This window comes from Emydura macquarii, unplaced genomic scaffold (genome assembly GCF_026122565.2).
Source record: "Emydura macquarii macquarii isolate MOO-44397 ecotype Brisbane River unplaced genomic scaffold, CSIRO-AGI_Emac_v2 contig_75, whole genome shotgun sequence".
NCBI classification, from domain to species: domain Eukaryota; kingdom Metazoa; phylum Chordata; order Testudines; family Chelidae; genus Emydura; species Emydura macquarii.
In genome coordinates this window covers 10,695,910-10,767,998 of record NW_027130212.1, presented here as the reverse complement: position 1 = coordinate 10,767,998, position 72,089 = coordinate 10,695,910, and the positions used below count along the sequence as shown (strand labels likewise).

At 39.7% G+C, this 72,089-nt stretch overlaps 1 long non-coding RNA gene across 1 annotated transcript; it reads left to right on the top strand.

Annotated features, from left to right (window-relative positions):
• The first annotated feature begins 43,739 nt into the window (after nt 1–43,739).
• LOC137149522 (uncharacterized) lies at nt 43,740–67,027 on the top strand. The gene is made up of 3 exons (XR_010918797.1): nt 43,740–43,816; nt 52,770–52,876; nt 66,765–67,027. It is a non-coding gene; the product is annotated as an uncharacterized lncRNA (long non-coding RNA).
• Nucleotides 67,028–72,089: the final 5,062 nt, after the last annotated feature.

Here is a 72,089-nt window from a genome sequence, read left to right as displayed (position 1 = left end):
TGGTCGCCGGTCCGGTATATTTGCAATGCTACCAGCTTCTTCACTATGTGCTGCTATGCATGGTCATTTCAGTACAATTACTAAAGTCCACAGTTTTGCTGATCTGCATCAAAGCTTAACCAGAATCTGGCTGTGTTCCCATGACCATGAAGCAGCATGCTTCGCAAAAAGTTTGTTCTGGTCAGTCTCCATTGCAAACACAGAAGGCTCTTTGACGGTGAGTTTGAAGCTCAGTGGTCAGAAGACAATGGAAGGGTTAATACTGACTAAGTGAGCTGCTGCACTATACCCTGGGGGAGGTTGAGTGGCTTTCATTTTCACTGGAATCAACTAGACATTCTTAGACTAGAGGACCAAAGAAGTTGGTCCATGTGATGCGGGATACTTTTGGTGGACTCCTATGACCCAAGCTGCATCTATTCTGCAAAGCAATAAGGTCCCTTGGTCCCAGCTTGACTCGGACCCTTCCTATCTGCAGCTCCTAAGATCCAAGGTCTGAGCTTGATTTTGGAGAGGAAAGGGAAGGGGAGTTGGGCTCAAGGCCAAGGCTAAGAGAACAGGTGAAAGCTGTTGAAGGTGCAAATGAAAATGTTTTTGGCTTATATTTTGTCCAACCTTCTTTATTGACATTTAAAAGCAAAAATATGCTGCAGATTTTGAGCCAGACCCTTGGAGCACCCAAATTGTGTCAACAAAAGGTCAGGGAGAAGACCGAGGAGGTTTTTAAGTTCCCCAATTTAGAAACCAGAAAGTCCCTGGCATAACTTAGAATAGCCTGAAGAATAATTTACACTCAGCTGCCAACAGCCTCAGGGACATATTTTGGCAGTAGAGGAGCTCAGGGCTTTAAGGATGCCTTGGCCCTAAAAATCTTGACAATAGATGCTGTGATATTATCTATTCATAGAGTCATAGTTAAAGCCAACATAGACTATTCGGTCTTCTAGTCTGACCTCCAGTAAATCACAGGCCATTGTATTTTACCCAGTTTCCCCTTTATTGAGCCCACTAATTTGTGTTTGCTAAAGCACATCTTCCTGAAAAGCATCCAGACTTGATTAAAATCCTCAAGAGATGGAGATTCTGCTACTCCCCTTGCTATTTCCCCCCTAATGATTAACTACCCTACTGTTAAAAATGTGTGCCTAATTTCTCATTTGTATTTGTCTGGCTTCCGCTTCCAGTCATTGGTTCTTGTTATGTCCTTCTCTGCTAAATTAAAGAGCCCTTTAATAACTGGTATTTTCTCCCCATGAAGGTACTTATACACTGTAATCAAGTTAATGCTCAAACATTTTTTTGATCAGCTAAACTGATTGTGCTGTTTGTCTCTCACTGTAAGGTATTTTCTCCAGTCCTTGAATCCCGTGTGTGTCCCTTTTCTGCACCATCTCCAATTTTTCACCATTCTTTTTAAAATGTGGACACCAGAACTGGACACAATATTTCATCCTCAGTCTTACCAGAGCAGTATGCAGAGGTAATATCACCTTCTCCTATCACCTTCTCCTACTCCTACTCACTAGTCCCCTCTTTAAACATCCAGAGATCCTGTTAGTCCTTTTAGCCTCAACATTGCACTGGGATGTTCACTTGCTCATGTTCACTTGTTTGTCTACTATAACCTCTAGATTCTTTTCAGAGTCACTGCTTTCCAGGATACAGTCCCCCATTGTATAGGAAGGGCCCGCATTCCTTGTTCCTAGATGTATAACTTTGCATCTGGCTGTGTTAAAATGAATTCATTTTGAACGGGCCTGGTTTACCCAGTGATCCAGATCTTGTTTGACTGCCTTGCTCCTCATCATTATCTATCACTCCGCGAATCTTTGCACCATCTGCAAATGTTCTTAGCAGTCATTCTATACTACTTCAGATCACTGATGAAAAGATTGAACAGCTTTGGGCCTAGTACTGATTCCTGCAGTAATCGCCATTAGATGGCACCCCTCCCACCCCCCAGTAGATGGTACTTGAGGAATCCTGATAAGCAGCAGAAATCTTAGGAGACTGGACCCACTGGCTTTATGGCTGCTTTGCGCTTCTGCTTTGCCCAACATCTGTTCCACTATATTTAATAAAATGTTTTGAAAAATACAATAACTGCTGGTAATTTCCAAGCATCTGTATCACAGAAATGTGGCACTAAATACATTGCAAGACGCATTTTTTCACCCAAGCATTTAAAAATGGGCACAGGAAGGAAGGAATGGGGATTTGTGCTGCATTATTTTAAGTTGCTGCACTTCAGATACATTTTTAAGTCATGCCAAGGGCACCTAAAGAATATGGAAAGTGCCATTTTTATAAATCTAAATAAATGGGATTTAAAAAAAAAACAAATACGATGAGTAGATAATAGCATAATTTGTTATTCCTGATGATCTATTTTCCTATAAATAGAACAATTTGCTAATTTTCACTGCAGCTATTTATTAATAGTTGCTTTCAAATGTTAACAAATAGGAATGACATATATTCATTAAAATATCAAAATGAAATATATCTATCCATTATCTCTTTCAGGAGCCGGGCCCAGTGACTTGCCAACAAAAGTGCTTGCATTACACCTGATAATTCATTATATGACAGTTCTTTTTTGCAAAGGCTTAATCCACATAGGCACCTAAATCATACTGAATACTGTTGACATTTCAGATGAGAGAAAGTTCCAGCATGGAGCTAAAATGTAATTGGAACCCATCAGTACATGATGAAAATGCTGCTGAGAAATGCACTGAGGATAGGCTATGGGAGTTGAGACAACATTCAGGGAATAGTCAAGAGACACTCACACGTACTCCTCTTCCTAATAACTTGATTCAGTTTATTGAAGTGCTTGAGGCTTATTGGGTAGCGGGAGATATAACACAGAGGAGAAAAAATGTGACTCAGAGGAAAGGATCTGGACCCTTATGTTCCAGTAATACAGAACCTAACAAGTGTTGTAGCCCAAGAAACCTAAAACACGTATAATTACTCTTGAAACCGTTATTACAGTACCTTCTAAATAAACCACTGTTGTGGGAATAAATAACTTTAAATTTGAGTAACTGGGAGGGGGGACCTAAGATACTTAATGCAAACCATTTTGGAAAAGAAATTGTGTCATACAGGAACAGTGAAAAACAGGAGCAGTGGAGAATGAATAGTCTATCAGATGTTACCAGGTAAATAAACAAGCAGATATGAGGCAAGAAAGAGACAGAGCAGGACCTATTGAAGGAGACTGTTTTGGTGATGGACCAAGACATCCACACCCCAGCATCCTAGGGAAGAGACCACTTTGCCTGCCAAGAGGCAATGAAGTTTCAGCATACTTTGGAGATTTGAAGCTACCATGTTGCTATTAACAGTGTGCCAAGTGCATCAGACACACTCGATGATGTTCAACTTTATTCACTTGCCAGAAAATTTATGAGCAAGAGAGGAATTCAAGCACCGATGCTAGATCAGGTAGGATTGTTCTTAGAATGGAGGAAAAAAATAGAAGACATTTTCTGGGACAATTACTCAATTCAAATTCTTGTTTTTCAGTGATATTTTTGTATTTTGCCTGTATAGTTCTTGGTTTTGGATTAAGAGAATAGATGCATATACGACATGTGTTCAGCTTATGTGCAAAGCATGCAGAGATAGAACAGAGTACTGTTAAGGAATTCATGGGTCCAGAGCATGTACCACCCCTGGAACGTAGGATTGACAGAAGGTGTATGATGGGTAGAGGTTAGAGCATGAAGAAGTAGCCAAAGGCCAGGTATCCACAGGAAACCAAGATCCCAACTCCTTGGATTCTAGACAGCATCTTGTCGGGACTTTGTCTTCTCTCCATTCTGCCCCTTTCCCTCCAAGTAACAATAACTGGAATCCTTTGCCAAGCTTCATTCACTACTAGGCCACAGGCTGCACTCTGTGATTCCAGTGACAGGACTCAGATCTTGGAGGATTAAATAATGTGGCTCTGATTGCCATGAACTAATCCTGATTTGTTACACTGATTTTAATCAGGGTTGCAGGGACTATGTGGCACAATGGGACCTATTCCCAGAGGTCTTCCCTTGTTCCCTGCCCCTACCCACTTTCCAGTGTGACCTATCAACCAGACAAATTTTAGAAAGGGTTCAGGAAGTTGGGGGGGGGGAGGGGGGAAATTACCTTACATAGGGCCTTGCTCATCTGCGCCATTTCATTCTACCCCAGTTTTGTTAATGGTTTGGATAAGGTCTGTGCTATGAAATTGGTATTTAGCAGAGGGTCTGATTTTGGAAAAAAAAAAAAAAAAAAAAAGGAGTTTTTCCATGCTCTTAAATTTAAATTGATATACAGCCTAACAAAGTATCAATGTAATTACTATAGTTGTGAACAAATTCTTTATTTTATTAACTAGAGGTAAACTGATTGATGAAAGATTCCTCATAGCACAAATTGTGTGTAAGCAAGTGTGTGTGTGTGCACACAACTGTACTTCATATTAAAGTTGTATTAAGTAATATGCTGGAAGTAGTTAGATGTTAATGACTGTGAACAACGTGGGCCTGAAAGAGGAAAAGATGATTTATTAGTAAAGTAAGCTTTGAATTAAAAGCTCATTTTAATTAAAAGGGAGAGGGGGATAAACTCTAAACACTTCCAAGACTCAAAAAAATCCAAGAACACTAGAACAGCTAAGTGAAGAAAGGAAAGTCAGCTAAAGAATCTTTAGTTAAATATGAACTCTAAACTCTAAAGTCTCTCTTGCAAAATTAATTTTTGATGATGTTGTTAAACAGATAAGTATTTCTTTATGTAAGTGTTGCCTAGAATCCTATTGTGTTGTATCTTTGGAGTCAGAGGTCTCATGTGAAAATTTAAAACTGGACTCCAAGAAGACTGATTACATTGAGATATTCTGGTCAGGTGGCTGAGGACAAACATAATTATCTGGAGTGACAGAAATTGGTTGTGTGGCAGACAGCCAGCTTCATCCTAGTGGGTCTCAAGCTTTTGCCTCCATAGTGAGCCAGGGCATCACCAGTCACCCCATCTCCCCAGGGGAGGGGGTAGGGACCCAGGCCCTCCCACTCCTCCAGGTTCCAGCCCAGGCGCCCTATGAGTAGCAGCTATGTGCTGCTGGTACCATACTCGCAGCTGCAGTCTTTTCCCCTCAGGCCTTCAGGCTTCTCAGACCCTGCTTCCTTGCTGCCTGGACTGGGCTTCCTTACCCAGGCCCCTGTGCTTGGGGGAGTATCTCAGTCCTGCCAGGGGCAGGTTTCCCCCTCCTGGGTCCGGTACCTCTCTCAGGACTCCTCTGCTCTTCTACACACCACTGTGCTCCTTTCTGCTCCTTCACACAACTCTGCACTCTTCTCTGCTCCACAGCACAGCACACTGTCTTGCTGGAGCAGAGAGGTTTTATCAGGCACCTGGCTGGGCCTTAATTGGCCTCAGCTGCTCCTAATTGCCCTCTAATGACTCTGGCTAGTCTACAGGGAATAGAGCCCGGATCATTCTGGGTACTCAAATAGTAGCACTCTCCTACTGCCCTCTGCCCTTGTTGTATCACAGTTGGTGTTCATTTAGATTTATAAAATATAAAATAGCATGCATCTCATGCTCTGGTTGCGCCAATATATAATTAATCTCCACAACAATATTCAAATTGACTGTTCCTCCTACTCCAATAAATGAATATACATATACAATGTCTTCTTTACAACACTCCTGCTAATACAGCCCAGAATGATGTTTGCTTTTTTGCAACAGTATTACACTGTTGACTGATATTCAATTTGTGATCCACTGTAACCCACAGGTCCTTTGCTGCTTCCTAGGCAGTCATTTCCCATTTTATATTTGTGCAGTTGATTGTTCCTTCCTAAGTGGAGTACTTTGCATTTGTCCATATTGAATTTCATCATATTTATTTCAGACTATTTCTCCAGTTTGTCAAGATCATTTTGAATTTTAATCCTAACCTCAAAAGTACTTGCAACCCCTCCCAGCTTGGTATCATCCGCAAACTTTATAAGTGTATTCTCTATGCCATTTTCCAAATCATTGATGAAGCTACTGAATAGAGCTGGACCCAGAACAGATCCCTGAGGGACCCCACTTGATATTTCCTTCCAGTTTGATTGTGAACCTTTGATAACTACTTATTATGTATTTCCAGCCTTTTGTGCACCCACCTTATAGTAGGTTCATCTTGGCTATATTTCTCTATATTTCTATATCCATCAATAACAGTCAGAAGGTGTCGTTTTGCCCCCACTCCTTCAGCCTTCAGGGATCTATTGTCACTGGCCCCACAGTTGTGCAGACAGCACTCTGCAGCTCTGCTGTCATGGCCTCACTTACTCGTTCCTGGCTGGGAGAATGGGGGTCCAACCCTAGGCAGGAGATATTCAGCAGCAAGGTGGCCTCCCAAACATCCGGGGCTCAATCTGCTTCTCTTCTCTTCCCCTCCAGGACCACAGCCATCCCCACATCTTTTGTCTTTAAAGATGGGGTTTCACTGGCACTGAGGCCACACTGTTAGCACTTCTCCAGCCCTAACCTCAACCCTACCCCGGTTAATTTTCCACAGCTGTGAAAATTAAAATAGTTAAAAATTGGAAAATAAATGCTTAAAAATAAATTCTTATTAATCATTGAAATTACCACCAAAAAAAAGCTGCCAAGTCTAAATATACACCAGACCTGATAAAATAAGACACCTTTCTACCACATACAGTTCTAATACTTAAGTTCCGCTACCTCAGAATCCACCTTTTACCCAGATGCCTAGGGAAATAGTTGGGCTTTACAGCATGCCTGGAAGGTGAGCAAATATGAGCAAAACAAAAAGACACAGGCCCTGATCCTGCAAGATGCTCACTCTCCACAATGATTTCTGTACCTGCACAGAATGCCACTGAAGTCATTGGGGCACCGTTGACATGTCTTCAGTACATTGTAAGTGTAGGTTTAGTAGAACTTGAGTCAGCCGCCCCTGGGTTTGTTAACCTAGGGCTTGAGCATCCACACTCATATTTAAACCCAGGTTAGGAATTGTTAAACTCACCCACAGGCCCATTCAAACGCCCCTGTTTTCACCTCTGTTTGCTGGCTCCTGTGCCACTGCAGCTGATTCTAATTATATATGCATATATGTATCAAGAGGTATACATCTGCCTGCAGCTGGATTGGCCAGGAAAACAAAATCCTGGTGAGTGTGCCTAATGGAGGGAAACTGAAGGGGAAAATTGTAGATTTTTTTCAAATCCTAAATATCAGTCTCTAGAACACCATCACACAGGGTGACCAGAGAGCAAGTGTGAAAAATCAAGACAGGGGATGGGAGGTAATAGGGGCCTATATAGGACAAAGCCCCAAATTTTGGCACTGTCCCTATAAAATTGAAACATCTAGTCATCCTACCACCACAAAAGGCAGTTTACACTTTTTCTCCCTCTTCTGCTTCATTCCATGAGAATACAGCCAAGAAATGCTGAAGAGATTCTTAGAAGAGTACGTGTCAGGAATTCCATCTCTTCTAAAAAGACTGGGTAAAGACACATGAAATGCAGAGGGCTGCATGGGCATAGTGGAAGGCCAGACACAAATGTTAGAGACGCAGCTTCTGGAGTTATCTGCCACATGAAAGAGCTTCATTTAACCTATGGGGAGAAAGAATTGAATTTCCTGAAATAATGTATGAGATCATGGGATATCTAAGGGCAAAGATGTGAATGATATATCCCTTAAGATACAAAAACTGATACCTATATGGCAAAACCTGGGCTGAAGCATATAACGTAGCTTTGTGGGGCCCCCTGTGGTATGGAGTCCTGGGCATTTGTCCTGCTTGCCATCCGCTAATGCCAGCCCTGCACTTGTGACCTCCCTAAACCTGTCCCATGACCCACCTAGGGGTCACAACCCTCAGATTGAGAAACACTGATATAGCATATAGAGTCGTATAAACAAGTCATTGTCTGTATGAAATTTTAGTTTGTACTGACTTTCCTAGTGCTTTTTGTGTAGCTTTTGTTCTAGGTGAATTGATGTATCCCCTGGGAGACCTATGAGTACCCTCAGGGGTATGCGTACCCCTTGTTGAGAACCACTGATCTAGTTCATCCCCTTGTGCTGAGTCTGAACCAAGTAATCTAGGCTATCTTTGACAGATGTATGTCTAACCTCCCTTGGTAATCTATTCCAGCACTTAGCTATCCTTATAGTTGGAAAGATTTTTACTATCTAAAATAATTCACCCTTTCTGCAGATTAAACCAATTATTTCTTCTCCTAGCTTTAGCAGATGTAAAGAACAATTGAGCATCGTTGTCTTTAAACAGCCCTTAACATATTTGAAGACTGTAAGCAGGTCCTTCCGCAGTCTTCTTTTCCCAAGACTAAATATACTCAATATTTTTAACCTTCTTCCTAGAAACCTTCTTTAACCTTTTATCATTTTTATTGCTCCCCTCTGGATTCTTTCCAGTTCATCCACACCTTTCTTCACATGTAGCACCCAAAACTGGACATAATACTCCAGCTGAGGCCTCACCTGTGCCAAACAGAATGTAACAATTACCTCCCAAGTCCTTTGTCTTACATATGACACTTCTGTTACTACATCCCAAAATTATATTAGCCTTTTCACAACTTATTCACACAGTTGGATCATATTCAGTTTGTGATCCACTATACCCCCCAGATCCTTTTTTATAATATTACTGTCTAGCCAGTTATTCCCCATTTTGTATTTTTTCATTAGATTTTTCCTTTCTAAGTGCAATACTTCACACTTGTCTTTATTGAATTTCATCTGGTTTCTTTCAGACTAATTCCCCAATTTATCAAGGTCATTTTGCATTCTAATCCTGTCCTCCAAAGTGCTTGAAACCCCTCCCAACTTGGTACATCTGCATATTTTATAAGCATATTCTCTACTCAATTATCCAAATAATTAAAATGAAAATATTGAATCGTACCAGACCGAGAATACACTCCTGTGGGAACCCACTGGATACATCCTCCCAGGTTGTCTGCAAACCATTGATAACTACTTTTTGCAACACTGTATTTAATCAGTTATGCACCCACTTTATACTAATATAATTTAGACCACATTTCCTTAGGTTGTTTATGAAAATGCCATGTGGGATTGTGTCGAAATCCTTCCTAAAATCAAGATATGTCATATCTACTTTTTCCTGACTATCCACTAGGACAGTAATCTTGTCAAAGAAGGAAATTAGGTTGGTTTGGATGATTGGTTCCTGACAAGTCCATATTGGATATTACTTATTTCTCTATTGGCTTCTAGGTGCTTCCAAATGGATTATTTAAAAATTTGTTTCAGTATCTTGCCAGTATTTAAGCTATTTGACTGGTCTATAATTCCTTGGGCCCTCTTTGTTCTTCTTTTTAAAGATAAGTACTATGTTTGCCCTTCTCTACTCTTCTGGGACCTCACCCATTCTCCATGTGTTATCAAAGTTATTCACTAATGGTTATGAGATTATTTCAGCTACTTCCTTAAATAACCTACGGTGAATTTCATTGGGCCCTGCTGACCTGAATACAACTAATTTAGCTAAATAATCTTGAACCTTGACCTTCCCTATTCTGGCTTGCATTCCTTCCCTTTTGTTATTAATATTAATTGTGTTAAGCATCTGGTTACAATTAGCCTGTTTAGTGATGACTGAAGCAAAATAGGAATTAAATTCTTGAGCCTTGTTGGTGTTTTTAGTCCTCTTAGTCTGCTAAGTAGTGGACCTACACTTTTCCTTGCGCTTCTCTTGCTCTTACTGTATTTATAGACCCTCTTCCTATTGCCTTTTGTGCCCCTTAATAAGTGTAACTCATTTTGTGCCTTTAGCCTTGCTGATTGTGTTCCTACCTGCTTGTGCTATTCTTTTGTACTCATCCTTAGCAATTTGTTCATGTTTCCACTTTTGGGGGGGTTCCTTTTTGATTTTCAGTTAATTAAAGAGCTCCTGACAATCATACATGGTAGGGAAAATGGCTTTAAAAGGAGGAATCTGCAGTCTGCAAGGGGGGAAGACCTGAGAAGGGAGAGACTCCTGAAATAGCTGGAGGGACCTTCCCACCAGAAATCCCTCAGTTCTGTGAGGAGTTCAAGAAACCAAAGGGGCAAACCTGATAGGCAGAGACTAACTTGGCTATCCAGCTATAAGGACTCCAACAAAGCTGCTACTCAGGCACTCCTGAACATATTTGGAGTTGGGGTCTTGGACATATTTGCCTTTTGATTGACCCCAGGAGGGTCTTCTTTTGTGTTGAACCTGAACTTTGCTTTGCTCCCATCCATAAAAAAATTGAGTAGAGTCATAAGGACGGGGTCCTTTACAAGCACTGAGAGGCTATGCCCTGTACTGGGCCAACCCTCTGGTGGTAACTGGCTTGATGCAGGGCCTAGCTCAGCCATGGAGGCACTCCAGAGAGACTGTTATTTCATAATCATTTTCACCCAAATTTCCTCCCACCTTTAGAGTCACATCCAGTTCATCCCTGTAGGTCAGAATGAAATCTTAAATGGTTGACCTATCTGGGTACTTCCTCCATCTTCTGTGTTTTGTCCTATCGCTTTTCCAACAGATGTCTGGGCATTTAAAATCCTGCATTACTAACAGGTCTTGTGTTTGGGATATTTCTGTTGTGTCTTTTTTGTTTGTTTGTTTTTTATTTTGTTTTGTTTGTTAGAAATGCCTTATCAACCTCTTCCTCCTGATTTAGAGATGTATAGTGTACTCCTACCACGATGTTGTCCCTATCATTTTCCCCTTTTTTCTTTTTCACTCAGTAACTTTCAACTGTCTGTCTTTCACCTTCTTTTGAACTTCAGAACCAATGTATATGTTCTTGATGTACAATACAACACTTCCTCTCTCAATTTCCTGCTTGTCTTCCTGAACAAGCTATAATCTTATACACCGATAGCTGGTTGAGAGATTTATCCCACCAAGTCTCTGTGATGCCAATTAAGTCATAATTCAGTTTATATACTAAGATTACCTGTTCTTCCTCTTTGTTCCCCATACTCTTTAAATTTGTATATAGACATCTATGATGTTGAGCAGTTTCCCCCACTATTTTCCCTATTGTTGATTTTATAACCCTATTGTAATTTTCCATTCCCTCCCCATCCAGAACTTTCAGCCATTTGGCAAGGTCACTTTTTTTTCATACTTACCTGTAGGCTTTCTTCACTTGCCTCCTTTGACCCTAGCTCAAATCCCACCTCTCTAGGATGGCAAATCTGTGTCTGACGATGCTTGATCATCACTAGCAATGACTGCATGTATTTTGTGTTTCACAAAACACAATAGTAAAAGCATAGGATACAAACCTGTTCTTAGTTATATTGCCATGACTCCAGGGTAACCTTCACTGGAACAGGTCAGATGTGCACTGTTGTAACCAAAAACAGAATGTAGCCTACAGTTTAAAACAAACAACCACAACGAACTCTGTATATATTTGGTTAGTTGGGCCATGGCATGTGTTATTAGCAGATTCTTTCCTCTTCTTTGGAGTTCATATAATGCATAATGAGGTGCAGAGCATAGAAATGGTAACTCATCTCAAGGGATTAATGTAAATCAGAAGTATTTGTACTTTCCTCAGTGAAATCAAATTTCTGAGCAAAATATTTTTTTTAAATTACTAGGGAAATGGTGCATAAAATTTGTATGACTCAGATCCTAAGTCTGTAATCTAACTCTTGGGGAACAATTAAGGCATTAAAAAGTCTCAAGGTATTTGTCTGTCATTTTTATTGGGACAAGGGGAATTAAGAGAATCTAATGAAAATCTTAATTACATACACCTAATTATGAAAATTTCATAGAAATAAAAGTGCAGAAATGGAAGACTTCATAAGGCTAATAATGCTGCTTAGAAACTATCATAAACAATGCTGAGAGCTGGGAAGGACCTCTGCTGGAGCTCTGTCTAATCTCCTATAAACAAAGGAAGCACAATATAAAGCAGAATTAATGCAAACTGTCAACAGTTTAACAGGAGGAATTTACTAGAGTACATATGTAAATGTCCTTAGTTAATATAAAAATCAAAGAAATTATTCCATTTTTTTAAGTTGTGGGAATATAAATATATGCAGGAAATTAAAAAGGTAGCAAATTACAGTATCTTCATATTGGCTAAAGCAAAATGCTGATTTCCGCTGTAATCATATTCTCAAGAGCTCCAAATGGATTACACAGAATAGTTAAAAAAAAAAAAACTAAACAAAAGGTATCAAGTCTGTAAATGGGGAATTCTCAGAGAGAGAATACACATCTCAAGGTCTAGGAATACTGAAAAGGCAGAGGATCCTGTTTGTAGAACTTAAACTGAATGAAGTCAGGAGAGGCTAAGCTAGAGGAACCAATTATAAGAACGGCCATACTGGGTCAGACCAATGATCCATCTAGCCCAAGATCCTGTCTTCCGACAGTAGCCAATGCCAGGTGCTTCTGAGTGAATGAATAGAATGGGTAATCATCAAGTGATTCCGAGCCTCTCGCAAACAGCAATCACTGCTTATCCTGGTTAATAGCCATTGATGGACCTATTCTCCATGAACTTATCTAGTTCTTTTTTGAATCCTGTTATACTCTTTGCCTTCACAACTTCCTCTGGCAAGGAGTTGCACAGGTTGACTGTGTGTTGTGTGAAGAAATACTTCCTTTTGTTTGTTTTAAACTTGCTGCCTATTAATTTCATTTAGGTACCCCTAGTTTTTGTGTTCTGAGAATGAGTAAATAAAACTTCCTTATTTACTTTCTCCACTCTAGTCATGATTTTATAGACCTCTATCATATCCCCCATTAGTCATCTCTTTTCCAAGCTGAAAAGTCCCAGTTTTATTAATCAATCTTTATACGGAAGCTTTTCCATAGCCCTAATAATTTTTGTTGCCCTTTTCCAATTAATATATTTTTTTGAGATGAGGCTACCATATCTGTAACCAGTATTCAAGATATGGGAATGCCATGGATATATAAAGAGACAATACAATATTTTCTGTCTCATTAGCTATCCCTTTCCTAATGATTCCCACCATTCTGTTAGCTTTTTTGACTGCTGCTGCACATTGAGTGGATGTTTTCAGAGAACTATCCTTAGTGACTCCAAAATCTCTTTCTTGAGTGGTAGCAGCTAACTTAGACCCCATCATATAGGTATAGTTGGGATAATGTTTTCCAGTGTTCATTACTTTGCATTTATCAACATTGAATTTCATCTGCCATTTTGTTGCCCAGTCACCTAGTTTTGTGAGATCCCTTTGTAGGTCTTCACAGTCTGGTTTGGACTTAACTATCTGGAGTAGTTTTGTATCATCTGCAAATTTTTCCACCTCACTGTTTATCCCTTTTCCTATATCTTTTATGAATATGTTGAACACTACTGGTCCCAGTACAGAAAAGCTATGTAAACATTGAAAAGCATTCTGAAAATGAAGGTCCCCAGGTGAGAGTGGTATTACCTTGGAATTCCATAAAACATTGGGGAATATAATAGTTATTTTCTTTCTTTCTTTTTCATTAGGAACATAAGCTGGTAAGAAAAAGGGGAGTTAAATTAATCCTAATTAATGCTGTACACCATAGACAGTAAGAGCTATAGTGTCATTGCACTGTTGATTACAACATGAAAGCAAACAATAAAATAAAATCCTGACCTCAATATTGAATAAATATTTCAATTTTCACTGCAACGAAAACAAATATCTTTAGAAGGAAGAACCCCTCTGTAAATAACACTCTAAAGTAACCTGGAAAAAGCTATCAGAAATAGCATTTAGAAATTTGGGAGTCTCTATACAGTCAATAAGAGAGTTTCAGTATGGCTGTCATCCTCCATTCCTTGAAGATCCATAACTCCTGTTGAAGTCAACAGGAATACTTAATCAGCAAATCATGTAGGATTGATCCCTACGTATGTACATTACTCCAAAATTGATGAGATAATATCTCAGGTGTAAAGCCATGGAAAAAGGAAGCCACATTTTCAGTATTAGTGTTTATGTGTAGTATAGTGATATTCTTATCATGAAAGCATGTTTAAAACCAACTTCAGCCAGGTGCTGTGTTCAAAGGGAAAGCTGACATAGGAGGTGTAATTCCAAAATGGACCACAGGGAGGACTTGTTTATTGTGGCTGCCTTTCTCAGATCAGCAGCACCTCTCTGGGTTAGTACAAGCATGGGTTGGGACAAGAAGACTGACTGGTCAGGTGGAAAAAAAGGGGAAATGAGATGCAGGTGATAGTGAGGGTGTGGGGAAATGACTGGATCCTGATACATGATGAAGGAACTTTTCCTCTTTAATAGAGAAACAAGTATGGAGTATGTGGGAAACTGTATGATATGAGTTTGGTAGTAAGGGTCATGGTGTATGGAAATATTTGGACAAGTTTTCCAAGTCACTTGCAATCCATAATGAAGCTGATACATCTTCACCATTTGCAGGTGACCATCATTATCCATTTAAATATTTATACTCTGCCAATGTAAGGTGCAGACTTTTGTCAGTATCAAGTCAATACTGCTTAGAATAATATTAAATTCCTGTCAGTTTTCTGCAGGTATGTACAATACTTTCATTTATGATGTAGGAAAGCACCTAGTTTTCCTCTTGCTTACAAAAGTCTTAAACCATTTAATTCAATTGGCTTTATTGGAAACATTCCTGATTTAGAATCATAGAAACATCAAATCATAGAAGATTAGGATTGTAAGGGACTCAGGAGGTCATCTAGTCCAACCCCCTAATCAAAGCAGGACCAACCCCCAACTAACTCATCCCAGCCAGGGCTTTGTCAAGCCTGGTCTTAAAAATCTCTAAGGATGGAGATTCCACCATCTTCCTAGGTAATCCATTCCAGTACTTCACCACATTCCTAGTGAAAACGTTTTTCATAATATTCTACCTAGACCTCCCCCACTGCAACTTGAGACCATTGCTCCTTGTTCTGTCATCTGCCACCACTGAGAACAGCCTAGTTCCATCCTCTCTGGAACCTCCTTCAAGTGGTTAAAGGCTGCTATCAAATCCCTCCTTCACTCTTCTCTTCTACAGACTATATAAGCCCAGTTCCCTCAACCTGTACTCATAAATCATGTGCCCCAGCCCCCTAATCATTTCCGTTGCCCTCCACTGGGCTCTCTCCAATTTGTCCACATCCTTTCTATAGTGGGGAGCCCAAAACTGGACACAATACTCCAGATGTGGCCTCACCAATGCTGAATAAAGGGGAATAATCACTTCCCTCAATCTGCTGGCAATGCTCCTACTAATGCAGTCCAATATGCCATTAGCATTCTTGGAAACAAGGGCACACTGCTGACTCATATCCAGCTTCTTATCCACTGTAAACCCTAGGTCCGTATCTGCAGATTTACACCAATATAAATTAGAAAAGAATCAAGGACATAGGAATTTGGTTTGACTCTGATTCTTCCAGAGTTTCTTCTATCCATATCCCTTTTTTGAAGTTGGCAGCTGTCATGCTGTTGGCCTACATTTCCAAAAATGGCCAGTGATCACAGATCCCTCAGTTTTTGGGTGACCAAGCTCAGATATCATAAGGAGGCTGGATTTTCAGAAAGTGCTGAGCTCTGACCATCAGAAAATCAGGTTCCTTTAAGATGTCTGAAGTTGGAAATCCAAAATGCATACCTTACTTTTGAAAATGTAGGTTGTTTTCTGTCCTGGCAGAATATCAAATAGGCATTTGTAACTTGTGCATTGAATTTGGAGATAGGTTTGGGGAGGCAGGGTTTTTTAGTGATTTACTATACTCTTTGACATGCAGACTGTGGGAGCATATGGTACTGAATGTTTTAAAGTTAATTCACTATGTCACCTAGCCTCCATCTCTTCTATTGGGAAAAGCTATTGAGCCTTTACCTGGTGGAATTTAAATGTGAAACACGTAAAAGACATTTCACAAAACACATAAAATACAATTCTAGATGATCTTTAATGCAGGTAAGATCTACTTAATAGTGTATGTTGTGGAGAACAAATGACCTTGTGATAAATAACTGGTTTTAGAAACAAAATTTCCTAAAAGGAATTGGATAAACAGTTATCATTACTAAGATGGTCCATGGCATGAAAACTTTAAAACATCAAACAATAATGAAGTATGACATTTAAATCCTCAACTATTCTAAATGGTGACTCAGAAAATGGAACATTACTGATATCTTTGAGAAGGAAAATATATGAGGAAAAAAACGATGCAAAGCATAGATAAGCTATTTATTTGTACTGACCCCAGTCAATCTTGCTCTTGTTGTTTTTTAAAATATTTTACCCAGTTGACATGCTACAAGATATGACATTCATTAGATCTGTCAGAAGAAGCAGCTTGGATAAATAGACAGGAAGGATTAGCAGAACTCTATAAAAGGAAGAAATGATGATAATGCTGCAGGAAAATGATGCTATGCTACCTAAAAATTGCCTTTTGCCTAGATGTAAAGGAGTCTATAACAACCATGATAAGTGTGCTATATAGAATAAAAAAGATAGGATGTGGAACCTTTTTAACACAGTTTATAAATTAAAAGATAAAAATAATTAATTTTGGTACAGTAAAGCATATGGATGATAACTAAGTAGGTACAGCACATTGTTTAATCAGGGGTTAGTTTTTATTCAGTTTCAGGTTTTATTTTTTTTAATGAGGAATAAGTTATCTGCACAAAAATGTGCTCATCCTAAGGTCACATTATTCATGGTGGATCTTGATTACTTATCAAATTGCACATTATTTAGATTGAGGTTACAGACAATAAAAGAAATCCGTAGCAAAGTTTGATTAATCTTTACCAAACACATACCACTTGCTCATTAGCAGATAGTGAGATGTGATTCTGTTTATCTCTCACAAAGGGCTGTACAAACTGTTTTTACAGGAGAGCAGATGGAGCTAGGGACAAATCCTGCTAATTTAACTTATGCAATTTTGTTCCTTATGTCTAATCTGGGCCTCAGATCAGCACAGCATTGTGATTAAATTCATCCTTATTCATCAGAATATTTACGCGTGTGCTTAAATCCATTGAAGTCAAGCATGTGCTTAAGGGTTTTGATGAGTAGGGATGGACTGCTGAATTGGGATCCTGGTGAACTACCTCAAGCAGCAAAGTGTACCAAATGTTGTTAAAAAAACAAAAATTATAAGCATTTCTCTATAATGGTCATACAAGATTCTACAGTACTATGCCAGATGTGATGGTGGGGGCGTGTGTGAGCTTCTTCCTGATTATAGCTAGTGATTATATTATGCTTAAAGCATGGAGATTGAGCCCAATCTTGCCATCCCTTGCTCAGGTGAGTAGCCCTCATGCAGTCAGTTCTCTTAACATTAGTATGCTCAAATTTTTGTACCAGGCAATGTAAATGTTATTTAGTTATTGTTCAGATGTACCAAGGTCTTTTTTACATCGTGTTAAGTATTTGCTTCTAACTTTGGTAAGCTAATCAGAAGACAATTTATTAAACTTGAAGTTATCAGGAGGAAAACAAATCTGTCTTTGTGAACTGGGTACAAGTTTCATATCAGAGTTATTTACCTAGTCCTACTTATTGTGCCATGCTCCCACTATCTGAGAATAAATTTCCTAAAGTTAAGATATGTCTCAGCATGTCCGCATGAATTGTTGTCCCATACTTAACTTAAAGTTTGACAGATAATTGCACGATATTATGATAAACTGTTGATTGTTTGGAGAGCTGCATAGTTATTAGGCCTTAACAAAGCATAATACAATTTTGTAATTGCCATCTACTGGTTGCCATGATAGACAACAGTTGCATCCAACTATGCAATGGTGACATAAAGACAATGGGAGGGAGGGGTAAACGTTGAAAAAGGGGAAATGTCCAATGAAATCAGTTAAGTAGATATTGTCTTTGGAATCAGAATAAATTATTGGAGAGGTATAAATACTTTCATACATACATAATTCTCATAGAAATATTAATACCTTCTTAAATCACCCTGAATAATCTGATTACATTTGAACATATTTATACAACTACTAAAGTATATCACCAGCTTTCTTCTCTAGCTCCTGCTTTTTCAGTAGAGATGTTATTAGTCTGTTTAATTTATCATGTATTAAATGTAATTGAACATGCTAATCTTATTCTTTATCGTGAACACATATGACTCAGTTAGTGAGGAAAGTTCATTAATGTTTTTAGGTACTTCACCTTGAATCTGTCAAATGTTACATTTATTTCTGGGAAGCATAAAAAAAGGTGGGGCACTGAGCTGGAATAGAGGGAGGAAAGGTAGTATAGTGACCTTCCATTTTAAAATAATGAGTATATAACAAAGTTGAGCTAGAATTGAATTGCCTAACTTATCAACCTATCCATAAGTAAAGGCAAAGGATAGTACCTACTGAGGATTAGATATCCCAAACCTATTGACACCCTGAGAAGTGCAGTGCTGTCTGAATATAGAGGTGTTTGGTGGGACAGTTATAAAAATAGGAACCACTGGCAAAATCTGGCCAAAACTGGGTTCAGATTTTGCATTTCAGTATGAAGGATATTCACATGTGAGGTTCTGATTTATTTTCATATTTACAAAAATGTGAAAATTGGGTGTTATATACTTAAATCATTCAGGTGTCCCTCTGGGTCCACCTTATTTTCAGTTTTTCACACACAAATACAGCATGTCCATATTTGGAGACATGTTAACAAGCTTAATTTAATTCACTTTTAGAACTTGCTTAGGTCACCAGTGAAATGAGTTTGCGGGTCTCAGCCTGGTTACTATTAAGTGCTGACTGGTCTATGCCAAAAACCATAGCCTCTGCTCAAGGGAAGCCATACACTTTAATAAAAAATTTGCTATAGGTTAGGCATGAGATGTTCTGTGCTGTGACAGGTGAGTGGGAAAGTTTACACGAGACTATAGCTCATTTTTTAAAGACCATCTTCTTCATAAGTACTTGAAATCTAACATTTTAAAAAAGAAAACCGCATTTCCTATTTCTTTCCCTATTTTTAACTTTCTTTCTTATGATTACTGTTATCTCACTTCTCTAACATTGACTGTTCTACTTGACTGCTTCCTTTGTTGCTCTTGTATTAACTGTGCATTTATTTTTAACTTTATGTTTTATCTTGGAAGAAAAATAGTGTTGTCCTGCCCTCAATCAGCTAATCAGTACTCCTACACACAAAGGGGCTCTGCGTAGATTTTCTTTCCACAAGTTTCCCTCCATATTAATGTCAAGTGCAGTTTTTGGGGAAAGGTTTTTCTTTATCAGTGTAAAAAACCCTGCATTATTATCAGTATAAAAACAACCTTGAACATATCTCTTACGAGATGCTCCTTATGCTGCAGTGTTCTTAGGGATTATTCTTTCATCCATTCATTAGTCCAAAATCCTCCTTTTTGATTTGCTGATATGAAAAGTTATATATTTTTAAGTGGTACCATAGTTACATTGATCAGTGGTAAATGATTCCGCTAAAGATGGCTCTGTGTCTCAGTGTGTGATTTAGTAGACTAAAGCAAAAGACAGTGAATTAATGTTAACATTTATTTATTGAGGGGCAAAAAAAGCCATTGCAATCTTTCCAAACATTTTATGGAAAGATACCCAGAAGTTTCATTCCACTTTCAATGCTCCCAGTATAATCATAAGGGTCAAAAGATTCTCCCTGTCCTGCACCGTGTGTGGTCATTTACCCCTGTACAAATTGAGTGTGAAATGCTACCACCATTGTAATTTTAACAGAGTGGAGAATTCTGGTTTGCTGGTGTTTGGTACTGTCTTTGCACAGGTGTAAGGCAGTAAAGATTTAGGCCTAGAGCAATGGTCCCCAAACTGTGGGACATGCCCTCCCTAGGCGTTTGGGGAGAAATGGGGAGGGTTGGGCCAGCCCACACAGAGGGTGGGGAGGAAGCACCATCCAGCCCCGCTCTGCCCCCTGCTCTGCTCCGACCCTGGCCGCAGCTCCGGCCAGGGCCCTGGCCCTGGCCCCGGCTCTGGCCCAGCAGCTCCCAGCTCCAACTGCAGCTCCGGTCCCAACTGCAGCTCCAGCCCCCTGGTTCTTTCAGGTACCAAGCTGGTGGACTTATTTTCATGTATTTGGTTGTTAATATCCAGGTGAGTTGTGAGTTTCAGTCTCAGAATGGCCTGGATGAGTATAGGCAAAATTTGACCAGCAGTATTAAGACAGGGATACCAGATAAAATGTTGTGAATTTTGTCCTTTATTTTGCTCAAAGGCTATCCTGTGCTGTCAGCAAGTATGTACTACAGTACCCCAAATGCCTATCTGCACGGGTCTGTATGCATGCGGAGTATAATTTTATTTAATTAATAATCAGTGCTTCACAGTTATGATATGGGGGACAAAAATGGACTGCCTATAAAATTGTTTGGTTTTTATATGCCCTAATGATTACCGTTTACACTATTGTGCTATAATTTTATAAATATTTTATTTGCAGTTTGTAGAGTTGCTTCTGTCAAGCTGTGAGGAACATTTAATGTTAAATTATTACCACCACTTCCTCCACTAAATACAAATTCCACAGTGTTGCCTGAGTGAGATCTAAATTTGAGAAGTTCAACAGAGGTTTTAGCCACTTGGTCAGTTACTCTTCTGGCTAACCTCTCATCCAAATCCTTTAAAAGATGGTCAGTGGGAGGGGCAACTCAGTTCTGAGCTGATTTAGAGAATTGGGCCCTCTCCCTGTTTAACCTAAGGCTTTACCTCAGCTTATGGTAACACATCAAAGGACATTTGTCAATGAGATAAGCCACTGCCATAAACAAGATGCACAATCCTTTACTAAAAAACATAAGTCCCCAATGGCTTCAGTGGGACTACTCAAAGTGCATAAGGCTAAGCAGTTATATATAAATCTTTGCAGGTTCAGGATCCAAGTGTACACAAAAAAAGTTAGTTATGGGAACACAGTTTCTATAACACATTAACAGAAGATATGTATTTGCTATCCTACTCCCATTGTTGTCAGTAGGTCTTCTGTTACTGACTCCTCAGGATGCAGGAGTGGGGGGTCCAGGATAGTAAAAGCCCTTACAATAATTATCGATTTTACCGATGTAGTTGTGTGGTATCAGATATAAAACTACACAGATGTGATGTCTGTTCTAATCCTGCTAACAGATGACTATGAGGGGGTATACAAATGCCACTCAGGACAACAAAGGGCTAAAAAGCTGCTATGTTGCTCAGGCAGCCCACCCCACTACAGCTGAAAAGCAAGCACAAGCTGGAGAAGGCACAGAGCAACTTACCTGTGGGCAGACTAGGGAAGAGAACAGACCTTCAGCTCCTGAGGAAAGGGCTGACTGAAGGTAGGAGCTTTCCAGACAACTGCTGCCTGAAGGCGCTTCCCTGAGGAAAGGGAAGGCCAGATTCTCATGCAGCCTGAGAGGGGATTCTTCCTATCTATTTATTATGAATTCAGTTTTTTTGTGTTAATTACCTTTGCTTTTTGTTCATGGACTACCGTGGAAGGGGAGAGACTTTAAAGTGACCTGGCTGAAAGGCCAAGTCACAGGAAGAGACAGGTCAATGTAGAAGCAGAGCAGCTGTTGGTAGAAGACACCCAGCTGGTATGCTATGCCCAGCCATAAGAAGGCGCCAGTGGTGAGTCAACCTCTTCACATGAAATATTTCTGACTAATTTATAGACATACTATGCTTTCTCCATTGTTGTATCTTATCAGATCTTTAATAATACTGAAATTTCGAGCCAATGTGTGAGAGAAAGAGGAGGAGAGTTTTTTTGAGTTTACAGAAAACATTTGGTTGTTTTAGAATAGAAACTTTCTTTTCCCTCAAGCTATTCACCCTAATTAATAGTTCACTTGCTATTGACAGGCTCAGAATGGAGTTTGTTTGAGTGCATCATTTTGTTTTTTGTGCTCCATAGTAAAATAAAGATTCAAGTATATCAACACAATTTCCTGGCTCCTGGCTTTATCCATAAAGCTTCCTAATTGAACTGAGGGTGAGAGACTAATAGTTTGTATATAGCAACTTGGAGAAAGCTGTTGAGTTTTACTCAGATAATTTTGCTCCTAACATCAGTTTAGTTTCAAGGGATCAACTTCTTGTACCCTTATTTTCACTCCAGTAGTCATCTAACTATCTGATCCTCCCTCACTGAAGTCAGTGGGAGCTTTGCCATTGACCTCTATGGGCACAGATTCAAACCCTAACTGAGCTCAAGAACTCCGTTCACAACTTCATCCTTCCCTTTCCCTCTCATTTAAAAAAAAAAAAAAAAAATCCCTCAAAGAGCAGTTCCTATCCTTCTTGCTGGTATTTCTTTTTAAGGATATCATAATTTATATGTTTTTTAAAAAAACAAAAACAAACCAACCTCATGTTTATTGTTCAAATTCTTGATGAATTGAAATTCTTGATATTTCATGTTCAGAATTAGTGGTGCACGCTTACATAAGGGGATATCACATTGCTTTTGCAAAAATTATTATTTCTCTAACCACTTCGGAGCACCAAAGAATGCCATGATTGTGCTTCACTAGCTTGATAGAATCCCTTAGAAATGACAGCCCAAATGTTTCTACAACTGGTGGGGGTCTATGTGTTATAAAAGTGTTTCATGCCATTGTTACAGGGAATGATTTTTTGGTATTTCCATTATCATACCCCAATGTCTGTCCCCACTTCTTTGTTTCTATCCTTGTCTGCTTCCCTGTGCTATGAAATATAGCATATATACATATGTGAATACACATTGAACAACTGTGGACTTGCCTGACCATTGCCTTTTTATTATTGTGTTTTGTTCTAAATGTTATAAGAAGAATGTGTATTATTGTATATTAATTCATTTTGCCAGTGTGAAGGTACAAGTGGTACCATTCCTCAGGGGTCGGAGACCAAGCAACTGACTACCTGGCTGGCTTTGATTAGCCCCACCCACTGCACCTGGGAAAACACCTGCAGCTTAATAGGCTGATCCTCAGAAGAAGAGGAGCAGGAAATGAAGAGAGAGAGAAAGCTGCAGTACCTGCCAGAGGCTGGAGCTATTGCTGGGAGGAATTGCTCTCAGAAACAAAATGAACAGAAGGGAGACTCTGGAAAGTCCTATTATCACAAAGGCTCTGAAATAAGAGCTGGAGGCACTTACAGGGGTGAGGGACAGACTGGGTAAGTTTTGATCTTGTTTTCTTGAGGAGACTGGAAATAAAAGAAAAGAAACCACAACTGACTCTGCTGGAAATAGCTTTCCCAGACTCCGTGAGAAGGTTCCAGGCAGAATTCCCTCAGGGAGGGTGCTAGCTCAGAAATAGCAGCCCAGGTCCAGCCAGAAGAGAGGGCTATAAGACAGGCCCCAATCCTAGTATTGCTGTTTCTATATCAAAATTAATCAATATTATTTTTTAAATATAGGATATGTATGTTGTTAACTGAGGATGTCCTGGTCATCATGATGATCATGGGACTGTCTCAAGTGGCTTATGGCTAAACACTCCCAAACTCCCTATTTTTCCTCTGGGCTTCGAATTGAAGGAAAGGGAGATGAGTTGTCTCTTTTTCATGGAAAGACTGTGTTCATTTTGACGTGAGGGTACACCTTTCCCCAGAAGTTCTCTTTTATTGGCACTCTCTTAGGGTATATCTACACTACAGAGTGAAGTTGACTTTCTTAAAGTCGACTTTAACCTGCTGATTTTTAGAAGTCACTGGATCATATCCAAACCATGCTCCTTGTGCTGGGTTCATGAGTCCACACTCGCCACGATTGTTTCAGCAGTAAAAGCAGTGCACTCTGGGTAGCTATCTCACAGTGCAACTAGCCGCGGTGGCTGTTTGGGACATTCATCGTCCCATGATGCAACACTCCTTCCTCCTCCCTTCTTCCCCCAAACAAACAGGAAACCGATTTTCGGTCCATTTGTTTATGCCGTGCGTTTGCCATTGCTGCAGAGACTTGGAGCCAGCTCAACTCTGCACTATTATTGTGAGTGTCACAAATACATCTCAACTTATCATGGAGTATTTTCAAAGAAGAGCCCGAAGCACAGGCAACCGCTATGCCAATGAGGCTGCCCTGCTACAAGCCATCAAACGGAACAATTCCCGATTGCTGCAGGTTGTAACGCATCATCTGCAGTCCGTGGTGCACCGGTTTTGGTCCTGGGAAACAAGCACAAACTGGTGGAACTTCATCATTATGCAGCTGTGGGATGATGACCATTGGCTGCAAAACTTTCGTATGCGAAAGGCCACTTTCCTTGAACTTTGCTCAGAGTTGGCCCCGTCCCTGAAGTGTTGAATATTTGCTTGAGACAAGTTTTGAGGGTGGAGAAGCGAGTGGCTGTCGCTCTGTGGAAGCTGGCAACCCCCAACTGTTACCGCTCATTTGGGAATCACTTTGGTGTCGGTAAATCTACAGTGGGAGCTGCTGTGATTCAAGTGTGCAAGGCCATTAATAGACTCCTGCTACGAAGGCTAGTGATTTTGGGAAATATCCAGGACATAGTGGACGGCACATTGGAGGTGTGGAAATGCCCATAGTGATCCTGGGGGATCCTGCTTACCCCTTGCTCGCTTGGCTAATGAAGCCGTACACCGGGCACCTTGACAGTGACAAGAAGCATTTTAATAACAGGCTAAGCAGTTCCAAAACAGTTTTTGAATATGTGTTTGGGCATTTAAAGGCCAGATGGAGAAGTTTCCTCACTAGACTGGACATGACTGAAAAGAACATCCCCTCAGTCATATCTGCGTGCTGTGTTTTTCATAATGTCTGTGAAGGGAAAGGTTCCCCCACAGTTGGGCTGTGGAGGCAGAAAGACTGTCCAACAATTATGAGCAGCCAGTTGCCAGCAATATGTTGAGAGCTAACCACATAGCGATTTGCATTAGGGAAGCATTGAAAACCAGGTTCTGCAATGAGATGCAGTAATGATTTCTGTTCCTGTATGTTATGTGCCTTTGCTTAAAATTCCCCCTACCATGGACGTCAGTACCCTCCAAATCCCTCCCAAGCAAGATATGATTTAAGAAAGAAATGTGCAAACTTTTATTTATGAACATTCAATTCCGTGGAGGTGGGGGGCTAGTGTTCATTCACAGTCTCAAGTGTGGTTGCTTGCAGGCCAGCTGTTAGCAGAGCCACTGCTGCTTTCTGCTCGCCTCCACTGGATGGAGTGCACCACATACTGCAGCCTGGCCATTCTCCTCCGAGACTGCTTGGCAGTGGGGGGAGAGGGAGGGCAGCAAAGCCATAGGCTGAGGAGCATTTTGGAGGGGCTGCAGCAGGACTCTGTCCAGCCGCCGATCCTCCTGAAGTTTCACAAGCCGCCAGAGCATCTCTGCTTGGTCGCGCATGATTCGCAGCATCTCCTGCATGGTACTGCGATCATGCTCCTGCATCGCTCTTCGACTCTCCCTGTCCATGTCCATGTCCATGTCCTGGGACAAGGTCGTCCGCCACACTCGGAGTTCTTTCTTTGCAGCCGCGGAGACGTTCATGAGCTCGGTTTAATTAAGATGACCATCTTGTCATGAGGTGGTCACAGGGGATCTGGGGACAGTGCGGGGGGTTAATAGTGTCCTCCGAAACCATAGCCAAATAATTAAAGTGACTTTATTGGGACAATACAAAGGGGAATAAACATGCGCCGTCTTCCCTAGGTGACCATGAGCGATATCAGTCTCCTGAGAGTAACTCATGAGGAAAGGGAAGTTTTGCTGCATAACGGACTCCTCGCCCTAAAGACCGATGAGATCTAAGACCTCTGGTCGACCCCATGCTGGAGCACATTTGGGCCTGGCAGTAGCCATGAGGAGTTCAGCTACAAAACTCCCTCCATGCTGGCCAGACAGGAAATGAAAATTGAAATTTTCCCTGGCCATGAGGGGAGGGGCCATTTCTGGTGAGCGTGACCACGTAACAGCAGAGCACGAATGTCCAGAGCAGTCACAATGGGGCATTGTGGGATACCTCTTGGAGGCAATGAACGTTGAATTATGTTACGCTCTGTCTACACTGACGCAAAATCGAACCAATAAAATTGAATTAGGTGCTACGCTACTTGCGGAGGTGGTTTTATTACATCGACTTTTGCCATGTGTTAAGTCAACAGGACTGCCGTGCCAGTGTAGACGCAGGCTTTCAGAGATCGATGTAAGTGATGTTACGTCGACCTCCGTCACCAGTGTGGACCAGGCCTTAGAAACTAACAGAACCAGTTTGGTTTCAGATGTTGCCAAGGAAACATTTTCAACTGTTTTATCAATAGTCTGTGATAATGTTATCCATCTTTTGACCTGGACTACTGATGTAATGGTTTCCATATGCCCCCAGGTTCCTATATTGTCTTTATAGCTCAGACAACCTGCAACAAATGAAGCAGAAGGAAGACAAATTAATTTAAAAAAGAGGCACAAATGATTCTTTGAAATACTATGACTTAGCTGTGCAGCAGGTGAAGATATGTTTGTTTTCTTCCACCATAGCTTCTGAAAAGTTGGAGTAACTGCTCAAGCTGGTGAACATCCCTATGAATTTGAATTCTTGCCCCTGGTTTGCAGAGGTGTTTGTGTTTGCAAGTGTTTGTCACTGGTGACAATGTTCAATTTACTTTGTGGATGATATTGCTCATATCCAGACTGGACTATCACTATGGCCCCTATTCAACAGAACAGTGCAGCATATGATCTGATCTCTTGTGTTAAGTGCTTTGTTGGATTGGGAATCTCTGATAGCAGAGCTATGAATTTGGAGCATAGGCAGCCAGTGTCATTCACTGGCTCTAAAGTTCTGGAAGTGCTAAACGGGTGGGCTAGAGCCTGCACATAAATCCAGTGTTAGAAAATGTTTGTAACCTTTCCATTCTGTGCTGAACACAGTCCCCAAACGACGCAGCACTGTTTGGGAGCGACACAATAAGATGGGGCAGAGGGATTCTCTGGTTTAGTGTGTCCTTATTCCAGCCTATTGTCTGCAAGGCTCTTAATGAGCCCCTAGCAGAAACTAAAACAGCACTGGGCTTATCCTGCTGTGGGTTGGGGTAAAGCGGGCCCCTCTGGTGAGTGGAGGTGCAGTCTGGACCTGCATCAGCTCTCTGGGACGAATCTAGTGCCCAGGGAATAATACTGTTACTTTACAATTTTAAAATTGTAACGTTCAGGAATATTACTGATACAATAGACTCCACATTAACATAAATTTCAGATGAGAGTGTAGTATTGTAACAAGATTTGGTATTACCTGTGTATGTATAGCTTCATGGTTTTGAGGGATTAATTAATTGCTAATAATAGTAATAAAGCCCCATTCTATTCTTTACATACTGGTAAGTAAAACCAGACGTGTTTTTATTTTGATCAGACATGGTATAGTGGTGCAATTGACACTCATTTAATTGTATACCTTTCTTACCCCCAAATAACCACTGACTCACAGATTATTTTTCCTTTTATGTACCTGTGAAATTCTCATTAAGGCTTGAAACCTTATTGGTGCCACGTGGGCAGACTCTAGTGTTCAGTGGGCTTCTGTCCATACGGAGCCAGTTGCAGGATCAGGGCTCTAGACACTGTTGTGAGACAGGCCAAATCTAGGCAAGTTACAATAACATGAACCTGAGCTGCACACGTTTATCAATGGGAGAATAAGTCTCTAATGGGGAATCACACAGTGAAATATGTTAGTTAGAAGCAATGATCAGAGTGAATTTAAGCCCATTTTTAACTCTATTTCCAAAACTACACTGAAATCCCCATCCATAAAATTATCTTTTCTTGAGAATTATGACAAAGAACGCACTCAGTGGAGCTCCAGACTTCTCTTGCAATTATAAGACCAAAAAGACATAACACCAGAGTTACTGAGAAACGTCTATTGTTTTGGGGAATAAACTGAGACACAAAGAAAGATGCCCAATATTTGTGTAGTGGCAAATGGTGTCACTTTTTTTCCCCTGACTGTTTAAGGTGCACTGAAGAGCCTTGCTCCCTAATAGGCTTCATGCACAGCCGTCACATACAAAGTGTTAGCTCTCCACTGTGCAGTTGGCAGAACCCTGTGAGGTATTGCAGAACCTCTGACGCGATATACTATACAATTATTAGATGGCATGCTGCTACAGAATCTTGTGATCTATCACAAAGTAATTTGTGTTAATGAATGTCACTATTGGAGAGGCTATCTTGCTGAGCACTTTACAGACTCCATGCTGTGAATTCCAACAACTGGCATCCATTTGCCACACTTGTCAGCTAACAGCATCATAGTCTGACCTATACGTAATCCACTGTTCTTCTCCAGACTCCATCGTAGGTACAAACTGCAGCCTACGTTTAATCAGAGGAGTTCTACCAGAAGCAGCATAACATTCCAGTATGCTACTCAGAATACATTTTGATTTAGGAGATTAAAACTGTTTAGCAAATGGGTTATTCCATGCAAATTAATAAACTAAGTCTTTTACCTCTCTCACAGTGGTGTGGACTTTTGGCCTGATTTCCAGAGGTGCTGTGCACCCATAAATCACATGAATGTCAGTAGAAACCAGAGCTGTGCAGGCCACTTTTTCACAAGAAAACAGCATAGCAGTATTTCTTTTTCTCTTAAGATATATATCCTGGCAGCTTGCCATTCTTGGATCTGTGCGGCTAGCTTGTGGTTGAACAGGAACACCTGTAAACTCAGATTTCTAAGCTATTGAGTTATATGTAGTGTTTTCTCACACATCACTCAGTCAAGGCCTAGGACTATCCCCTATATTATATGGTCAGTTCATTTCAGAGGCAGGAGTTGATACTCCCCTCCCACTGCCCAAAAGCCATTAGAAGAAATGACTCTACAGCTGTGACATTGTGTCAAAATGCTGAAACTATTCATAGATTCTAAGGCCAGAAGGGGTCATGGTGATCAAGCCTGCTCATGTGCTAGAAGCACTGACCCAAGAGTAAGAGTCCACTGAATATTCCCCCCCTTTTAAAATTATAGGTAAATTGCAGAATTATATTTTCCAATTTATCCTGTCACAAAATCTGTGCAACTGATTCTCAAGCAAAACCTGTTTCCATGCAATAGCAAATGTGTTAAATGAATGGATAATTTATAAAACGTACAAAAAAATGTCATTCCCAACCTCCGAATGCAACTGAAGAACATCGACAAATTACATTGAACAGCTTGTATCCACTGTCCACTGCTCTCACAATAAGTAAAGGGCCAAACTGGAGCTCTTCTGATTTACACCAGCTAAGCATCTACCCCAAGATCTAGAGAACTGTACAGAGCACTCATTTCGTGTAGGGTTGTATTCTTTATCCTTCTTTTGAAGCTAAGTGTGTAGTTTTCTTTTAGAACTATTTACCTATTTCTGAACAACATGGTAATGAGGCCATTTTTATTTTCATTGTCTGTCAAGCTATGCAGGCTCCCAGATTTACATTTTGTGTGAAATTCTATGATTTTGAAATTTGTGTTTGTTCCAAATGGGAACACATTTCCCTTCAAAATGTTTTTTTTTCCTTTCAGTTCAATCAAAACATTCCATTTTGATCAAACTGAAATGTCTTGTTCTGATTTCTCCTTATAAAATAAAATGTAATTTCTCAAATGAGAAGTTACTGTGAATCAGAATGATTCTTTTTAATTTTCAAAGCAAAAGATTATCAAAACCAACATGTCCCTACTGAAAGCTTCAACTTAGATGAAATGGCATTTTCTGACAGGGAAAAACTTTTTCAGAAAAATTTCGTCTTCAAGCAGAAATTAGAATGACAATAGGACCCAGTGTAATACATTGTAGCCTTCCTGTGGACTGTTACTAGCTAGTGTAGCACAAGCAGTTTTTATATGGAAGATGTCTCACTGTCCTGCCTTTTTTAAGGGAAGTTTGTCTTACAAGATTCAGAGATCTTCAAAGATGCCTCCATTTGATGCCAGGAAATCCTTATCTTGTTGGTGGGAGGGGGAAATCTTCTCAGCAATTTGATGTACCTTCTGGTATAGGTTGTTTCTACACAAACTTTTTCCCTCTGAACAAACGCCCCACATTTGCTAGCTAATGCAATGTCAACAAGGTGATGGCAGTTTTGCTATTGCGTCATGTGGACCTGCCCTGAGCAGTATTAAGTGATATGGTAGATAAAACTTCCAGAAGTCATATTACACTAGTACTTCCACTATTGCTACCACTGCAGAACTGAACTGGTGTTAATAATGATGGGATGGTTTGGGGTTTTTTTTTAGAGACAAGGATAGTGTGAGGGTACGTCTACACTGACGGCGGCAAAGTCACCACCGTCAGATCAACCTATCTGGATCGATTGTAGCTTGCGTAACTCCTGTTGACGGCCACTGAATCACCTGGTAAGTGTAGACCAGGACTTAGTGCTGAACATAGATATGACTTTGCAAGGTAGAAATGCTGGAGTCACTTTAACATGGTATGATATTTATGTAAAATTAAATTTTAAAAAAAGTGTGCAGGGAAGACGCATCATTTCTCTTGCATAGAGAAATCCCCTGGTGACGTGAAGCTGGCCAATCAGGGCGCCAGACGTCATAGAACCCCTATGTGACTCTGAATTATTGGCTCACTACTGCCACCTCTAGGTAATAGTCTCATGATACCACATCTTCAAGTTGGTCCTTACCCAATAACTTTTCTTCCTTCTTTTTATACACCGTTCCCATCCCCTTAACTCCTCTCAACCTCAGCTCCCCACTTCTCCACTTCATTGTTTACTGCTCTTACTTTGTCTTCATCTTCCAGTCCCATCAGTTAACACCCCTTCCCCCCTTTTTTGTTGTCCTTAGCTTGTAAATGATGTATATAACTATTTATCTTAAGAGATTGTGTAGGCGCATACAACCACTTTGGACATTCCATATGGGAGACATGCCCAAGCTACTGCAGAGAGTTATTTTTGTGACTTTTGTCTTTTCTTCCCCTTAATGCTTTCTCACTGCTTCTCTGCACCCTCTCTTTGTGCTAGGTTTAAACTTTAAATGTAGAGCTCTTTGGGGGCAGAGATCAAGTCTGTTTGTTTGCCTACTTTACTTTGGAGCACTCAGTGAATAAATGAGTATGTAGCCCAGCAGTTCTCAAGCTGTGGTCCATAGAGTACCTGCAAAAAGTGGACTAGTCCTATGGTTCTTGCTTGTTTCCACTTGCTGAATTACATTGAAGAATACTAAATTAAGTACTTCTCTAATATTAGTAGCTTAAGCAATTGCTGCAGTTGTCTCAAGGATGTTATGACAACCTGAATGGGAGGGAAAGTCATCTATGATAATGAATGGCAGGAGATGTTGTTCACAAAACATTCTTTCTAAGATGTGGTCAACTTTCTGAAAAAATCTGAGAAGCCTTTTTTGTAGCAGTTATCCAATCACAGGTCAGATATAATATTTTTTGAAGTCTGGCTTTCTATTAATCTAAGTAAGGGAGGTATAAAGAGATAAGTGACTATATTGGAGGTCATATTGTGAGTCTGAATTAGAGCCCAGGTTCTCAAAACACATGGCCTTCTTGGTACTGCACAGTATAGAAAAAGAAATATCAAGCCAATAAAAATCGTATTAAAAAAAACCCCCTGATAATCAGAAGTATAAAATAGCATTCCTGCATCATAATGAAAGAAAGTCAATGTTCTAGTCACAATGTCAGCACAAAGTAAATGTGCTACTCCACTGCTATCAACTTTTATTATAGCTCTGATGTGCAGAAGAAATGTATGTTTGTTTTAAATCATGTTTTGATCTTCAAAACTTTCCTAAAAATAACCATCATTTATTTTTTGCCATATAAATCATGATGAGCAAAGCTGCAGATAGATGACCACACTGCAAATCAATACCAGGGTTCAGATTTTATTACAAAACCACTTGAGCTTGGCTTTTGTGGTTAATGATATCATCTGGCCCCCTGAAATGATTAAGAACACAGTAATCCATTTCTTCCCATTCATTATCCAATAGATAATGACCACATATTTGATTATACAGTATGGGTATACAAGCAATATGCTCAAACTTTTCATGTATACAAAACAAGTGCTGTAGAGAGAGCTTTTGGAATGTAAATAAGGTGTGAAAGGATGTTCTATTTAACAAAAATATTTTATTTATAAGTTTTGGCATCTTCTCATTAAAAACGAAAACAAGACTTTGCAGATGAAGCATGGAAAATAATGGAAAAGCAGATGGCCCTCTTTACCATTTATAGTAATTCATTTTCTTCTGAGTGCAGCATAGAAAGGTGTTGTACTCCCTGGAAATTTTGCTCATCGCTTGTAGTAAGGAGCAGAGCTGCTGATTTGCAAATAATATGGCTATTTTATCTCTCATGTCCCCTCTCAAATGTGATTGGGTAGGTGCAGTGGTCTGTGTTAGATATTTTTTCACTTCTTGTTTTGCAAATTATTAACAGATCTACAAAGATCTACAAAGTCCTGAAAGCTATGCATAGCCACTGTTTCTTGGGAAACAATTCCCTTGGTAATTGCACATTCAACACATCTGCCTCACTTTGTCTACTGCTCTGAGGCAATATCATGGTGTGGTGTCAAGGGAAAAACAAAACATAAGGCAGTAGGAGATACTTTACAATAGCAAATCCACTCATGCTAGGAAAAGTTGACTTCTTTTTTTGTGTGTGTGTTAATATTTATAGGAGAGTTCTATCTTTCACCACACTTGTACTATGGTGGGTCCATAACTGACAGTGATAGTGTTGTTGTATCTGATCTCTATATCTGTCACTCTTTGTTTCTGTTTCAGCTGCTAGCTTGTGACAATTGAGAGAATCATAGGAGTTTTTTTTCTTAAAGGGACTTATTTCGATGAAAGACTTTTTTTTTTACTTTGAGCCTATAGGTGGAGAAGGATCTTAGAACTCTTTGAAGGCTCCAGCAGGTACCAAGAGAAACACCACACTATAAAGATCTACCCTTATTCAACCATGGTATCCCATTAGTTCAAAGGATCTTACCGATATCACTTTTTTTTTAAACTGACTTTGATGGGTACTCACTACCTATAATGATACTGTAGTTGGAAATGGACATAGGAAGATGAAGTATATTCTTTTTATATGAGATCATTTTGACTCAGTTTCTGTCATCAGTCGTCTATATGGCATTTATGAGACCCATCACTATAGTATCTAGGCACTGCACAAGGATTAAAAATACACTCAGATCAGCCTGGGATCAGCTGGCTCTTCATCCTTCTTTTGATGTGATCAGGACACATGCGGGGATCTGTCGTCAGTTCTCTGTTCTGCTCTAGTTTTAATCTTGGGCTGCTACTTTGTGACTTCTGTTGCATTACCTCTAGTTCTGGTTCTCTAGTGAACGCTGTCATGAAGAGCTGTCTTTCACAGCGTGACTTTAATATGTAGGACTCCTCAGGAGATGCTCTGGGATGCTGCTCCAGAATCTTGGACCTCATGTTGAGAAGCTTCCATGAACCTATATTTGGGTGCCTGAACACATTGTGAACCTGATAACTTGGAGAGACTTTCTCTGGGTTAACATTGCTATCAGCCACCTTTAAAAGGGCACAAGGAACCAGTATAGGTTGAAGAGCACTAGTGTAATATGCTCTCATTAGCTTAAGACTGTAGACCTGGTCATAACTCTTTAGAATAAAAAGATTATTGAAAAATGGCTTTTTATCAGAAATTAATATTTTAACAAAAAAACTGTTTTCAGTAAATGAACTCTTTGGTTAAATTTCATGAAAAACTTTAAAACAAAATATGGGTCTATTACAAACCCTGCTAAACAGAAACAACTTTAAAAAATGAAATATTTTGATCACTTTCCCACCAGCTCTACTTAAGAAAGAGCCACTGAATTGTGCACCAGCTGCACTTAGTTTGGGAATTTCTTGTCCAGGCTAAGAAAGAGGGAAATCCTGTAGCAACATGGAGGTAAATGAATGAGTGACATGGCTGAATGGCCATCTCTTCATGGGAGAGCAGGTGGAGCCATTTTGTTTGTTAAAGATGGAACAAGGTAGTTGTAGCAATTTCTGCATTCTTCTCAAGGCTCAGTGAAGAGTGCAGCATCCCTGCCAGACTGCCTTATTATTGTTACGAGTAGAGAGTGTATATCTTTGACTGTGGAAGAGATGGCGATGTTGACCAACTTCACAAAGTGATCGCTATTCCCTATTAACACTACTTCTGTCTTTTCTGGATTCAATTTAAGACAGCTGCCTTTCATCAATGCTCCATTCTCCCCCAAGAATTCTTTTCAGTGGTGTCAACAGCAGATATAAAGGATGCTTAGAGCGATATTGTTCCCTGTGCCATCATGGTTTATCCCCATAAATGTTAAATTCACATCAGCAATAAGAATGGTGATAGGATGGAGCCCTGAGGAAGTCCATATGTCAGAGCTTTTGGGTGAAGGGGGGAAGTGCAGGGGAAAAAGAGCAGTTGCCTATCATTGGTTTTTTTGGGGGATGACCCATCCGTGCCTAGGGTAGCCTCCTGAAAATGCCAAGGTCAGGGTAGGCTGCAAAAGGAGAGCAGATTGTCCCAGCACTGTGGGTGACACTGAAGTCCGACTTCCCAACCATCCACAAACAGTGCTTCTGATTCCCCAGTGCATCTGATTCTTATCAAGAAGCCAAAATAAAAATATACACAGCCCCCTTTACTGCATTTCAGTCTCTGGCTCCTAAACAGCCACTAGGTCCAGTAAAGAGATCAGTTATTTAAAACTCTATGCTCTTTACCAAAAAGGTTTCTCCTGGCCCCAAAGGGTCAGTCAATATAAGTTTAAATCTTATCCAAAATACCACGCTGCCAGCCAATCCTTTAGTAACTAAAACTAAAGGTTTATTATAAAAGGAAAGAAACAAACTATAAGAGAAATGTTAAAGGATTAAAGCAATCACATATATATAAATGATTGGAAAGTTCATATAAATCATGTTTCTAGTAGAATTGTGGAGTTTGCAGGCTTGTATAGTCCCTCTGGTATACATCCAGTGTTGTGCAAAATTAAGCATTCGGGACTTTTTCAAGGGGAAAAGGCAGTATGCCGCATTTATTGACAAAAACTAAAGTAATAACTAACTTAAACCTACACACACACACACATACACGCGCCCAAACGCACCAGAAAGCATTCTATAGTTATATATATAGCTACCAGTCCTGGTTGTGGCTTGAGATCGTAGCTTGGGTCCATTGCTGGAGTTCGTGGCTCGTAGCAGCTACCTGGCCAGGGAAGCGGGGCACGAGGAGAGCAGGGTCTTTGTCGGGCGCGCACCGACGCTCTTCTTTAGATGTGTAGAATGCTGTTTTTCCCCCAAAGCCTTGAAATCTCACCCAGTCTTTTATAGGTTTTTCAGTTGTGCTGTATCACGTCGCTTCTCTGTGACCGTTGATTGCTGGTACAATAGCAGACGTGACTTTCAGCTTGTTCTTTGATGTCTTTGATTAAGTTTGTTCTTTTTGTTTTCTAGGGTGGATTCTTCTTTGCTTTTTAGGGATGTGTTCACACTCTTCAGCCTAGGATGGACTTCACACTTCATCAGGACAAGCTGGCAGTTTGGGTCTGACTCATACGCACATATATCCTCCATTCACACCTTGTTCAGATAACTCTCTTATTCATCTAAAGGTTTACCTCCATTCATACCTTGTTCAGATAACTTTCTTATTCATCTAAGTTTTAGAAAGGGTTTGACACAAGATGGAGTTCATAGGGTCAAAATGGGGTTTTACACATGATGGAGTACATAGGGTCAAAATGGGGTTTTTACATTCACAATATGGAGTATGACTGAGAGAAGTTCAAATGTTACAGACAAAATTGTGAGATGGTGATTATACATAACCATATAGAGGCTGACACAAATAAGGTATGAATTAATCTACACTATGAATTAATCTACAGGGTTACAATTACAATTTTATTCCTACACCAGTACCTGAATGGGTCTCAGTCCTTTGTTTCACAGCTTAAATTCACTTCAGTTGTAGATGCATTGATCCAGAGGAAGGTTGAAGACTTGAAGACAAACACAGACTAAAGATAAAATGGATGTGGTACAGCTGCCTTTTATGTCCTTTGGGCTTTGCCATGCTGCTTGTGGAATTTTGCAGAAATAAAAAATTTGCAGGAGTCCAGGGTCACATGTGTAAAGTCCTGGTGACTCAACAGGTATATCCCTGTCTTCTCCTTCTGCCCCATCGTACCTGTGAATTTCCTTAATGGGCCATTAAGCAGGCTAATGCTGCAGCCATCCTGTCTGGGGTGTCGCACAGACACAGCACAATTTGAAATACAAATATATCGATCATATCCATAACTTCCATTACACACATAACACATGAATATAAACATCTTCTTCTTACTTAGCACATTATAGCCTTTCTAACGGTACGTGACATGGCATATCTCATATGAATTATTATGATTTTAACATACTGATGTTAAATAATATACTAAATGCCCTCCTCCATCATCCAGCCAGCGTGACAGGGGGGAAGGTGAGATTATTTGGAAAAGAATGACTAAAGCCAGTCAGAGCGCAATGGTAGGTCAGAAGCACTTCAGTTTAACAGTATGAAATATGGCCAACAAGCCAAACACTATTGCAATTGTTTCCTTACCTCTATCTGTTACGAGGATGAGGCTGTCCATCAACATAATTTGCACACTTTTGGTGAAACAAACCAAAGACTGAAGTCGACTAACAGGGAGGCAGAATTTCTGCAGAAATAAGTTGTTGCTGGTGTCTATTTGCATGTCCTAAATAGACTTAAAAAATGAGGAAACGGTTTGAGACTGGTCAGAATTCGTTGATGTCATCAGCATATGGTGGTATGGGGATGGGGGTTGAGAAGAGGTATTTTGAGAGAGGAAGAAAGGACTCAGTAAAGTTCTGAGAGGAATAGCAATCTCCCCATGCTGTCTTTTCAAACTTCCTCTTATCGGGAATTGTGTGATATGTTTCTGGAAATGGCAGGGGAAGGTGGTATAATGAATGAGATATATCACTGCGGATCTTATCTGTATCATAGTTTATGATGTAATCAAGGAAAATAATATTGTGATGAATCAGAAACGTGAACAATGCATTTTGCCCTTTCCCCTCCATCCCAGAACTTAACGTAATTTAGTGCTTCCAATGAATGAGGCTATCTTGACAGCCATGAAGTCCTCTCTCTATCTTGGTCCATATGCAACCTAGGCCATACTTGTGAAAACTTTCTACACTGCCCCCTCCCCCCACTGTCCTAGCTCTGTCCTGAAGTAATGCGCAATAGAGGTGAAAGGATTTTTTGAGTCAGCCTTTTGCCTTCTGCTGCACTGTGCTATAGGCTAGGAAAGTAAGTGGAAATTAAATGAAAGTTTTGTATGACTTTATATAACTTTATATCCACAGGGAATGTAAAAACTGTTTTTTCTGGAAATAGGACAATTTTTAAACACAGGCGACTAAACAGAATGTCTATATCCCTCATCTGGTTCCTCAGACAGACATATAGCATGCACAGTCAATGCTTTTGTACCTAAGTACTGAATGAAAGGGAGATTTTCAAAGGTAGAAATGGCAGTTTGGTACTTAATAATTAACTTTCAGTGGGAGTTAGGTGTCTGCCATTTATGCCTTTGAAAATCTCCACCTTTCATTCAGTACTTACCATAAACAATAAATGACTGTATTGTGTGCTTAACTGCTATCAGTGCCATTAAAAATCTCCCACTAAAATCTGAGGCCAGATTCACTGGTATACTTTGACTGCTTTGTGCTTTATGGGCAGGAGTACTGGAACAATTTGTATAGTGCTGAGAGCCATTGAACTAAACTGTAAACTGTGTCTATGATGGAAACCACTTCAAACCAGGAGGTGCAGCAGCACCCCTAGTTTCAGTACCTATGTGTATGAGTGAATCAAAATAGCTATAAACCTGCCTCATCTAGCCAGTTATGCAAAGTTTAGAGTTGCTTTACATTGCTGGATTGACAAATTGCAGCTATTCCTTGCAGATGAATCATGGCATTAATATTGCATTAGTTGGTCCTATTTGGTGTCCACATTTGAAAACTGGGCTGCCCAGATATGGCTTACCCTTAGGGCTTTCTTATGAACCTTGCTAGAAAATCCAATCAAGCACCTAGACTTTCAGTCATCATCGTAACAAATCTGCATACTATCACAGAATCTTTTTGGTTTTCTTTTGTCAGATGTCAGTGATGTTGACTTTCATCTGTTGTCATTTTAAGTGGTTATGCTGTCTGATGTATCTGATCAAATGTAAAAATTAATACTGCACATGAATTATCCAATATAACGGAGGCAAATAGTGCTTCCCTTTGCCCACTGGTTTATCTGTATTATCAGAAACTGCCAAGAGCATCATCAGTAATGAGCAAAAATAGCCTGCTGTTTAGATGCTGCTGCAATACTTCAAGCACTGTTCCTTTTGTTGCCTGAATTGTAATACATTCTACAGGGACCATACTCTGCTCTCCATGGCTAGTGGATAAATATAAATGGCCCCATCATTAAATGGTGTATATTGGCAAACTCCATCGACTTCTATGGAGCTACAGTAGTTGATGATTTTGTTTTTGTTTCTCAGAATAATCTAAATGCTGCACGCTTGGCTGTAAAGGCATCAAATCAAAAGCACTAGATCGTCATACTTGGGTTTGAGTGATACTTTGAAGACCCATAGTATCACACTTTTCAGATGACAGCACTGTATTTACTCTATCCATAATTTCAGGTTTCTTGTTGGGCTGCATTAGTAAACTATTACCAATGTTGCATGATAAATAATCTTATAAATCTGACATAGCCTCTGTATCTTGAAAGGGGGCAACTGAAAATACACTTTAATAAAATGCATTCCTAGAGGGTGGCAGGGAGAAGTTTAAAAAAACAGAAAATGGGTCAAACTCTTACCTACCGTATCTATTTGCTCCAGTGAAGTTACATAAAGGATTAACAATCTAAATTTACCTATCTTGTCTGAGTAACCCTCAAATTCCTGCTGAACTATTCAGCTCATCCATAACTGAAACTCCACTAAGAAACAAAATACTCGTGGCATGAACTGCAATAACTGAAGAGCAGCCACATCGGAAAATACTTCTATAAAGATATAGGGTCATATCCTGGCCCCATAGAAGTCAAGGTCTCACTTTTACTTCTTCCCACAATAACACATTCATCCATGTCAACATATTTTTTTTTTGCACAGTAGTTGTTTTCATAATGTGGATTATAGATAGCATTAGATATCTTTAAAACAGTTGCATAGGATTTTATTAACCTTTTGATGCCAGGAGTCCAGAGTTCCAAACAAAACTTACTAAAACCCTTTGCCCTGGCCATAATAGCAAAACATTTAGAGCTTATCCTAAATGGTGCTTGAGTCCTCACTAGAGGGGTGTAAATTTTAATGTGGCTAAGGGTGTGCACTAAAAGTTCCCCAGTGCATGTTAACAGAGCACTGGTTGAAACAGGACTGCCTCTACAGATACTAGGGAACTTTTGGTATGCCACAGAAGGATCCACCTGGACTAGATAGGGCACACTAACATTTATATCCCTTTTGTGCTGACTAATGACCTATGTAGACAAATCCTAAGTATCATTATCTCCAAAGGGTTTGTGCCTTCCACTTCACTGTGCTTTGCTTTTCCGCACTCCGGATGGCAATCCTTTAATAGCTGATACATCATACTACATAACAAAAATTGATTAGTTGCATTCAAACTTGCAGTATAAATAGAGTAATATCAAATTAAGATAACCCTTCTGAGGATTCAGGTCCCCACATGTCTGAATTACCCTGCCTATGAACACAGTGAAAACTTAAAGCTCTACATCTTCTTCAGCAGCTCCCAATGGCTGTAAGAGGTCATGAAGGAATTTGCTGGTGCTATTTTTAAAAGTCTGCAATTATAAACTTCCTTCTACATAATCATGAATTAAATCATCAGCATTCTGCCTACCTCCTATGCGAGAACATTTTCCAACCCAGATGATATAATAGATTGCAGTAAAAGAAACTTCAAATCAAAAAGGGTCAGAGTAGCTTAAAGCTATGGCTACTTATAACACATTAAATTCTGTCCTTAACAGAAATATGCTGTACATGGAATTCAAATTTGATTTTTTTTAAGCTTCAGTTTCATATAAAAGTAATGTCACAGTAAATCTCTACAGTGCCGGTAATTTCTGGAAACTATTACTGAGCAGGAGATTTCAAGGATTTCTGGTTTAAGAGGTTTTTTTTTTTTTTTTTTTTTCCTTCTGCTGTTCCTCCCCCTCATCCACTACCCGCCAACTCTTCTCTGAAAGATGTGTTGTTTCTAATTGGGTTTTAGCATTTTATTGCCAATCAGTCTGTTGTACTACGCTTGGTAAATTGCACATATTTTATGATTTGTCTATCCATGGGATGACCTATCAAAAGTATTGTATTAACACAGCACTATAATACAATAAAAAACTGTAAAATGTGGTCCCAGAGAGCATCTCAGATTTATTGTTGTAACAGCTTTTATTAGTTATTTGTTTAAGATTTTCACTGCCTCATTTTATATTTTTCCCCCAGCCTGGTATTAACAATGATTTTTTTATCCAAAAACTGTATTGTTATTATATTGCAAAGCTGTTTTGTTGTGTTTTTTCTTACCTTCCATTGTACAGAATATTTATTTATAATATTCTATGATGAGGAGTCTTTTTAATTTTTGTGTATTTTACAGTTCAGTAAACAGAAAATGTATGCCTTTAAAACTTTCATTCCTCTGACAGAGTCACTGGGTTCAATTGCTTATCAGTGTAGCACTAAAAAAACACAATAAAAGTCAAATAATCTAGTGGTTGTACTTGGCAAATTCTTATAGTGATGGTAAATCAACAATCCAAATCTATGCACTCAGTGTGAAACAGACATTTAAAATGAGGAACTAGTATGTGAATCTCTTACTAAAACTATTTTCTCTTCCCCAAGGCTAAAAAAACCACAGGGATATCAAGGAAAAAAAGCCTTTTCTCTTATACCACGTTGGCAATTTTAATGCCAGACTCTTTTCTCTATTTTAAAAAACCTATGCAATCCAATGTCCATTGAAGTCAATGGGAGTCATTCCTATGACTTCAATGGCTGATGGATCAGGCTGTAATAAGTGAACTCAGAGTAAGATGTTTCTTGGAAACACAGATTCAGCTTTAATCACAATCCTGGGAAGGCTGGATTTTATTAATGGCTTTCAGCTAAGGCATTACATGGCATCTTCTTACACTTCTCCTGTGGTAAAAAAAAATATGTGGCTTTATGTGACTGCATGCCTAGAAAATGAGGGGAGAGAAAAAAGAACCCCCAAAAATGTTTCTATTTTTTTGCCAAAACTTATTGATGACAACTTTTCTTCTGACCAGCTATACTAGTCACTATATAGTGTTGTTATTGGATCTCAAATAGAGTTGATGACTGGTCTATATTTTTCATGACTGTCATGAATTCGAGGACAATATCCTGAACTGATCTGTTTAAACACCAAATTGTCCCTAATTAATAGGAAGTATCATCCCTCGCCTCTTTTTAAAGTGATAGTATGATTATCAGTTATGTTAAATCTTTGTGCATACAGTAAAGTATATGCAACTAGCTCCAATATCAAGGTAGAACATGTGATTGCCTAGGACAACTGAGAGGCAGTCAATTCCTTTGTGATCCTGCATTTTCCTTCTTACAGCCGAGCTTCCCCCCACCACCATCCAGAACCAGTTGTCTGAGTCCCTCACCCTAGCAGCACTAAGTTTCTGTTACATTGATTCCCACTCCTTTCCTCCCCTCATCACCACTTCTGTAAGGGCTAAATGTACAAGATGATGCTCCAGGGAGTGCTCCTCTCAGTCCACCTTCTTCCTTTTTTTTAGGAGGGAGGCTCACTAATTTTGTAAGGCATCATGCTGCGTTTGAAAGCATCATACAGTGGCAACAAGCAGAGCAGAGCCTTTTTAGAAGAACAGTAGTGCTGGTCAGCAATTTTTCTGTTGAAATTGTTTTTGGCTGGAAAATTCCAATTTGTCAAAACCAAAATTTTATTGAGGAAAGTTAGGGGGTTTTTTTGTCTAGAAACTCTTGTCAAGAATGATCCAGAATGTTTTTTTCTTTTTCTTTTTTTTTTGCAGGGGTGTGTAAGGAAAAAAAGAGATTTATCTTGAATAGCCTGGTGATGAGAGCATTTACCTGGGAGGTGGGACACCCACATTCAAATCCTTCCTTTGAAGCAAAGACTTAAACCCAGGCCCCCACATAGCATGTAAGTGCCCTAACCACCAGGCTGTTGGCCATTCTGAGGTGGGTCCCTCAATCTCAATATTGGATCTGTTCTATTTGACATAAATTAAATATTTATTGGACTAGATATTTCAACCTGGATTTCCCACAAGGACAGGAGTGCCCTGATCACTGGGTTATAGAGTCTCTCTTTCTCTTTACTCCCATGAATATTTAATTATTTATACAAAGCAAAGAAGAACAACTCTAACAGGAGAGATTGAGAAAGCAAGACAGAAATGGATTTTAAAGCCTGATGGTTTGGGCAGTCACCTGGGATGGGAGAGACCTGGGTACAAGTTCCTTCTCTGCCTGATTTAGAGCAGGGTGTTGAATCTGAGTTTCACAAGCCAAGAAAACCATTTCCTATGCTGCTCTAAAGAACAGAACTGTGATACAATATATTCTTCCTGGGGACTTCCACCATTTCCATATTCTGAGTAGCAGTCTTCACCACTGAAGTAGGAGATGCAGGTGTTGTACTGCAAAGTTTTGAAAGCCTCTTTGAAAGTTAGCTCTGGTACCAGATTAAGGAACAGGTGGTGTTTCCCAGCTGGATGCAATCTTCAAGCTGACAATGCTGCTCTTAGGAAGCTTTACCAGGAAACCCATCCCACTCACAGTAATAATATATAACACTGAAACATAAAGGAAATTTAGAAGCAATTTGAGTAGATAGTTAACCTCATATACTTACTGCCTTCTTTATATAATTCAATTTGCTTTACATCAATTTATGTGACTTTGTTCCTGTTTTAAATATGAACTGAGCAAAACTTATTATAGGGTATAAAAACTTCACTACATTTTAAACACCACTTGTTCAAACCAGGGAGACCAGGGCTGAAATTGTCTAAAATATCCAAGTGACTTAGGCTCCTAAGTCATTTAAGTGTGCTTGAAAATTTTACCCCAGCTGACTATCTTTTAACAATGGGTTAGCAAAATTACCTTACAAAGGAATTGATCTACCATTGCCAAACTTAATACTAACGTGACGGTATTTTAAACAAATCAAAATCAAAACTTTCCATTTGGCCACTACAAATTCTTGTATATGCCCAATATCAGAAACGAGCTGCCCTGGCAGGGAAATATTACACTCATTCCACCTGTTTACTTTAAGCAAGGTAAACATTTTTTTAGTGGTGTTTTCTCACCAGTTGAGACAAAACCGGAGAGACTGGCAGGTGAAAGGCTCATTCTGGAGAGGAAGGACTGAGGCTACTCTGCTGGTAGGGTATGGATTAGATCATGATAAACTGAGCAAGGTAAAAATTCCAGGGAGTTGCAAGTGGAACAGGTGAAAATGTAATTGATAGTAATTAGAGACTAATTTTTAACTATTGGCAGTGGGGCCACAGAATGTTTTGAGCCAGCTAGAAGGGAATGATTGGGAAAGCAAGGGGGAAAATGTTTTCTCTTTTTGCAGTAGCTGTTAGCTATACTGCTGAAACTGAGAAAGGTAAGTAAATACTTTTTATAGATATTCATCTTGTTTTCCTTAAACCTAAGACCTGGATCTGACAGCTTGAAAACAGAGTGGTCTTTAGTTGTGTGTGGAAGGTCTTTCCTGCCCACCCCTTTCCTCTGTTATCGTGGATGAGATTTACGAAGGGTATAGGTTTATATAAGGCAAAAGTCAGTGGGACAGAACTAGGTCTTAAGTTAGGCACAATGTCTTCTGTGGGCGCTGCTCTTTGGGAAGATTGTACCCAGGGTGAACAAATTTAATTGGTCAGCACTTATTGAAACCATCATTCCTGCAAGAACCAGGATGGTTTTTCAAATGCTGATATAATATGCTATCTATTATATTAATATCAAAAAATAAGTTCTCAGTAGATCTGAGTGTTTAATGCATGATGAATAATATATTATATGAATGTAGGGTTACGTTGATTTTATTTTGTTTTGTTTTTCCTGTCTGTTTGGGAATTACTTTCAGACTGCTGTCTTGTATGGATTTGTTTGTTCAAAGTGATTTGACAAATGTCTGTGAACATATTTCAGCCTATGGGTTTCTCTGTGTAATGTTTCATGTAGCCAGTATTCGTTATTCATTCTGAGCTTATTTTAAATGGAAACACAAGTCACATAGTATATAACTGTTCCCTGACTCCACAAGCATCTCTTTCTAGTATCTAGTTTCCAGTGAGAATATTCATAATTACAAATTTGAAATTCAGTCCTTGTGAATACTTTGCAATATTTACTCAAATTTCTTTTTAATGAAATATGCTTATCAGCGAGTTGATTGGATAGAATATTAATGAACCTTTAGCGCATGAAAGGAGAGCAAGGTTACAGAAAGAGCTGTGCTTTCAACCCCCTCTTTTTTCTCTTCAAGTGCACCCCTCAAGTGACAGGCTTCCTGCACCTCATTCTGGGTGGAACCACTCAATTCAACTACTTTTGGACTGTATTTCTGGTTTGCAGCCCCCTCGTTTACCCACTCTGTTAACCAGCAGGCACATCTGGATTTGGCACCTGTAAGTTTTTTCCTTTGGAAGCCTGTGACAGTGGTGGATTAGTGATTCAGAGTTTCTTCAGAACGTAACATTATTCTTTTTCCCAAAAGTACAAAGCCCACAGAGCAAAGGGTTAAAACAACGTGTTCTATATGCATTCTGATTGGTGAGTGAGCTTCAGTGTGAGTCAGGGAGGAACTCACCCTGAGACAGTCTTTTCCTGTGTGCAAGAGAATTAGAGGTAGTCACTAAACTTGGTTGTTGTATCTCAACAGGTAGTGGTGTTTTGAGAATAAATAAGTCCCTGTATCAGGTTGATTAGAGTTAGGTGGAGGCACTGACACATGCAGTTGGCCTGTGTCAGTGCTAGATCTCAGACTTTTTTTGTATGCAATAATAGACTTAACTGAATGATATCGAGGACTTGTTTTGGTCTCCATGAATGTCTCTTCCCCAATTTATTCTTTTTACATTAGACATCAGATGACCTGTCTACCTACGGCTTGTTTTACTTACGTAAATGTAACCTCAAAGGTTTGGTTTCAGTGATCCAGTTGAGAACAATGGTTTTCTCAAAAAGAATAAAACAGATGGTTTTTGACAGTGCTGCTGTGGAGAGCATTTCTATAGGTAAATAAGTGGGTGATCTGTCCCTTTTCTTTTTCTTTTTTCTTTTTCTTCCCCATGTGCCCTTTCTAGACTTCATTGACTAACCCCTGTTAATATTTGAACAAACTATTCAGCTAAGCATTTGGCAGAAGGATATGATTGTTTGTCATCAGAATCACAAGAATTCATTATATTAAGTGAGGATTCCAATTACTCGTGATCTGGTATCCCACAGCAATTCTTGCAAACAAGACTTGTAGAATTTCAGTGATATGTGCTCACGTTCCAAGAGTCTGGAAGTATTCTGTAGATCGGTTATCTATCATAGCAAGTTACATTTTGTCCTGGGGACAGGGGGAGCCCCATACAATTCAAATACGTGATCCATCACCCCCAAAGGTAGATTAGTGCCCTATGGTACTTTACATGCATTTTGCACATACAGTTCCCTATATGGAGCATACCCGTGACAGCACCCAATGAAGCGTTCATTTGATCCCCTTATTGCAAATTGCGCACATAGCATAGCACGGTGTGCTTTTCAGGAATAAAATATAAACACAACAGATTGCACTCAGTATAAACTTGCTTGCCCAGTAATATTGCTGCCTTCCTTGGTAATGGTTATAATAAACCATTTTTATATAAAAGGGCAAACATACAATTTCTCAGTGTCTCGCCCTTCCCCTCTGCAAGCACTTGCAACCCTAAGGCATAGGTTTATCACAGGCTAACAGGAACACTTTCATGGGAGTTATATTAAATATATAGAGACAGTTCATCACCAGTTATTCAGTTATGCTTCTGACATACATTTCTCCCGCCCCCAAGTCCATTGAAAAAAGACACTGACCTAATCATCTAAGTTCTCTAAATTTTTGAGCAGCAGTAGCAGCAAATAGGCAGCAGTTAGTACATTATAGTAGCACAATACTGTCATCATAGGCTGGAAGAACTGAAACACTGGCAAATTGGGAGCAATATAAAAAACACATTTTCCTGCTGTTATCAAATAGGATTGAGGGAGCTGAATGTTTTCTAGCTAGTTACTTTTGCTACCAATCCATAAAAGCATCTACAGCAACCCATAAGTACATTACTTAGTATTCCCAGGAACACTAATATGAAACCAAACAAACCTGGGAATAACATACTTTTCCCAGTGTTGCTACAAATCCTTTCCTTTTGTTCAGTTTTTCTTTATTTTTAGACAGTCATACTGGGCCAGCATTCCAATATTTCTCAAACCAGATGCTTAAAATAGAAATAGAAAACTACTTTAGCAGAGATGAGATCATTAGCTGGTCTATGTAACACACATTGTAAGTTGAAATTAAATACATATACATGTGGATAGTTAACTTGTAATGTTTGGAAACAGGTATGTCTTCTACTGCATTGGAGAACCTTGAAACAGTCAATAGAGTTGGTTGAACCTCTTGAAATGAACATTTTGTTTTGTCGATAGGGGTTTTAACTTAATGAGATGTTTTTTCTGATGGAATTTTTCATTATTCAAAAACATTTGTTGTGTTCCCTCTCCTCCCTTACTTCCAATAGGAGATGGGGGGGGGAGCGGGGGCGAAATGAGAGAAAAGGGGAGGAACCCTTATCTTAAACATCTTCTCACTCAAAAAAGAGGGAGGGAGGGGAAATATCCTGAGAGAAGGTGTTACTTTCTTTTTTAAAAATATTTTTTCCCTTCACTCTTCAGGTGGAAAAGCGTTAAAAAGAGTAGCCTGAAGGAAAAAACTCAGTTAAAAATGACAGAAAATAACCACTACTTATTATTACACTTATCCTAGCCATCTCATTATTAACTTGTACTCACCTGTCAGTCCATCTGTCTCATGTATTTAGACTATAGAGCTTTCTGAGGCAGCGACCGTCTCTATAACAAAGGTATACAGTGCCTACCGAAATGGGATCTGACTGGGGTTGAAGGCATTACTGCAATAAAAACAATAATTAATTTCAAAAATACAAATAAAAATATTAAAACTAGTCAAACTGGTAACGAGATTTAGCAAAATTTCTCAGGGACCTCACGGAAGCTCTGGAACCTGCATAGGAGTGAAAGGGCCACTGGCACAAAGTGGTGGCCCCACCCCTGCTCCTCCTCTTCCTGCCAAGGCCCTGTCCCCTGGCCAGCCTGGAAGCCAGAGCTGGACAGTAATAAGAACTGCCAGGGAGCCTTTCCTGCTGTGGGGAACCCCGGACCCTCCAACTGTTCTGGTTGAGTGGCCAGGGTGCCCAAGAACAGTCTGTGGCCTGTGTTCCCGCTCCCTAGGCAGCTCTTGCCATGATCCTGCTCCAGCTTCCTGCCTGTCCAGGAGGCAGGGCATCTGGGAGGGAAAAGGGGAGCAGGAGATGGGACCCTGTGGAGAGCGAGGGCTAAGGCCTACTCAGCCTTCCCTATCAGGAAGAGGGTGGCACTGCCCGAGGCTACTATGCCCATGTTAAAAAGTGGGCCTTTCAGTTCTGGTGCTCCTGGGCACTTGGGATGTGAGGGGCCCAAATGTATGTTTTGTGCCCAGGGCCCCAATAAATTTTAATTTGTCTCTGCAGCTGGGCTTCTGGGCACAATGAGCTGTGCTTCCTGTTTGGGCAGGAGAGTATGCAGCCTGTTACTTGTACCTTGCATACCATGCCCACAGGTGTGCTTCCTCTGCTCCTACTTCAAGTCGTTGTTCAAACCTTGACCCCAGTCCATTCCAATCTTTACATCCCTGCTCTGCTCCCAGTTCTGACTCTGATTCTGACCATCAGCTTGGCTCCCCATCTCTGATTTTGGCTTCACGCTCAGCCTGGTCCCCAACTGCTGGATCTACACTCCTCAGTACTCCAGACTGCTACTGAAACTACCAGACAAAGTCCTGCTCAATCCACTAGATGGGCCACCCAGGCCCCAACAGCTTAGACTGATTTTCCCACTAACTTTTCTCACTACTTCCAAATGTTGAGGTTTCATTGAAAGAACATTAAGATTAGGGGGAAAATTGTCAGTATAAAACTCCAATTTCTTTTTTTAAAAATCCAATTTTTTAAAACTTTGGTTTCTGTTTAAAAATTTCTGGCCAGCTCTAGAAAATATTTCTATTAGGAAATTTTATTCTTTATAATAGAGAAGAAAAAAATAATATGGAAACTTAATGATAGCTGAAATATAATTGCTCTTTCATCCTTTTGAGGTCACCAAGAAAAAGGGGAGAAGGTCTGAGAAGTAGATTTCTGTTCCTGCAATCTATTATTTGGAATATAATAGGCAGATAGCTCTGGATAAAAATGTCATTGTGTTTCTAAACTTAATAGATTCTCCCCATCTCCTTCAAAAAAGTGAATTATGTTGAGTATGGTAGACAAAACTGGATACATGTATTTTTTGTTTACCTCTCCTTTTTTCTTATGAGAGGAGAAACAAGCTCATTTTGGGGCTAGGGAATATTTATCATGTATGAAAACTCTTCCCATCATTGTAGTTGAAATGGGGGAAAAATCCTTCATATTTTCTTGACTCTCTCTTAAACCTCTACCCTTCCCCCTACTCCTCTCTCAATGTGAATTTTCTAAAACTGTGCACCAGAATTACCACAAGACAAAGAGAAGGCAATGCACTAAGCATATAACCAAAGAAAAGAAGGGGCTTACATAGACAGTAAGAAAACAGCAAATGGGAGCAGAGCACTCTAGGAATTGAAGAATTATCAGGAAAACATACTGTCTCTAGTTCTTTGTTTTTGTTAAATTAGCCAGGTGCATTTGAAGAGTTCATTTTGGTTCTAGAGTTAATACTCATTCTAGCAGAATTCCCCACTTTACCTAGAGATAACATTGTGGGAAGCAGTAATATCTCTAAAGCTAGAACAAACTTTATTTAAGTGAAATGTAATTAACTTGCCAAGTCCCTTTGGAAGGCTTCTATTTCATATGGAAGCCACAGACATTCATATTTAAAATTAATCTAAAAGGCAATATTGTGTTCCCCTTTACATACACTGAAAATACACCTAGAAACCAGAACAGCAGCTGCACAATGGCTTAAAACAAGTGAATTTGGTATCATTTGAGAGATGGTAAAACATGGCAGAAGAATGATAGCAATATGTTTCAAGTGGGTCACGGGACACAAATGGAGCATTGGGACCTTTACGAGGTCAGCTCTTTTATGTAGCTCAGTAACCAAGGACTGAACTCTCAGAAGTATATTCTTTGTCATTATTAAATATGAAAGCCACATGAGCTCATTGGCAGAATTCAAAACTCTATCAAATTACACCTTTAGAAAAACAACCTCTGAAGGTTTCATTTTCTCCTTCCTGGAAGGCACAACAAGAAGAAAAAATGGGATCTCTCAGGTCTCAAAAGCTTTATTTTGAATTAGTTTCAAGTATGGCTTCCTGTTGCCAGGATAGCCAATAACATTTCAATCTTATTAAATAATTTACTTCAAGTTATTTCCCATGATCAATCTCAGATGAAATGGCATATTACGGTATTTGTCATCCATTGCAACAAATGCCATTGCAGCTTAATTGTATAAGGAGTGAAATAAAATGTATTTTAATTTCCATTTTGGAGTGCTCCGGCTGTGTCTGTTTTTTTGGAAGAGCTTTTGTGACCTCCACTCCCTCAGTTTAATCAAATCATTCTAGTTTTTTAATTGTGAAGATATGTTCTTTTGATTTATTACTGAATAACTCTTCCTTTCTCTTCATTTAACATATGACAAATTGTATCTGAAATGGTGCTAATTATTTAATGTGTAAATGCATGACCATACACCTTATAGAACATTTAGTCTATAAGGCTATTGCTTAACTGTACCTTCTTATTTTAACAGTTTGCATGAGATGATGGATATTGATTACCATTCCTATAGTAATCCTTCTCAATTATTTGATATCACCAAATTTCATCTGCTTCTTTGTTACTAAAACTGACAACAAATAACAGTGTGAGGATGTATTTGAAACAATCATGAGATGATAATCCTTTAACAGCAGGTATTTTTAAATTGATTCCATAAAACTTCAGCTAATAGTGACTAGACCCTTCGGGTGGGGTAGTATTCAGCCTTCATCTAACTTTCAGTTGTAATTGAAGGAGCTGAACAGCTGACTTCAGTGGAAGTAAAGTTAGGCCAAAGCTAAACGCTCCTGAAAATCCCACTGTTCATCTTTCTTCTTAGTCCTGCTCTACAAGAAAATCTTACTCTGGGTGTGTTTAAAGCATATCATCCTGTATACTCACAGCCTACACATAAGTAGCATACCTTTCTGATGTGGATGTCCTGGGTTAGCATGTAGTCTAGTGATCGGAGCACTGGCTCAGGTGCCAGGATTTCTGTCTTCTTTTCCTAGCTTTATCAATGATAAAAGTCACCAACATGTAACTTTTGTAAAGCATCTACTAATTTTGTGTAGTGGTTTCTGTATGTGGGTCCCTAACTTTGATATGCTTAGTGCCTGACTCTCTTCAGGTGCTGAGAGCCCGCAATTCCACTGGAAGCCAATGGACGCTCCAGTGGCTTAATGCTTCTAAAAGTCAGAGTTGAGGTGATTGGAGTTTCTCAGTTTTTGAGTACCCAACTTGAATCAGTGGACGCTTCTTTTTAAAAAAAAAAAAATAAATAAATAACCTCTGTATGCCTGTCTACCCACCTTGGGAAAGGGTATAATAATACATGACTCAGTAAACTAGTGTCTACAAAGCATCATACATTAAAGCACAGTTCTGCTACTTAGCCTTCTGGTACCACTCACTCTCCACAAGGAGGTTCCAGTGAAGGAAAATGATTGCATCGTGCTCCAGGCTAACCCCCGTTATAGCTTGTGCTGTACTCCATGACTTTTCCTACTCTATGCAAGACTGAATGATATCAACAGTGATTTTTCTAAGTTCAGTGTAGATAAATCTGGCCTATTGTTGGGTAGTTTCAGTCAGAAATTTTTTGATGGTCTTTCCTGATGGTTTTCTTTATCTTATTTATTCTGTTCTGCCCAGGCCCATAACCTTGGTCTTTTGGTTGAGTCTGATCTCTCCTGAGATTCATACTAATCAGACAGTAAATCTTTGATACCACTATCCCAAGGATAATTTTAGATTGTAGTCTATAGGGACTGAAATATTTATTCAGGTTTTTTATTCAGGGACTGAGCTGTGGAATTTGAATTCAGATGTGTCTGGGTTGTGGGGGTTGTGGTTGTGGTTTCAATGTAGGATTTTAGTTCTGGCCTATGACTGGCTCTTCTCTGTTTGTTTGCCATCCGCCACTAAGCACATGTAGACTGGGAAGAAGTCAGGATGATTACCAGAGCCAAGAACCCATGCCCACAGTGTATCTAGAACCTTGCATATTCTTGCTTCTGTACTTTACCTATAGAATTGTTTTAGCTGTAACCATTCTTGAAGCTCAGGAAGACTTACTGATATTGTTCTATGCATATACTGTACTATTTCAGGAGCAGATTCTTAGTGCCCCATGTGCATTCATTGAAGTCAATCCCCTGACACTTCAATCGCTGCCTCAAGCTGGGTTTAAATCGAATGTTAGTTCACTTTTTATGAACCTCTTTTTGTTTCCTCTTATAGCTGGTTTCATTTTTTTTATCTAGTGCTCCATGAAATAGATGTGCAGCGTGCTATATAACTGTAAGAAAATGATTTGAAACAGTAGTAGAACCTGAGAACTTGTAATTATTTTAACTAATTGTAACTTATGTATCATAAGAATAGCAGTGCAGCTCATGATTAACTGTAAAAAAACAAACAAACAAAAAACCAGAATAATATTGTCTCAAAGAATACTCTGTAGTTTTCAGAGTTCTTAAACCAAGGTTTATGGAGCACTTCCAGATAGTGTTCGTGACTGCTTCTGTCAGTTGTCGAGCAGTGATACTTCCTCCTCCCTGCAGCCTAGTCTAGGACTCTTCATACTAAATTCTCAGTGCATGTAGCTCAACCCAGTTCATTTGCTTTAATAGAGTTAGATCTATTTACACCAGCTGAGTGTTTTCAAAGTTTGTGTCGAGTCTATTAACATATCTAAGTAACGTTCTCTGTGGTTGCTTCAAGTACTTTCTTTGCCAGGGATTTTTCTCTGGTGCTTGTTTTAACTGTGATCAGATTTGTTGATGACATCAGAATTTGGATGTCAGTAAGTACATGCAACCAAGGGTAGAGAGAACAAAGTAGCCCTGCAAGTAAGAGATTTGGTGCTAAATGGAAAGTGATCGTCTCATGGAAAAGGAATCACTATCACTTTTATTTTCTATGTGACCAAGTAGTTGTGCCCATCACACTATTGAACTTATTTATGTTTTTGTTTCCTTTTAACAGAGAAATAGAAGGTGTGTGGTGAAGGTTGGGAGGACAGATCGCTCATAAGAGGATTTCTTTCTAAAGAACCATTTCAATATATAAAGGAGGATACATGTGTTCAGATGGTATGGGATAAAATTCTTTAGCACTAGATTAAATGATAGATAATTGTTACTATTGTTTGTTCCAGTCCTTGAAAGAGACTTTTTAAAGTGAATTGAGATAATATAGGGCTAGATGCCTTTACTTGAAGTAATTAATAGATTCTAAGGCCAGATGGGATCATTGTGGTCATCTTGTCTGATATCCTGTGTAACACAGGCCATAAAACTTCCCCAAAAATAATTCCTAGAGCATATATTTTAGGAAAAAAACCCTATCTTTAAACATAGTCAGGGATGAAGAATCCAACACAACCTGTAACTTTTCCAGTGGCTTAATAACTTTCTGTTTTAAAACAAAAATTGACACCTGATTTCTAATCTGAATTTGTCTAGCTTCAGCTTGCAGCCATTAAATCATGTTGTATCTTTCTCTACAAGAAGGAAGAGCCCAGTATTAAATGTTTGTTTGTTCCCCATATAGATTGTAATCAAGTCACCCCTTAAGCATCTGTTTGTTAAGCTAAATAGATTGAGCTCCTTGGGTCCGTCACTGTAAGGCATATTTTCCAATAATTTAATGATTCTCTTAGGTCTTTTCTGAACCCACTCCAATTTATGATCATCCTTTTTGACTTGGTAGACTCAAGTAGCTCAGTCTATTTAGCTTCACAAAGAGATTAAGAGGTGATCTGATTACAGTCTAAGTTCCTACATGGGGAACAAACATTTAATAATGGGCTCTTCAATCTTTCAGAGAAAGGTATAACATTATCCGAAGACTAGAAGTTGAAACTCGATCATTTTAGACTGGAAACAAGGAGTCAATCTTTAACAGAGTAATTAACCTCTGGAACAACTTACCACGAGCTGTGCTGGATTCTCCTTTAATGAAAACTTAAATCAATATTTGGATTTTTTTTTTTTTTAAATGTTCAAAAGAAATTATTTTGGAGGTGTTCTATAGCTTGTGGTATTCAGGAGACTAGATGACCCAGTGGTCCCTTCTGGCCTTGGAATCTTATTCTAATTTATTGAGCCAATGTCCTCACATGTGTCTATTTGAGGTTCCTGGTTCAGAACGTCCTAGCTTGCTGGGAACATATCCAATAGCATGTTGCAGTGAGGCTTTTGATTTTAACACATTAGCTAAAGTGTCTTAAAGAAACACAAGGACAGGTAACATTTATTTCATAAATAAAAATAGCATATCTTTCAGGTGTGAGTTGGGTGAGGTAACAGTCAAGTTGCACAAAACAGTTGGCCAAGTTAATCCAAAAGTTCTGTTGAACTAGCCAGGATGAATCCAGGGAGTCAGTGAGGGTTAAAAGAACATAGATGAATTTTCATCATTTAACTGCCCTAATGCTCTTGTCTCAGAATGTGTAAAGCAAGAAGAGAGAGCTGCTGTTCTACTCTTTTTTTTTTAAATCTGGAAACAAGTACGTGTTAAGCAAATATGGTGACCACTTGGGTGGTTGTGGTTTTCCCTAGCTCCCTCTTCACTTTGGAAGCATACTTACTTCTCATACAGAATCTTTCCATGATGCGTATGCACTTTTTTTGAGTTACCAAAACTGAATTTCCAGTTAGCTAACTAATTAGCCGCCTCTTATGTATCTCAGGTGCCAAGTAGAACTAGCCATATTTTTTTGAATGAGACTTTTTAATAAAAAATGGTCTTTTTTTTTTTTTTTTTTTTTTTAAATGAAACCTGTTAAACTGACTTTCCTATGTTTTTTTCATTGTTTTAAATGTTTTTTAAAATAAAAAACAAGGAATAGTTTATTTACTGAAACTTCAGTTTTCATTCATCAAAAACTCTAATTGCTTTGATTAAAAAATGAGTAATTCAACCCCTGTGAAATAGAAGTATTAAGATTTTTTTTGTTTTAACAGCTCTTTGTAACAATATCCTTTTTACTAACTCTTGTTTGAGCACTAATGCTTCAATTCAATGGTCCATCCCTATTTAGCAAAACATTTGAAGTATGTATAGGCCCTGATCACTTTAATTAGGCTTAAGCATGTGTTTTAAATGCTTTACTGGATTGGTGTCTTAGTCCTGCTACAACCAAATCAATCAAAATGTTGATGCTGAGCTGGCTAGACAGGGATGCAGGTCTTAAACTTAGAAAATTCTGAATTAAATTGTCCTGTCTCCTGTAAAACATCCCCTTCCCCCAACACACACACATTCCCCACTTCTTGATGCAATTAACTCTGCTGCAACTCCCTTCTTGCACACAGATTTGGGGTGGGAATTTGGATATTTATAATACTAAAAGAGAAAAAGATAACTTGTGTGATGTACTACCAGTCTTTGTATTTAGGATTAAGTCTTTGTATTTAGGATCAGTTGTGTTCCACTTACTAGTGGAAAGGTTCCCTAGCCTCTCTGTATCATTTTGACTTTTTTACTTCCTGTTAATTAGATCAAGCCAAATTTCTGCTGACATTATGGTGCGTATCAGCCTGTAATTAGTCAAGCCCCTCTGATAAGTCCTTCAGTTGCTTTTGTTAAGTTTAGTGGCTCTATTTAAAGTCCTTTGTCATGAAACATGTGCGCTATGCTTTAGCAAATATCCTTGTGTTAAGTGCATGCTTCAACATCTTTATGATAGTTGAATGCAAATGTAGAACTATAGGGCCTGATTCTCTGTTGCCTTGAAGCTTGTATCATCATGTTCAATAGTGCAAAGTTACACCCACTTGACACAAGTGTAAATGATGACACAAGATACAGGGCAATGAAGAACTAGGCCTATAATCTTTCTGTGAGTTGCTCTGCTAGTATCATTGGAAAGTGGGGTCAACAACACTCCTTTATTAGCAACCAACTATGAGGCTGATGGGAGGTATATCTGAAAGAACATTGAGCTTCTGGATTGCTAGAGTCCTGGACTTCAGTCATCATGGCCATTACATTTCAATGGCATTCAAAATGGCTCAGCTGCAGGATGATAAAACACATAAATGTCTGATCTTCTGCTTTGTTTCTTCGAGTTTCATTCTATGGTATATTGGATCCTGAAGAAACCCATATTCTGCACTCGGAGAGAATTTTACTCTTCAATCTTGCTACTTAGCAACTCTTGCCAATGTTTACATTTTATTTTAGAAGTAGTATCTGTTTTCATTATTTCTGCCAATCTGATGACTTGTTTCTTATTACGTCCTTCAATTTTAGGCATGTTAAGTCAGATAAACTCACACACTGTTCAGTAATCGTTAAATGGTAATCATGTCATTTGTGGTATTGATCTATAGCTTTCATGTTTACTACCGTGAAGAGAAACAACACACTAGTGAATTCAACATGAAGACTGAAAGATAACAGGAGTTAGACAGATTTGTATATAGAACCATATTATCAGATATCCTGCCCTCCTTGCCGAAGCTTCTATATTTTAGGAAACCGAGTCTCCCACCGCTCTTCAAAAAGCAGCTCAACTATGCCTTCACATCAGCATCTAACAATAGTTGATTACTTCTAAGTGTCATACCCCTTTCTACCATCAAAAATCTATTTCCCTTTTCTCCCTAGGCAGTAGATACTATTTTATTGTTTTCTTAATACATGTAACAAAAATCGCAGAGTTGTCATCACTTTTCTCTTAACTTTGTAGAATATACTAATGTTTTTAGTATTAAAAATCTATTTCAAATATCTGCTATAGCTGTGATTCCAAAAATGATCAAATCAGAAAACTCACTAGGTTTTTTTCATTAAAATTTCTGATGGGAGAAAACCCTCCCCTAGACACACAGATGTGTGTGTTCAAACGTGTGCAGATATTTTAAAATGTATTTGCATTTAGGCCTGGATTCACAAAAGTATGTAGATGCCTGAACTCTAGACTTTAGGCCCCTAACACCCCATTTTTAGGTTCAACTGTGAGTCACAAAACTCTCAGTAAACCCTATAGGTGTCTAAATTTTTAGGGTAAAATATACCTATGTACTTATGTTTCTGCCTCAATATGTGCACTGCTGCCTCCCTCCAGGCATCCAGATGCCTTTCTCCCACTTAAGCCCCTGAATAAGTCTCAAACTGTGAAGGCTAGGCGTTCAGCTGTCAAACTCCCATATGGAACCTGATCCAATAGGTATGCTCAGAAAACTGCCTATTGGCTTGAGTCCCATTCAAAATCTAGGAGAAGGCAGTGGTGCCCACTTCTTAACCTTTTGTCCAGTGGTTAGAACACTCACCTGGGATGTGGCAGACCTAGATTAAATTTCCTTCTCTGAAGGGAGTGACAGGATTTGAACAGGGTTGTCCCACTTCTCTGAGTGCTCTAACCATTATCTATGGGAGTTTCTGACATGGGAATCCCTTATTCTCTCCTGTTGAAGCTGTTCTTCTCTGAATAAATAATGAAAGAGTGATGGGTACAGGGGGACTGGACCCTGGATTTCCAACCTCCCATGTGGCTGACCTAACCACTGGACTATAGACTCCATTATCTCTCTCACCCAATAACTCTTTTAAAATTATCCACCGTAGAACAGTAATTTGGGCCAGAGAGAATGGAAATGACTCTTTAGTCCAATCGTGGTATCCTCACTTCCTCCTCTGGACATTGTGTGTGAACTTAGGCAGGTGCCTAAGTCGTTCTCATAAGAAACACCGTAGGCACCTTAGCTGCCTGACTCCAAGAGAGAATTTCCCACCTGTGAATCTCTAGCAGAGATAGTGCCTCTATCCAGGCTGCAGGGAGGCTTCTATCTCTCTGTGAGAGGGGTGAGGCTTAGTGCATACCCCTCCAATTGGAATATCTTATGGCAACCTCAGTTGGCTCTCCACTAGCATGCTGGCTTCTGTGAATTGAATTCTAAGGTGCCTGTCTCTTCCCATTCATTGTGTAGGAGTCTAGGCGCTTAACTCAGGTTTTGTGAATCACTGTGACTTTCTAGGCACCTAAAAGTTAGATGTTAGGCATTGGGCACTCAGACTCCCAAGTCCCTGTGTGAATCCAGGCCTTAGTCAATATCAGGCCATCTGTGCACCAGGCTGGTTCCTTTGCATAATGTAAACCAGCCTGAGCAGGGAAGGAAAAACATAGGAGCTCCTACACTCACTCTATGCCATTGGAGCATACTCTTATGATGATGCTCCAATGGCTAAGTTGACCTCCAGGCTGCTTTGTGATTTAAAAAATGATCACAATGATCATTCAGTATATTTTATCATATTAAATTTGAAAGATCTTTGAGGCAGAGACTGTCATTTTGTTCTATTTGAACAGTGCCTAGCATAGGAGCAAGACAACAAACTTCACATAGTGCTCCTGTTCAGTGTTGGTGTTTTTCGTGCTTTGTGAAAATTCACAAACATACCAATGTCCATCTACTGGCCACTGGAGGTTGCATTAATGACCTCCCAGTGAAAGTAGCAATGATTATAGTCCCTCAAACCATCCTTTTCTGGACCAAAAAAAGAACAGTCAGGCTGTCCTCTGAATATTCCAACTTAATGTAGAAGGGATGTCCAGGGAAAAAGGACTACTTCTTGCGGACTCTCAAAGACCATCACACGGACATGGTGGCCCTCCAAGAAAAACACATGATAGAAAACAAAGATACTAGACATTAAAATCTCTGGCTACACCAGAATCACTGCTGTCAACCATCCAAATCATGGGCCAGCAATGTACACATGGAGTATGTGGAATTTTTAGACGAATCATCAACAGGTGGAAGAAAGATCAGCATGGTTAGAATCATACATCATTATAATAAACATATACAAGCCACTTAACATTATCTGGCCTGATCCAATCTTCCCTTCCCTTCCTTATCCAGCCATTTACATAGGCAACTTTAACAGCTATCACTGACTGGGGATACTACTCAAATGACATACCGGGGAACAGATCACAGAATGGGCCTCCTTCAAAGACCTCATCTGCTATACTATCCAGAGCAATTCAGATCTTTTCAGAATGCGAGTTGGACAACTAATCACAACTCTAACCTGTTTTTTATGACCCATAAAAATACTGGTATCCCACTGGTCACAACAGGAATCATCCTCAGTCACTGCCCGCATAGCCAACATTGCCCAATTATCCTCCAGATCAGCTTAGAAGTATGAGTATTCCAGTCAGCACCAAAGCCACACTGGAATTTCCAGAAGGCTGAATGGCCTGCCTACACTTCGGAAACAGAATATCAGATCCCAGGGCTCAAACTGAAACCTAGAATCTTTGGCCATTTTCAAACATTCTAAAATCAACCGCTAAGAAGTACATCCTGCATGGTCACCTCAAGGCCTTCATCCCCTGATTTGGACCAAAGAATCAAATTCCCTCCTGAGGCATTATGAAAGGACCAGTGACCCAGATAAAGCCACTGTGCTTCTTCCTTGAATTCACCGCACCTGAAAAAGTGGAAAGAGACTGTTGAAAGCCTGTTTGTTGAGAGACTGTTGACTTCACCCATTTGAGCTGCAAGGCATGGGCTCTTTTGCAGCAACTAAGAGGATCCCAACCAGTAACACATCTGGCAACAGTGATTACAAATGCTGTCACCTCTCATCTTCTTTCTAACGGCAAGATGCCGACAGACAAGATTACACGCCAAGACGTCCAGCAGGAATGCCGCAGAAACTTTCACCAATGCCTGGCAGAATTTCCACTCTCCTCTGCATGTTCTATTGAGGAGATCAATGTTATTCTGTCAGAAACCAAAAGCCAGAAAGCTGCAGTGGTTGATGGCATTCCTCCAGAGTTTCTTAAGAACCTAGGGAGATGGGGACTAGAATGGCTTCCGGCACTTTTTACTGCCGTGTATACAACCAGAGAAGTGGCAACAGTGGTTGCATCACTGAAGGCTGGGAAAAGCCCACAGGATGCAGCCATATTTCTCCTCTCAACCACCAGCAAGCTCATGGAATGGGTGCTGTGCTCCCATTTGTGTGACATTATTGAAGACATTCTCCCCGTGGAGCAGGCAGGATTTCACCCAAAGAGGAGCTGCTGTGACTGAGGTGGCATCACTCACTGGCTACATTGAGGTAGGATTCCAATGTAAGTTGAAGACCAGGATCACCCTTGTTGATTTTTCCCAGCATATGACCCTATCTGGAGATAGATCCTCCTCCTCAAGATCTCCCGTGGATGAACGATCTGTCTCTTGGCAGTGATGACTAGGGACCACCGCTTTAAGGCATATCTTAATGACCAGATCAGCAGACCAAGAACTCTTAATTGGGGCATCCCTCGGTCCTGGCCTTGATTATTTTTTAATTTATAAACCTGGATGGCGTTACACAAGTTTCCTTATGTGGATGACATTTCTCTAGCTGCTTGGCACACAAGCTTCTATACCATCAGTTTCACCCTTACCTGAGATGTTAACATAATGGCTGATTATTTCCAATACTGGAATCTTAGGCCTAACCCCAATAAAAGAAACAATGGTGACAGCTTTCCATCTGAACAATAAAATGACTAATACCAAACTTAATGTGCAGTTCATTTGGTTGGGGTTGGTTCTGCTTGGAGCAGGGGGTTGGACTAGATGACCTCCTGAGGTCCCTTCCAACACTAATATTCTTCAGTGAGAATGTCAGCCATACCGAAAGTATCTTGAAGTTAACTGGACTGGATTTTGACCATCCGACAACACCTCGAGAACACCCGCAATAAGGTCAGGTCTCATGTCATGCTTATTAGGAAACTGGAGAGAACATCATGGGACTCCAGTTTCTACGAACCGCCACAATTGCCTTGGTACACTCCGTGGCTGAATACTGTGTGCCAGTGTGGTCTCACAGCAGTCACACTAAACTCCTTAATACTCAACTCAATAATACTATGAGCATAGTGTCAGGGATGTTCAAATCTACCCCAGTTAACTGGCTCCTGGTTCTATCACACATCCAGCCTCCACAGATTAGAACAGCTGCCCTGATGTCTCACTTTCTTAACCACATCAATGCAAACACAAGGATCCCATTGCAGAAAAAACCTGCCAATGATGAGATTAAAATCCCGCAAACCTCTCTGGAACTGCATCAAGACCCTTACACTCCACTTTGACACTGAGGTTCAATGGAGAGCCACATGGAGCATTTCAACCACTCAAAACAAACAGCTCGTCGTTGACCCTGCTGAGGAACCACCGGGTTTTGATTTATGTCAAAAGACTGGTGCAGATTGAATTGCATCAGGACATTTCATTGGAGATGTGGACTTCCTCATCTTTTAAATGGAAAATGAGGCAAGCATCTGTGTGCTACTGTGATCACCAGTCACAAACGATGAGCACCTCATATCTGAGTGTTCTCTTTCATTATTTCACTGGGAGCCTGATGGGCATTCACCAGCTCTTCTGCAACAACCTCAGGTCATGATACCAAATAGCGGTCCATGATGAGCTATAGCCAACATGCTGGTATTTCTGATTGGACAAGGGTAGTCCCCAAGGTGGAACAGGGTGACTCTGAATGCTACAAAAGACTTTAACCATGTAGAAGGAAAGGTGAGGACACACTCATACCGATAATGACACCTGAAGTTGTATACTACTTCCTTCCCTGGATCCAACCATCTAGAAAAGAAGTGAAAGACTCTGACAAGCCTGAAACTACAACTAAGAGAGCAATGACCACCTCCCCACATGTAAAATGAGCTCAAATTATTAGCAATATTAGAACTAGTTCTTAACTACAATCAATCGGAGACTCTTAGAGTATGACTACACGACAAGTGCTGTGGCAGCAGCTGTGTAACTCCAGTGCCACTACTGTAGTGTAGATACTTGCTACAATGATGGAAGAGGTTTTTCCACTGCTGTAGTAAATCTGTCCCAAGATGGAATAGCTAGGTCGATTGGAAGCATTCTTCTGCACATCTAGTGGCGTCTACACTGGGGCTTAGGTTGGTATGTTTCTCAGGGGATGTACATTTTTTTCACACTCTCTGAATGATGTAGCTAGGTTCACCTAAATTTTAGATCTGGGTACTCCAACCCCTGGCTATCTGGCTCACCGGCGCGCAGCAGCAGCCTCCCCTCCCCCTCCAGCCCTGGACCGGATGGGCGTAGCAGAAGCTTCCACCAGCCCCATGTTGGCCAGGAGGGCACAATGTAGACTAGGGATAAGAAGAAGAAAATGTGAGTGCTTTAGTATAAACTTTAGGGATGTTTGATCTCTCCAACAGAGAGAGAGTTCGCATGCATAACAGTTTCCTCACGTAGATGCTAAAAAAGTGCAAGTTTCTTATTTAATTAGTTTAAGATTAGTTGGGTTAAAAGCGTGTTATTTCAAAGCTACTAAGTTCCTGATTTAAGAATCATTTCTGCATTTGTGTAAAACTGTCAGGAAGACTTAGATGCTGTCCTTTGCTTATTCCCCCTGTCCACATTAATAAATAGTCTAATTATTTGTATATTCAGAGAAACTTTAGTGGAACACTAAAGTAGAAAGCTACAGAAGGGATCCTTCTGAGAGTTATACATTGTTAAAACCAAGTCTTTAGCAGATGCTTAGGTCAATTATTTAAAAGAGGCTTTTTTCCTTAACTTTCCTGTAAAGTACTGAAATAGTTCTTGTGTTTAATCTTCTATATTAATTCAAATACTCATTGTAGTAATTGGCAAGCCAGGTAAACTAAGCCATTGATTTATTGATTGAGTTCAGTTGTAACCTTGATTTGATCATGGCATTGTTACATTTGGTTAGTGAGGGAAATTGGAAGTAATTTTTTTTTAGTTAAACATGTGTTTGTTTGGCTTATTCTTTTAATAAAACGATAAAAAACATAGTTAATTGGTTCCTCTCTCAAAACTTCAGTTTGGGAAAACAACCTATTTAGAGGTAAAGGTAAATAGGCTCTTGCTCCACTCACCAAGATGTTGTAGTAATAGGATTTTAAATCAAGAACCTATTAGTTGTTCTGTTTTTTAGATAAACCTTTAAAATGCATTCTGAATAGTCTGTGACCAGTTTCTTTACTTTAAAAAAAAAAAAAAAAAAGGTCTCGTAAGGTTCAATAAGCTAGTATGCAGGAACCATATAGGACACATTTCCTTCCAGATGCTGTTTCTCTGAGCAGTCATGACTTGGAACAGAAACTTCCTGTCTTAAAAAGGATAAGAGAAAGAAGCAGGCCTTAGGACTATCTGAAATTAATTGGATTTGACTTTAGACTGGTTCCTCTTTCAAAATCTCAATGTGGAAAAACAATGTATGTAGCGGCAAAGGTAAATAAATTGAGTAGCTCCTGGACCCATATTTTAATTATTTGATTAAAATCCTATTACCACTACGCAGTCATTCCTCTTGGGAGTTTAGCAGATTGCATACATTTTCCTTTTCATATCCATATGTGGATTCAAGGAGTTACGTTCAGCCTTTCCTACTGCAATAACTGGTAGTGGTGGTAATTTTTAGGGATGGCCAAATCATAGGAAATTCACATCCTGTGAGAAAGTTCTGCCCTCTCCTCAGTGATCACAGGGGGTCTCAGTTGCAGTTCCACTATGGATGGGCAGATTTTAGAGAACCTACACAGGAAGTGTGTGCCCTCAATTGTATTATGGAGCTCTGGTCTATGGCATCTCCATGCATCTAAGTGAGGAGAGCAAGCAACAGTCCATTTCCCTACACCTGAATTAATGTGATGTTTACGACGCTCAGCTCAGGAATTTCAGAAGTTTAAAATTATTTCTTAACTCACAGACAAATCTTCCCTAAAGGCCAGAATTCTGCCTTCAAACATAAGTTCTATAAATAGTATTTGCAACTCTTATCTTAGTGAACATTTACTAGTGCATATTTGCAAAATAATCAATCACTGATCCACTCATATATGTAAATAACTAGCCTGCACTCTAGCCTTTCGGAAGGACACCTGAAAATTTTCAAGGGCAGAGCCTCAGCTGATGTAAATTGTCATAGCTCCATTGACTTCACTTGAACTATAAAATGTGCACTAGTTGAGGATCTGCCCTTCTAGATGTGAAGTGTAGTTATTCTTCACTTTATATATTTAAAAAAAAAAAAAGTTGCCCTTCACAATTGTCCTTGAGTGCAGGCATAGTATTAAAGGCCATTGCATTTGAATATTAACAAACTGAATGGATTCCCCCTCCTTGAGTAAAATTGCATACCTAATCCAACACCTCCCCTCACAGAGGCACCATCCCTCACTAAGGCCAATGACCCTTACATGGTCCTTTGTAAGACCAATGAATGAAAGAAATCCCAGAGTAAAAGGCTTTTCACAGAGCAAGCACCACATGCCATTCCTAAACATTCAATATAAGCACAATTAAAAAGAGTTGTAAGAGCCTGTAGTGAGGTAGTGTGGCCTCTCTCTGAGCCAGCAGGGGAAGAGCCACCCCCTACCCAAGTGGGCGGAGCCAGACCAACCTCACCCCTCCTGTTGGAAGTGGGTAGGTGGGACAGGAAGTATAAAAGGGCTCCAGCTCATTTGTTGCTAAGACAGCGAGAGTCATCCTTCTCACTCCAGGATGCTGCTTTTGGTGATGCGACCAGAGATGCCCTGGTCCCTGGGGAGCCTGTGCCTGCAGTGGAACTGCCAGGACTGCCTCTGGCGACCTACCCCAGAGTAACTGAGGACACCCCATGGACCCAAGTACATCCCGAAGGGAGAGGAGGAAGTAGCCCAGGACTGGCTGATTGCAATTTGGCTGTGTTGGGGCCTGAATCCCACTCAGAGCATTATGGCTGGATTCCCCACTGACCCAGCGGTGGAATACTCCACCAGTGTTAGGGACCTGGGCTGGGATGTGGTGCAGTCAGGTGGACTCACATCCTTCTACCCCCTGCCACCGACCCCTGTGGTGGCAGCTCCCCCACTGGATATATGAGCCCTTAGACTGCATTGGTCCTTCTTCCCTCCCCCACGCCCCCCCCCCGAGCCCCTAGACTGCTGTCGGCTCTGTTCCTGCCTAAGAGCCCAGAACTCCCAGACTGTACTTGCCCTGCTCCAGCTGAGGGCCAGGGCCTCTAGACTGCTCAGTTGCTCTGCCCTGCCTGAGGGCCAGAACACTCCTAAACTGCCTATTGGCTAATTCCCCGCGTCAATAGATAGTGACCTAGTGAGATGGTGTGGTCTCCCTCCGACTCAGAGGGGGGAGGGATGACCAACACCTGACTACAGAGCCTATCTGAGCACAGTGATTGCAATAATAGTGTGAAATGGCTAGGTATTTTAAACATGATGTGCCACTTATAACAGCAATACAGGCCATGATAACGAAACAGATTCTGCGATCCCACTATTAAAGTCAGGTTTCATGCTGATAAATGGGGGATATTCTGAACACGTTGCATGTTTCATACTTTAATTAATCAGAATCTGAAAAAGGCTATTGCGCCACAACTAGTAGTCATCAGGATGGAAGGATGGCTAGTGTTCCTGCAGTAGCAGCAACATGTGCAGATGGGGAATCCCCCTCCAGCAGCTGGCATAGGTGTGATCTATAGGTATAGTACTGACAACAGCAGAAGCCGTATTTAAATTGTTTGGAATATGTATGGTTATTGCTTTAAAGAAATCTCTGTGATTTATTTTTTAAAATTGCTATGTATTAAAAGCAAAAGTCTTTACTCAACATCTGTTCATATATCATAGAATGCCAAACTGCTTCACATCTAGCAAACATTCCCAGATCTCTTCCACAATCCCATAGATGCAAGTGGATCAGGGAACTGGGACAACTTCTTAAAGTAAGGGGTGGTGCTGCTAAAAAGGAAAGGTACAACAAAGGTAGCCATAGTTGAGTAATCCAGTCCTCGGAGGCTCAAGATCAGAGGTGGGATTGGAAAGGAGGTATTAAAATGTTTAACACTGACTTTGAAAGGAGATATTTTAGAGCTGGATTTGAGAAGAATAAGCTTTTTGGATCTTCTTCCTTGTTCAGGGATGGCACCACTGTTCTGTTGTCTGACAAAACCTACATATGCTGGCCTCGCAATGGATTTGCTTGAAAAGCCTTTCTTACAGCTAAGACTCCTCATATGTTCATTTTCAAACTGGCTTCCATCCAAGATTACATTTTTATAGAATACATCCCTGGTGACTTTCTAAGGCTAGTGTTAATCATAGAGATTATAATCATAAGAGATTATATATGTATCCAAAATTTAAATAATAAGGAAGATAGATAAAAGAGGAAATTAATCTTATTTTAGTCTGTATTTATTTTTCTGTTTGCCTACACTAAATGCTGAAGAGTTTTGCCATATAAAGATACTAATAGTTTGGCAACTAAGCCTCTGAAAGCAGTTCTGCTCTGGTTAGGTATCATATATTACAATACACTAGCTATTAAAATCACCCTTAAAGAGGCACTCCATTTTGGAAAAATGCAAGTAGAAGTTAAGTACTGAATCTGGATGTTCAAATGTGCTAGAAATTCCAGAAACTCTGAGGCTTTATTGTGTATCTGAATTCCCAAGGACATTAGTAGAAAGATTGTCACATAAATAAAGTTTTATTGCTCCCAGATAAGATACAATAATTAGGATATCTAGATTAACATTCTGACCTCCTAAACTGCTAAGAATACTTATTGCTAGATGTAGAAGCAGAGCAAGTATACCTGATGCTATTGACAAGCCCAAAGTCATTTCCAACAATTGATATCTATTCTCCGGACAACTAAATTAGAAGGATTTCTTGTTGTTCAAATGACTTGATATCTTGCAAAATGCTGGTTCCAGTGATTATGGCACATGACTGACATTCTGACAGTTTAGGTTCAATTCTTATCTGTGCCATAGACTTCCTGTGTGAATTTGGACACACACTCACTTAGGCCTGGTCTACACTTACCGTGAAATTTGGCAGTATTTCCTGTTGACTTCCTAAATTTTAAATAGCGTGGCATCCCCACTACACCTTCCCATCAATGCAGTGTTACTCTTTTTTACCAGGGGTGGATTTATTCCATGAACTTTCTGGATCGATTGATCAGGTCTCCACTTCCGCTCAGTTGATCCTGGAGAATTGATCTGGCGGTGCCGAATTTGTCGCCGTAAGTGAAGACCTACCCTTAATCTCTGTGCCGTGGATCCTGTTAAATAGGGATAAACATACTTTATTTGTCTCTTCAGATTGTAAGCTCTTCTAGGCAGAGACTCTTTCTAGTACAATCTGACTTCAGTTGAGGTCTGTAAGTTCTACTGTAATAAAATTAATAAGCTTGGATTTGTGTTTACCTACAAAGTTGCTCGGTAAACTGTTATCTTGAAATCTTATGAAAAGAGTCCATTCAGGAATGTGTTGGACTTAGAAATTCTCACTTGAAAAGGCAGCATGTGTTTAACGCAAAGGAATGGGAATCAGGAAAACTGGGTTCTGTTTCCAACTCTGACACTTACTTATTGTGTAACCATTGGCAGATCACTTAATCTCTGTCTCTGGGCCATATTTTTCTGTCCTAGTTCTGGCTCCTCTGCCCACATCATAAAATGTTTCATAATTAGAACTAGGCAAAAAAATTTCATTAAAAGTTTGTCAAAGACAAATGCAGATTTGCTGTCACTGAGACAATCTGCAAATTAACATTGATTTCACAAAATTGCTTTCCCATTTCACTGAAACAGAAACCTTTAAAAATTCTGAAAAATGTGGAATGTTTCATTTGACACTTTCAGGAGAAACTTTTTTTAATTCAAAACCACTACTTGCTTCTAAAGTTCCTCCACTATTTTTTTTTACAAAATTTAAAATTACTAAGAGATGCTCAAAATGAAATGTTGGACCTGAAACATTTCATTTTTTTTCAGAATTTCCAGTGAACCAAAAAATCCTTTACTTGCACAGTTCTATTCATGACATCAGCTATAGTATAATATGAACCGATGTATTACTGAATCAATCACTGTCATAATAACTCTATTACAGCTTCTGCTAGTGCAGTATATAAAACCAAACTTTTAACATGCTACAATGAAAATGAATCATTTCAGTAGATCTGTGAGAAATTACCAGTGTCCCTTGAGAATTCACGTGGGAAAACAAATACACATTTTTCACAAGCATCCAAGAATGCTTTCGGAAATTTGATCAAAAGTAAATTTCATCAACCTCTCTTGTAAATGCAATATTTTCAAGGGAGTAGAGGGGATTGAGAAATAGGGAAATGGTGACCCTAGTCATAATCTCTTCCTGCTGGAAATTTTGCCATTTTCATAAACTCATTTTCTCTTTTTGCTAAAGAGAACCATTACTGTGATGAAACTGGAGATTTTCATTCATACAAAACGTTGAAATTAGAGATTTTTTCCAAAACTTTTATGTTTTTTGATTGTGTGCATCAAGTCTCACGGGTACCAATGTTTTTGCTGCAAATTCTCATGTTCTACTAAATCTCATTTGCAGAGTGTGTCAGTTCTTGAGAAGCTGGGTTGTAAACTCCATTCACTTACTGTCTTCTGTTACAGATTAGGATAAGACGCATGTGGGGAGGGCAAATTACCCCACACCTACCTTCTGCAGGTTTCTTGTGCCTTAATCTGATACTGTCCAGTCATAAACAGGAAACTGGACTTGGTTGACCTCTGATAGGGATTGAATCAAATTCGATGTCCCTATATCTCATATTAAAGAATACTTGTAAATCTAAATAGTGGTGTTTGACATTTATTATAATCTTAAAAGAAAGATACAGCTTCCTTTCCTTTTCTTTCAAACGGAGAAGTGGGTAATAGCCTCTTCATTGCAAGGCTCTTACTAAAAAAGTCAAATTGCAAGTGTCTTGTGGCTGGCACCGCTTTAGTTACTATTTTTCCATATCAAGCAGCTCTCTTGGGGAAGCCGACTTTAAAACGAAATATTTTTTTAAAACTTGTGCTATCAAATAGTATCAGTGGTGTGGTGTGTAGGACATCTTTCGCACTTCACTTCTTCTCTTTTGTTTTTTAGTAAACAAGACTTCTTTTTTTTTTTTTTGCTATAATTGTGAACAAGACCTATTAAAGGTGCTTTGTGTTCTAAAGGCAGTCTCTCAGGATATGAGAGAGTGAGGGGTTTTCTTGGAGACAAATTTTAAAGGGATGCTCTTGTGCTGTTTTAAATAGGTCTTCGTATTTTAAAAAAAGTCTTGTTTGTGTGATGATTTGGGGAATGTATGTGTGACTTATGAATTCTGGTTGATACTATGAAGCTGTTAATATGAAAACTGCTGTATAAGTGAATGCCCCTATGCAAATATAGAATCCATCATGGGCTAGGAAGGGCTGTGTCAAGTCTTGCCCAAACCATGGACAATATAGTTGTAGACCTTAATGACTGTACTCTGACCACTCAATAAGCTAAGGATGGGGATCACACTGGAAAGCCATCTCAGCCAAACTGATCTTCAGGGAGGGGATCTGGAGCAGTGAAGTTACCAAAAACAGAACAAAGCAGCTAGGTGTTGGAAGGAGGGAATAGAAACCAGGGACTACCCACAGAGATATGTGGGAAGTTTTGGGCTGAAAAAGGGAAGGAGGGAGACAGGCCAAAGTCAGAGTAACAAGCTTGGGAAGAAGGCTTGATGGGGATCTCGGAGAAGATTTGTTTAATCTATGGGGAGCCTTGGGAGTCATCAGTGGTTCCTGGTGCTAGACATGTAGGCCACATGGTCTAACCTCCAGAAGATGATGCTAGATAGAGGAGCTGCACCCAAAGAGTGTCCCTAGGGATCCCAAGACAGGAACAGTGCCTGCTCAGACTCCAGAAGTATAAAACCTATAGTATCTAGAAGTTGGGTCACCTCACAGAAGTCTGATGGGGCACTCGACTGGACACATGACCTCCTGAAAGCAGGTGGTTTGGGGTTTTACTTTCCTGTTTGGCCAGTGCTGATCTTTCCAACCCTCACACTTCTTATGGGGCTCAAATAAGAGTAAACTCCACTTTGTGCAGTTGCACCAGCATTGATGGTGTCTTTACATCTCTGGGAATAAACACTTGTTAATGCACGCTTCCTCTTCTGGAGGGGAAGAAGAAAAGTACATATAGATAGGCTAGTCAACAAAAACTCCCTTAACTTTTTTTTTTTGACAGAAAATTATGTTTTTGATTAAATTTTCTATGCGAAAAGTCTCTGCTTTCCATGGAAAAATGTGTTTTGTTGAAAAACTGAATGCCTGACAAATTGCCATTTTGAATCAAAATATTTCATGTGGTGCCTCATAGAGTTGTGGTTTGGGTGCCATATGTTCTCCTCCTCCTGTGAGTGAGACTCTCTGCCTAGACTGCATCTTGTATGATGCACCACAACCAGGGATTTGTAGCCAGGAACCTGCTTCCCCTCAGCAATAGGAAAGTAGTGCATCATGGGAGAAATAGTCTGCCCAGAGAGCCAAGTCCATAAAGGAGAATGGGAGCATAAGGCACTGAAACAAAGACTCCCATGAGGCACCACAATGCCATTTTGAATAAAAAAATTCCATTTTTGACCAAAATATATTGATGAAAAAAAAAATTCTGCTGCAATTTTTTTTACAAAAATGAAAGGCTCATAAAAGAAATCATAGGTTTTTTACATCTATGGAAAATTTCACTATATATTCACTTGGAAGTTTTCAGCCCATGGTTTGAGAACCAATATGCTACAGAAGAATGTGAATTTTGGATAACATGAGGCAACTTAGGTGCTGAAATGAGTGAATCAACATTTTGTATCCATACCTGGCATAATTACTCTCCAACTTTCCTTAGTTGAAAAGTGGGGCAATAAGATCATAACTGAAGTGCATCAGGTTAAGACAAATAGTGGGATGAAGAGACTCACCTGTACATTCTGACCTGGTATTAAGCCTCCCTTTTGTGTAAAGGTATTGGCTGATTATCCTTGAAGCATATCTGATTTATTTCAGTGCCTTCCTCCCTTTTCTCCCATCATCTGGATTGAGTCCAACCCAAATATCCTGTCTAGCAGGACAAATCATTGTTGCTGCACACTTGAATTAGCCAGCTAATGATGTCTAAACCCAGTATGTAAACTCTCCAAAACAGCAGGGTGTAAAATCTAAAAGCCCTTTGTCTTCGAGTTCCTTTTTATCTTTGCCCATGATTAGCAACACTGAATACAATCCAAGCCAACAGGCAGAAGGTCAGTACAACATAACAATTTGTAAAGTATCTAACCACCAAGGGTGAAATTCACCCTGTGCAGAGGACCTACACAAAACCTATGCACCTTTTAAGCCTTCAAAAGAGGGCATAAGCGGGACTTAAGTAGGACACCTCTGACCAGTGGCACTCCCTCCCACCCCCACCCCCATGTGAATTGTTGGTTAAGGTGACAATGACCACGTTCTCTATTTGGCGCTAGGTTATAACAAAGACCTAGTTGGTGGTAATTTATTTATATTATAGTAGTGCCTGAGAGCCCAGCCATAGACCAGAACCCCATAGAGGTAACCATTGTACAAACACAGAACAACAACATGGTCTCGACCCCAAAGAGTGAGGGTTTATCACCCATTTTTCTCAAACATGTTACTTCCCCTTTTGTTAACAGGGAATGGAAACTTCTCTATATTGCAGCTATGTCTTCTTACAAAGAACAATTAAGCAGTTCTAAATATCTTGTAGTACAGTGAACTTGCCTGTGAACTTATGACCTTCATTTAAGGAGAATCTTCATATCATGTTAAATATATAATCCAAATGGTGTTTGCAGTTTGGTAAAATGACAGTTAATTTAGAGGTGTTTCAAGTAACACAATAGTGAGGTCCGGATGGATCACTGCAGCATTCCCATAAAGCTGGTAATTTGAGCCATAGGTTTAGAAAATTCATTTGTTTAAAAACACCAAAACCAGTATTCTTTAGTTATGATGAACTACAGCCAAACACAAGTGCAATATATGGCCATGCCATTCAACTGAAACATTTGGTAATCAGAATAGCTGTTATGAGACACTAAGGGTATGGCCAAAACTTTCACACTTGCTTCTTAATGGGAGGCACCAATTGCTTAGCAAAGCCGAGACATTTATTTAGGTGGCCAAAATTCATATTTAGCCACCTAAATAAATTTTTCTTGGCTTTTGCTAATCATCTACAGTTCTCATTCCCACACTACCTTTGAATGCCATTTCTGGTGCATGCTGGTATGCACATATATCTCAAAGCCTTTTGGAGAGTATCTGTGCCTGTGTAGGTAGCCCTACCCTCCGGCTAACATCTATTTGTAAAGCCTCCTTTACATTTGATTCAGGAGGACTCCCAGTGTGCAGTATCATTTCCAATCAAGTATCTAT